This window comes from Aplidium turbinatum, chromosome 2 (genome assembly GCF_918807975.1).
Source record: "Aplidium turbinatum chromosome 2, kaAplTurb1.1, whole genome shotgun sequence".
In the NCBI taxonomy this organism is placed as follows: domain Eukaryota; kingdom Metazoa; phylum Chordata; class Ascidiacea; order Aplousobranchia; family Polyclinidae; genus Aplidium; species Aplidium turbinatum.
This window is the reverse complement of record NC_137473.1, coordinates 17,567,809-17,639,897: the sequence shown is the minus strand read 5'-3', so window position 1 is coordinate 17,639,897 and position 72,089 is coordinate 17,567,809. Positions and strand designations below refer to the sequence as shown.

General features: G+C 36.4%; 2 protein-coding genes across 2 annotated transcripts; both read right to left on the bottom strand.

Moving 5' to 3' along the window:
• Positions 1-26,334: 26,334 nt before the first annotated feature.
• On the bottom strand, positions 26,335-28,752 carry LOC145788386 (zinc finger BED domain-containing protein 5-like). The gene is made up of 2 exons (XM_082600156.1): positions 27,560-28,752; positions 26,335-26,392 (listed from the first exon to the last, which is right to left on the bottom strand). Exons 1-2 carry the CDS (start codon positions 28,750-28,752, stop codon positions 26,335-26,337), a joined length of 1,251 nt encoding a protein of 416 aa, XP_082456282.1.
• An 8,063-nt stretch (positions 28,753-36,815) lies between these two features.
• LOC145788385 (fibrinogen C domain-containing protein 1-like) lies at positions 36,816-45,690 on the bottom strand. The gene is made up of 6 exons (XM_082600155.1): positions 45,441-45,690; positions 44,793-44,896; positions 43,149-43,245; positions 42,574-42,670; positions 37,865-38,008; positions 36,816-37,251 (listed from the first exon to the last, which is right to left on the bottom strand). The coding sequence occupies exons 1-6, from the start codon at positions 45,688-45,690 to the stop codon at positions 37,065-37,067; spliced, it is 879 nt and encodes a 292-aa protein (XP_082456281.1). The 3' UTR covers positions 36,816-37,064.
• Between the last annotated feature and the right edge of the window lie 26,399 nt (positions 45,691-72,089).

Sequence of the window (72,089 nt, the reverse complement as noted above, 5' to 3'; positions counted from 1 at the left end):
AAATTTAAAAATGTTTGTGGAAACTGCGGAAAAGCGGAAACTGCAATCAGCGACTTCGGCGGTAGGCACTTTAACATGCAGATATCCAATCCAGCACGAACCAATCAGAAGCTACGCTTTTCATGACGTCATCAAGATTGCGTTTGGGAAGAATAACGGAAACTGCCATCAGCGATGTTCTATTTTTTCTCTCGATCTTTTGAGTTTGTTTGTTTGCGGATACCGATAGGCGATACCTAACCAATACTCCGATACCTTAACCCTAACCTTTTTAAAATGTATGCCGACACTGCGATCAGCGACTTCGGCTTTTTTAATTTTTTTCTCTCGTTCTATTCAAGGTACGAACTGGCGGTACGAATTGTTCATGGTGCGAATTAGGTTGCACCCGTCTACTGCCATATGTCGCATACTTAGGTGCAGTTTATATGACCTGCCCACGTGTGTACAAAGTGTGTATCGCCAAAATAAATGTAGAAAATATGTGATATCGTGTTTATTTAATAGTATTCAAGTCATGATAATGCAGGGGTATACTTCATGCAACACCGGTAACGGTATGTAGCCTCATACTGCTGCAGTAAGGTTTTGCAAATTTTCTAGGACTCAAAATTTTCGCTAAATATAGCAATTCATTTGAGGAGAATGAATTTACCTAAAAGCAAAGAAAACGTTGTGCAGTTCTGCTAATTTTTGAACTTCTTAGTGACTCTCCAGCTGTCCATTTCGCAAGAAAAATCAATAAAGTGAGTTGTCCCGGTATTCCACTCTCCCTAGTTTTGTTGCATGCGACTTATTCTATTTACTTCGTGCCGCTGAATATGGAGAGCAGTCCTGAAATGTGTTGCTGAAGCGCACACCCCAAGAACCGAACCAGCACCGCGTGATTTTGAGTTCGGCGCTTAACCACTGAGCTAACATGGCGGATTTTTTTTTGCCAATCTTAATTATGCATTTAAGGAATGAAATCTTCTGTTGATGTAAAATGTTCTTATAAGTAGGGAAAGGTGGGTCAAAACGGGCCTTTTCAATTCTGAAAGAAGGATTCATCTTCTGAGACCCTTTTTTCTACTAGAACATCCGTTGTGGCCTGTGGGCATTAGGCTACTGTCGGCATTAGGCTAATTAAGCTGTTTTGAGCATCTCTCACAGAATGTTGGCCTGCTTAGGCTACTAAAGTGTGCATGGTAGCTTCATTCGGTGTTTAATTTAGCATTTGTTGTCACTCTGGTAATGTAGGAAACTTTGTGGCATTAGATTGTTCGATATTCAGTAGACGTATTACTGTAAACAACAAAGCAACAAGATTACACATTGGCATCTGGAAAAAAACAAGACCCACCGGAACAACAATTGAAAGTGGAGACAGTTTGCTTTCTTAGCATTTGTACATCTAATTAACATTTTTAAAAAAACACTTCTGCATCAACGTCAACTTCAAACTAAAGATAAAGTAATACCAAAGCAAGTCGACCGTTGCATCATGCAGTTGGAAGCAATTGGAGATTGTAAGCAGCGGAAATGTAACGCCATGCTCCATTGGCGGATATTTGCCGTTCCAGCCCACAAGCGTTTAAAAAAAATTATGATTAAGCTATGCGTTTGTATACTTTTACCAATGTCTATATTTCATTTTGTGTCATCTTCTGATGACACAAGGACATTGTAATGTCTGCTTCTCCTGTACGCCATATAGCCTTTCCTTCAGCAACTAATTACACCCTGGGTAGAGGTGAGCGGTGTTCTTCAACAACCAGCTTGAGCCGGGAGTCGAAACAGGATTGAATGATTGGAAAGCGAGTGCCTTATCCGTTTCGCCATCTCAGTGTAGAGCTTTTTCATTAGCCACAAATTGAATATAATTTTAATTTACTAAAAACGGGAAAAAGTTTTGATGTAGGCTACAGTAATGCGAAATATATTCGCAGTTTTTTTCAAAAGATGCCTTGTTGCTTTGTTTTGGGTATTGATGGTTCAACACAGTAGGCTACGGTAGGCTACGTTGATATCATAAAAATTTGTATTATAGAAAATAACAACAGGAGAAATAATGACGAGATATTGTGATACAATTTCAAAAAGATACTCAACACTTAGACTACCGGCAGCATATTTCATTCACACCTTTTAACTTGTAGTTGTTTTAATCAAGTTTATATTACCACAGAATTCTTTAGGATAAGTTTGCTGATATTGGTAATGCCTTAAAGCAGTTTTACCTCAAGGCGCACCAGTAGATTTCTGAAAGTATGATGGCGCATCCACGAGCAAGTGTAATTTATTTTGCTGTATGGTGCTGATATTTCTCTAGAATTACTTGTCAGTTTTTATTTATATAGCTGGTAGGCTATAATCTTTGACATACTGTAGGTTCTGCTGAATTGAGATGCCTCAAAAGAGAAAGAAACTGTTTTATAAAAATAAAACCTTTAGTATTTTAATAGTTTCAAATTATGAATACACACAGCACAGCCTTTGGTTAAAAACAAATTTGAATCTGACCAAAAAATATCTTACTATGAATCTGCACTTCCGCCAACAGAAGCTAAAAGCATACCTTATACCAAATTTATACAATCTGAAACGCAGAAATTATACAAATACGTATAATTATTTCCGTATTATACAAATACGGAAATAATATAAATTTGTTTTAAAAAAATTCTTTTTTTCTGCGGCGTACCTGGCAACCTTTCATGGCGCACCAGTGCGCGCAGCGCACCGGTTAAGAAACGCTGCTTCAAAGACGTTTAACACGCCATCTGGCACATAAGCCAACGAAAGGTTATTAATTTTTTTTTTTATGCAGCAATATCAAATCATTAATTCTCTTTTCCTACAGGTAGGCTACAGAATTATTATTGCACAAATCATATTTTGGCAGTTTTGAAAACAGTTTATTTTGTTTCTAGGCTGCACTACATCAGCATCATCCCAAGTAGCTACCACAGCTACAACTTTCTTAGCATCCCAAGAAACCACCACAGTGATATCAAAATCGCAAACATATCTACCGATTGCCATAGGATCAGCGATTGGCCTGCTCATTGTGATAGCGGTCGGCATTGTTATCTACATGAAAAGAAAGAAATCGAAGAAGAGGTTTGGTTGTCAGTCCGTCCATCGTCAACAACACAATGATACTTTCACTGAAGCTGAAATTGTTGACAACGTCATTTACAATCTTGATGACGTGCCAACTTCTACTGCCAGACCAGTGGAATCGTCAAATCGAAAACATGATTTTGCCTCAACAAATACAGATGAATTAAAGGTTGATAACTTATACAGTAATGTTAAAGAGTCTACACCGCCTGGTGCTGCTGCTTCTTCAACAGAAGAAACTGCAAATGTACCACAAGACGCTGTTTATGCAAAGATTGACAAACGTGGTAAAAAAGGGACTCAAAAGACAATAATGGCTTCCAACAAACTAGATAAAACGGAAGAAAGTGCAGAAGTTGCTGACAACATTTTATATAAAAGTTTTGATTTAGACAATGACTAAACTACGTAAAATGTTTTATTTAATATGGCAACACAATTCAATTGTAAAAGATTTGGTGTTGCTATACCTGCTATTGAAAAAGCTTGTGCAAGAAGTAGGCTAATGCTTTCTCGACAGCAGAAAAAATGTTTTGTTGGTTAGATAGTCTTAATGGCTAGAACCAAGGCTACACTGCTGTCATGGTTAGCGAAGCGCAATATGCCGTATGATGACCATATGATGGAGCACTCATATCTGAGCCGGGATAATTCCGTATGTTCGATTGCATAAAATTCATGAGCAAAAATAAAGATTTTCTCAAATATGAACAATAGAAAAAAATTAACAAAGCTATTGCAAATATTTTCATGGTTTCAAACGTTTAACGGTTAGTTTCACTTATTTGTAACAATTATATTTTCGACATGAGTTTCAACAGCAATACTGTCTGACCTATCTATGTCCATTTCCATTTCATTTATATCACCACATTATCATGATGCTGATTTGTGTAGCGATTCATTATCTTGATGCTGCATATATATTTCTACAACACTAATCATAAACAGCCAAGAGACATGCAGTCACTGTTTGTATAAAAAGATACAAACGACTACTCTATAAAATAATTTGTTAACAATCAAGAGCACAACAGTCAGTGACTTGTCGTTGTATTAAAACAGTCTTAGTTGCGTCAGACTGCTACATGACAACTCGGTATGGTAGGCTACTAAATTAAAATAAGATGGGGTCTATTACAAATCTTTAAAAAAACATTTATTTTTTGCTTTATCATTTGTTCAAAAAATATTTTTGAAAAAGACAAATAGGTCACCGCAAATTTGTAATGGATCACTTTGCCAGCCGCCGTTCAGTGGCTCGCCATCTCTGCCGTATGCTATATAATCCAAAATGATAGCTTGTTTTTCCTAAATACAATAACCAAATACGTGGTCTATGCTATCTAAAGATCACCAAAGCTAACTATAAAAAATCAGTCAAGTCTGAGCCTTGTGTTCTATAGTATAGGCGCAGTTAAAATGTTGATAATGAGGTTCATAAAAATTTGTTTTATGTAAGGCATGGTCACCTGGAGATGTGGCTTGATTTGTCACATTTTGCAGATTTTGATTACAGCTTCTGCTAGAGTTGGACTGACATTATCTGAAATTTTTATACTTTTTGCTGGCTCCTAATGATATAAAAGCTTTTTGTTGTCTTAGGGAAGCAGTAGAAAATGAGAAAAAGTAAGTTGAAAACGCTAAATAAGACTGTTATTGAAAAATTAACAGTATGACTAAAATCTTCGAAATCAAATTTTCTTTGTGTTTTAACATCTGAGAATGTAAAAACCTATTGTTTCATCTAGGGAAAACAGCAAAGAAAGCGTAAAACTAACTTATAATTTTTAGAAAAATCTATTTAAACATTTGTCAAAAGTTAGAAAAATCTGGAAATTTCTGCAAAATGTGACAAATAAAGCCGTATCTTTAGGTAGCCATGCGTAAGGTAATGCTTTTCGTTATCTTCCGTATTATAAACAATCGGGTTCGATTAATCGTTTTTTCATTAATTGTCTTAGAGTTGTTCCAAAGAAATATCCTTCGTTATTTTTGTTTCAACACAACGTTATTTGTCGAAATAAGTTCTCTCTGCAATTCTTCTATAAATACCCGACTACAATAGCTCACACTGTACTCGAATTATGTATTTACTAACGATAGTATTTACTAACGATAGTATTTACTAACGATAGTATTTACTAACGATAGTATTTACTAACGATAGTATTTACTAACAATTATGTATTTGCTAACATATTATGTAAGTCTACTATTATATTATGTATTTATGAATTATTTTATTTACTAACAATTTAACAACAATACAGTAGAAAACATAGTCAAACTGAATCCAGTATACAATGATGAAAGTCCTTAGTACTGTAGTGGGTTTTTAGCTGCTTCAGTAACATATTTTGCAGCCTATCCACTAAAAATAGTGACGAGTCGCCATTGCATTGTGGGTATCATGGATGCGCTCAAATCCTCACGACAGATACGTCATATCCAATTCTCACAGAAACGAGTGGAAATATTTCGTCCAGGCATTTCGCATGTAGCGGACGTCGAATAGTCTGGAGCATCCGCCCATAGCCTACCTAGCTGAAGCTGTTGCAGCAACATCCCGAGTAGGCTACTAGCACGGTAGTGGTGATGATCTGAGAATGATAGCCCTATCCTGGTTTCCACAAGCATGAGTTTATTGCAAAGAAAAAAAAACAAACCTCCAGATCGAAAACGTTGCAGTTAAATAAAGGCTAATTTGATTACAAACAGAATGAATTGAACTGAATCAAAATCATGATCCAGAACATAAAACTAAACTAGAGCCACAACTGAACTGACACCGTAACTTTCAAGAAAAGAATCGGTGGTGAACTGATTGAAAATAAAGCTTTGGTAGAGAGTTTGTCTTGTTGAACCATAGGCATACGAAGCCGAGCAACGTTATCAAGTTTAACATATTAAAGATTATTATATTTACAAAAAACACAAAACTACGCAACAATTAAATATCGAACATTGATTGAAAATAACGCACCACCCAATGGAAGAGCAAAACCACAGGCTACTGATTTTTGTTTGGCGCTAGACGGGTTGATTTAAGAGAAACTCAGTGTGATTAGATTGCTCCAAGCAATCAGTGATATGGCATGCGGCAGATTCACAACGCTAATATTTAAGTAAGATGTTTTGGAGCTTAGGTACCGCAAATGGGAAAATGTCACATGGAGGTATATATCTCCATGGTCATACCAGTGTACCTACTGCACTAAGAAGGCCGGAAAGCCGAAACGGTGTGCACTGTCTACAGTTAAAACTACATATATGTGAATCAAACTGCCGGTTGCAAGATAACCCATAATTACTGTTAGCGTTTCAAATCCCTAATAAACGGCACACATTTTTAAAGCTTTCTGGCTTTGGGTTGAAAGCAAGGTGTTGGTAGTAGACAGCACATGTGCAGCTTCACTCTGAAACAATACATTCGAGATTAGGCCTAAGCACGATTAAAAAAACACAAGTGTACAAAAGTATTTTAATTTAAAGCCTGGAAAAAATTACGAAAGAAGTGATTGCATGTCCATTTTCAAACAAATACTTTCGGAAAGTTGTAGCATTTTGTTTTAATTTAAATGTTCAAGTGTTTCAGTTTTTAGTAATTCAAAACGTAGATTGCTTTGTTACAAAACATCTGCAGGAGACAAAATTAGAAGGTAAAATATTTGATACCAGCTGCGTGACCGAGTATAGGAAAATTTCATCATTAAAATTATAGGAACTGCAGCTTCGAGCTATGTCCAAGCTTTTACTTGCTATTTAGAATCTCGGCTCTCTCGATTCAATTCGAGGCTGTGTCTTAGAAATACATGTAATGACATCGGTATGATTGTTAAAAGTGCCTTTTGTTTTTTCAATAATGAAAGCTTCAACCACCTCGAAGACGCTTTGGAACGATAAAAAGTATTTTTGAAATTGCTGACTGACCTAAATTGGACTTAGTCTCATATAAGAAAATCAAGTAGGCCCACGTAAACAAGTGAAAGTTTAACTCAAGCAAAATCAACAAGAACACTGCGAATAAATAAAGTGGTGATACGAATTTAGTATAATGATCAGTTTAACCTCAATCAAACTGTAAAAATTAACCGAAAATTTTTTGACAATCAATTTTTCTGAAATTGTATAGAACCAGGGGTATTTGAATAAAGCGTTTCTGTATAACTGAGGGTCCACAACCTGATTCTTTGAGCACCAAGCTTCAGACGACAACTGTGATCGTATTTTTGGTAAAGCAAGATATTTCTTTATTCCAACTCATGAAATCATGAAGAGACTTTTAGACAATTCAAAACAATTCAAAAAATGCGTTATAACAGATACCATAATTGAACCCTACCGCTACTTCTTTGCATATAAATGCTCCCAATACCATAGTTTTATATTCCAAATTAATGCATTCTTTGCACATTAGTGTTGAGCATATACCACAAACACCTGAGCATATAGCCTACCAGCGAGAGCAAATTCCACACTTAGTGCGAGTTTTATTACAATTGCAAATCCTGCACTTGTTTTTTTTATTCGGTGGTAAATCTTTATCACCTGCATCACGAACTCGTTTCAATAGAAGTAAATGGGGTATTTCATGTCGGCGACTCCGTTCTGATGCGCAGAGCTCTTCTCCAGCTAGATTTAAAATTGAGGTCGGTTTTGGCCAGACAAGGAAATATCCGTACATATAACGTACGTATTCAGTGACACAATATCTAGCAGACTAACATGCTGCCAAAGGTCATCTTCTAGATGAAGCTTTAGTAGAATAAGCAAGAACACTACCTTATTTTTTTTTCTTTGCTTTGTAGCTGAGCATCATGATGCTCTCTATGGTGGCTATGTAAAGATAAACTTAAATGAACAAAGAACAGGATCTTTTTCAAAACGGATTTCGTTCGGAATTTCTCTTCGATGACCTCTGATGGTACCCACCAATGTTGTATTTTGTTGTAAACTTTTTTTTTGGAAGAGACAACGATGTAAAAAATTGGCGCAAGTCACATTCAGACCTGCATTTCCGTAAGGCTCTAATAACAACAACGTTACAAATTCACCAAGCCCAGTCGAGACTCGATCTTCTTCTTTGCCGACGTGAGGGAAAGCTCGTAAAACGTTGTAGGTCTACTTTGATGGTGGCATCACAAAACATCCAAAATTTTATGCCAAATTTTGCTGGTTTTTGGGCCATATATTGAATAAACGGAGATCTAAAAATCAAAAGCAGCATTAGAAAAATTGTTTTCATATTAAAAAAAAGTCATTTATGTAAAGATTGTCTATGAATATTTAAAATTATTTTTGTAAAAAAATGAAAATGATCAGACTAACGCGCCAGACGATAATAAATCGTTTATTGAAAATACATACTAACCTTGATCGACATGGAAAAAGTTGCTCATCCACTGTTACATCAGTATGAGAAATATACGACTTCTGCAAATTATCCATTACTGTGTTCTATAATTTTCGAATTGCAACAAACTTGTCTGTTCTTCGGCGAATCGGTCTGGAGTTTTTATCGTCAAATCGAATACATCTTAGAATAGATAGAAACTTCTTTCTTGACATTTTTTTTCTAAATATTGGTCGTCCATATTCTAATTCCCAAAAGCTTGGTAGTGGCTCATTTTCTCCTTTGAATACTCCACAAAGAAGACAAAGTCCAAAAAATGCATCTAATTCTTGCTTAGTGATGGAAAAGTTATTATTTTGTTACCTAAGAGCTTCAGCCTTTGTGTACCGTAAGATGCATTCGAAGTTTTGGTGACCTCACAGCTCTTTGAAAACATCCAATGCCGTATCAACTCGAGTAAGAATAAATTGTTTGGTTCCTTGTTTGGTTCGAATGATGTTACGCTTGATTGTTCTTCTATCGGAATTCAATTGACAACTGTCCCAAACAGTTTCGTCCCTGCTCAATATGTTTTCGCAGTTACTGTTAAGTGGGTGAAGATTTTTTGTTTTCTTGAAATTTATCTTCAGCGCATTCATCCTCGTTATCTTGAGAGATGTTCTCCTGTTTTATTATAACAGGGTTCCAGTCATCAAAATCTTCTTTGTCAGAATCAACATTTGCTGCAAGCAAGCTAAATTAGGATTATTTTAACAGCAAAGTGTCCAGGAAATTGTTTTTAAGCAATATTAAGTGCTAGGGTCAATTGACCCCTTTGGTAGTTCTTGAGGAAAAAATATCCGGTATTTCTAAAGTTAAATATTTTTTTAAAGCAGACTATGATTCAAAGTAAACGTTCTCCTGAGTCCTGACAACAAATTAGCACTTACTACTATCGCTGTCAATTCTTGCTACAAATCGGCTGCCGAGAAACATATTGTTGATTGGATGGTCTGAATGGCTAGCGTGGAAGCTACACCGTTATGGTTGGCGAATCGCAGCTGCTCGCTGTACTAGTGAGTGCTCAGCCTTGTGCTGATAGCCGGGAAGAACGCCCCCTTCTTCACAATGTCCTCTGCCCTGGCGCCTGCTGGTTTTGTTGGCTCTTTCTTTGTTTCCACAATGATAAGAGTTAAACTGACTGGTAAAGCGGTGGTCGAATACCTTTGTGGCAGGTCGCGTGAGGGAGACGTGGGCGCCGCCCGGCGGTCAATTACTGCCGGTTCCAGCGTCCACACGCGACGGGTCGCCCGGCCCGTCGCAGGCCATTTTTCTGGGCAATGCAGAAAGAGCCTGTCTCCCTGGCCCGCTCCGCCATTCTAAATTTGCGGACGGGTCATGTAACGTTTTCGATCCACACTCTCCCTCCACAGATACCTCGACTCCCCAGCCTGGCCCCCGCGACCTAAGCTCGTGGACTTACCCCTCTGGGTGCATCGTCACCCCTAAATCACGCCGCTCCCCGCCGCCGCGGGGTGTGGCAGGCCGGTTTCTGAAAGTCTTCGACCTGGCTATGTTTGTTTGTGCTCTCTCGCCGTGTCAATTATTTGTACCCGTGCGCTGTTGATGCGAATAATACAGTTTAACACTAGTGGTGCGATACTGACGAGCCCAGCCTCATGGGCGAAACACGGTGTCTATCGCTGTCAATTCTTGCTACAAATCGGCTGCCGAGAAACATATTTTTGTACATTATTATCGTTTTTAAAAACGCATAATTTCATTTTTAGGCAGTACTATCACTACTCCCACAACTTCTCCAACATTCCAAGAAACGGTCGTCTATTATAATAAGTAAATGATTCTTCAAATGAAGCTGAAATGGTTGACAACATTATTTACAATCTTGATTACGTGCGAACTTTTACTACGAATCCAAATGAGTCGTCAGTCCAAGAAGTGATTTTGTTTCAACAAACTTGTACAATGATGTTGAATTACTGTATCTGGTGCTGGGTCGACGAATTCCGCTTCTTCTTCTTTAACACGTGAAGCTTCAAATGACCCACAGGATGCTATTTATGCTAAACCCAACAAAAAACGCAAAAAAGCTAATCAAGAAAAGAAAATAATTATTAACGAATTATATGAAATGGAACGCACTGGAGAAGTAGCGGACGACGTTTAATAAAAGTTTATAGTTCAAACAATGACTGAACAGCTTGGAAAGACCTCAGTTAGGCCTATACAGTAACATGCAAATTAAGTCTCTGTGATTCCAAGTTGAGCTACAACAACCAAAAGTTAGATAGATTACATGAAAGAAATTTAATTAAGCACATATTATTTTGCATTTTGTTTTGAATTTGCCAAACAAGCATCGATTACATGAATGGGTGGTAGTTTCCAGACATTACGAAATAATTCTTAAAAATAAAACTCCTGAAGTTTGTCGTTACACTTCAACAGTTTTTTATCACAATTTTCGATAATTTTTAACGGTTATGTATTTTAAATAAAATGTGCCGTTTGGCCGCTGTGCATTAAAATACAAAATAAAGTTGACATAAGAAAAATAATATATTTTACGATTGATACAACCCCAAATACTCAAAGTGAAGCAATGACAGCCTATTAAGTTAACCTGCTTTGCATTATAGTATAGGCCTACAATATTTTGTCTCAAGGATTTACAGTACAATCAGGAACAAGGTTATGAAAAAAATCAGCAATGTTTGAAAATGAGTAACAGAATGGTTCTGATGTCTATTTAATGTTTCTATCAGAATAAGAGTACTGATGAAGCCAGACGTCGTGGTTTCTTTCTTCATTTGACCACAAATGAACATGGATACTTTAATAAATTTATCAATGATGCTTGATTTGAATGAGATGCTCGGTAAAATCTATTAGAATCAAGTGCTTTTATTCTACTTGCATTTTTTCTAGTTTTAATTTAATTTTTATTCTGATTATCAAAATAGACTAGTTAGTATAACACAGCAAAGGTTTTGCAAAGAAACAAAAGTGAAAAGAACCAAATTTAAAACTCAAATGTTGTTTTAATTTACTTTACACTGTTCTGACAATTATGATCAAGATATTTTCTGTGATCAAAATAAAAAGGAAGAAATGATGTAATTGGTATCAAAATTTTGCATACTTTTAAGTTAAGCTATTATTTGTTTGCAATGTCTAGTGGGGCCATATAAAGCAAAACTAAGCCACTGTCGACCCACGCGAACAAAAATAACCGGTCTATATTTTATTGGCTGCTGGTATAATTCTTAGTAGCCTACAATTTTCATCGTGTATTGTGATTTGTGACCACTTGTATTTATTTTAACATGGTCAATTTGGCTTTTCAATGAAATCTGACTTTGGTGAGCTGGTCTGTAGTGTTATGTTGAAAACTTTTTAACACAAAATTTTGTTTTATTTTGACAGAAACTTCTTTTGTTTTCTTTCATGTCAAAAGTTTAGCAATTTGGTTTCGTTATGCTCTTGAAAAAAATATACAGTATGCGTTACGTAATGTTTTTGTTTTTTTCTTGTGTAATTAATTGTCATGTGATATGTCTCTCATCTGCCTTTCTGTTCATTCTTGTGCATTTCATTTTTTTATTCATTGCATGTAGATCAGTTATGTAGCTTCAATTTATGCATAGGATCAGTCATTTTGTCACTTGATAAAGGCTAACATGTGAATGACCGAAAACGTTTCTAATTTTAAGTGTATTTTCACTTTATTGCATTATGTTGAATGCCATGAGGTTGCTAGAATGCTAAGTGGTATTTGTTTATGGTTCAAAAAAATCAGTTTTTTTTACCGAAATTGCATAAAAAATATATGAAATAGGCCTACAGGTTTTATATGATTCTATTTGAATAAGGACCTTCTGATGATCCTCCTTTAGGTGAAACAGGCTGATAGTAATATTCAGATAGTAATAACTATATTTGATATGAAATACAGGAAGTATTATATCATGAAGTGCACAATGAGTAAGATAGTAAGGTCAGCACATGACCATAGATTTCACAAAGAAGAAAAAAAAGCATAAAATGTGTAGAAGAAAAAACGAGTTTGAGAAAACGAGAAAATAAAATGAGGAACTAAAGGTGCGTCTTTAAGATAATCACACTTTGTATTCTGATAACCCTCGCTTAAAACTCTTTCAGTGCCACGCTTTTTGATGAAATTTTCAGGATTGAGCTTGAGCAAAGGCTTTCACTTTGAACTGCTGTATTTTGAGAACCGTAACTGCTAGAAAAAAAATCAAAACATGAAAGTTGTTGCATTTTCAACAGTCTTTTACAGTATGTTTACAAATTTTGTGTATTTTCTTTTTAAAATGCCTTAAATTACTAAAATTTCTGACAAACTACAAAAATTCTGTGTTTTTTTGAGTTTTTTTCGCTTCCGTTTAGATATCTGAAAAAAATCTTCAAACTGCGATAAACTTCACCGGTAGATGTCAGGCAAGTACTACGCTCGTCGCACAAAGGTTGTCACGGAGATATCGACGCATTTTGCGAAGAAAGAAGTGGATATACCTCACTTTGCACAAAAAATGACAGTTTTTTGTAAATAATTGATAATTGCAGAAAAAATTTAAATACAAACCTAGTTATTTCTTTCCACTTTTAGACAAAACAAGTCTTCCTCTTTCTAAAACAGTCAGACTCATGCAGTTTGGCAAACAAAAAGACCAGATTTATCTACTTATCAAATGACATACACACTACTACGTGTATACACGTAGTGAACACTGGTAGTGCTAAGCGAGTTCTCTTGCTTAGATATATTTTGGAGTCAAAATCTCAGGTCTACACTCAGTAGTCTGGCTGCTAGTCAAGCAACTGGAAAGTTTGTAGTTGTTGTTTTGTATTTGATGCACTCAGTGTTCTCTGGCCACACCTGTTTCTAAGTTCTAACTTTTTCACTTCACTAAGGTGTCTGAACACTTCTTTCTGAAGTAAATTACGTGTTCGCAACCTTACCTTCTTGCAGCATTTTTTACACAAGTTCAGTTCAGTTGCTTTTATTCCTGACTATGACCAATGACCAGTGGCGTAGCCAAGGGGGGGGTTTTGGGGGTTACAACCCCCCCCCCCTTTGGCACGCGTGTGACGTCACGATATTGAGAATGATGCTTTCAGTCTAGAAAAAAAATGCCTAATTTTATACAAAACTGCATTAAAAGAGCGAGTTTTGCCAATACCAAACATCTCAGCCAGGAATTAGCAACAAGAAAACATAGAGACTTAGCTTTATTTCCGAAAAATGCAGAAGAAAACATGATCTTATCCTTTTGCTATGCCACCGGACAGCACCATTTTACAGGAATATTCATACCCACATTTTTGTTGAAAATGCTCTCAGAATGCACCAAATTCAAAGTAATTTTTCAAAATTTTCTGGGGGAGGCCCCCCAGGCCCCCCGCCGCTGGGTCGTCAAAACCCCCCCCTTTCGAAATTCCTGGCTACGCTACTGCCAATGACCATCACAACAAAAATAATACACGTTAACATTTGAAAGCCATTATTGAATCATTGAATGACTACAACAACTCAAAGTGCCAGTTCACTCCGACTAGTTAAGAACAGGTGGTTTACTTCTTGCTTTGTTGAAATACTCACGTGACCGCTGTTTAAGCAAGCAAAATCTTTTTTCGAGATTGTGAGACTGTGAGTGTAGACGAAACGAGGTTAAAAACTAGCTTAAGCAAGAATTTCTAAGCAAGAACACTTTCTCGTGTAGACGCACCTTTATGCTGCAGCTATGACTTATCTGCCGTTTTGTTTTCTGGTTCAAACATCTGACAACAAAATCTCCGTCACAACATATTTGACAAGTAGGTTCATTAACCTACTATTATTTATTAACCTATTATTAACCTAACTATTATTAACCTATTATTAACCTACTATTATTATTAACCTATTATTAACCTATTATTAATCTATTATTAACCTATTATTAACCTAACTATTATTAACCTATTATTAACCTATTATTAACCTAACTATTATTAACCTATTATTAACCTATTATTAACCTACTACTTATTATGGCGAGTAACACAATAAGCTACTGCTGTGTGGAAAAACAAATGAGAATAATAAAGTGAGTAATTGTGATAAGTCTGTCAGAGTTGATGGAGGAAAATTGTGATATTAATAACTTAGTCTGTTATCATGTTTGCTTCCTTAAACGGTGATATTTTTCAGACATATGCTAGGCCTGTTTTTTTTCATATACGGTAGGTTACAGTAAAACCTTGTCTTGCAGCCTATGACATTTTCTTAAATCTTATCAGAGTAGCAGATGCTCAAATTAATTTTTAAAAAGTTTACAAAAGAATATTACAGATAATATTATTGGATGTTTTCATTTGATGAGTTAGCTGAAATTTGGTTGTATTAGTCTCCAGTAGCGTTGGCAGGAAGGTCCATGGAATACTTTTGGATCCAGGCCCGAGATAATTTTAGGCACCCGAAACTTTTCCAGAGGACCAGGAAGGTAAAGAAAATGTTGCATTAACTGTTCCCATACTGCATTTTTAGCAATCTTTTGTTTTTAAGGTGCAAACATGTCATTGGTAGAGGGCCCAAATTCGCCTCTCAACTACCCAGGGTGTGCTGTTATCAAAAAAATACCTATAGACAGAAAAGGTACATATAAAAGTAAGTAAAGTGTAGGCCTTTAGCAAAAGAAAGAACTTACGTTATACGGTACATCCAGCAGAGAAGAGAAAGGCGATTTGCTTAGTCTTTAGAAAGGTTCATTTTTGAAAAGATAATAATAACCATACCGAAGTTCATAGAAACTGCGCACAATCATAAAATCATTGCGCTTTGAAAAGGCCTCCATTGACACAGATGAGACTTATCTTCAAAAGGAGCAACTTGTGAGGCAAGAAAACACACTGCAAGGAAATCGTTTTTTTTTTCTAACTTGAAATCCATCTGCAGTAAAATTTTATCACAAAATTTTAGTCGATCTCATTTATGATCTGCTAAATGTCTTTTCATGTCTGGATGCTTATGCATTATTACACAAACAAATGATTAGCATTTAGTTAAATAAACTTTTTCGGTTTTATTAACTTACTTTGCATTAAACATATTTTCCAGAAGGAAATTTTGAAAAACTACTATGCTTTCCTTTTATTGTTCTGCTTGAGCGTGAGGTAATGTGCAAAAATATGGAAGCAACGATAACATTCCATTAAAATTTTCTTAACTCTGTGCCAATCCAACTTTGTCAAACAGTCTTGCCTTGTACAAATTTGTTTAAGCTACTACACATTTCCGCAACGGAGTAGCCTATACTATTTAATTAGTCATGTGTTTCTGTGCATTGCAACGTCATTTTGTGAATTGTTTATATGAACTGGATAATAATTAGCCTTGGTAAGTCTTCTAAGGCTCTTTGGCAAAAGGTTGAAAGCAAGGTGTTGGTGGTGGACAGCATATGTGTAATTGTGTAACTTTACTTCAAAACAATACATTTAAGGTTAGGCCTAAGCACGATGAAAAAAACAGAAGCGAACAGAAGTAGGTTATTCGAATTTACGACGTTGAAAAATGACAAACAAATGTGATTTGAGGTGAAAAGTTATGGCAGATTAGATTTTGTTCCGACGTTTGTGCATTAATTGTGCTATAAAGTGTTTCAGTTTTAGTAACCGACTTTAAAACATTCCTTTTTTTTAAATCTACAGGAAACAATTTTAGAAGTTAGTATTTTCAATATTAACTGTGTGACCGAGTGATGGGAAAGTTTCATAGACGTTGAAAATATAGGATCTACTGTAAGCTCTCTCCACTGTTCTTAGAAATAAATTTTTAACAATACGCTTGAAAGTGGATGTGTGCTACTGTAAAGATTAGTTTTTTGTCTTCAAACAAAAGCTTCAACCACATCGAAGACGCTTTAAAACTATAAAAAAAATATTTTTGAACATCGCGAAGTCTACATCGAACTCGGTCTCATAATTAAAAACAAAATCAAGTATGCCTATGTCAATAAGTGAACGTACAAGCTAAGTGTCTATAACAAGAGCACTGATCGATTGATTCAATCAATCAATCAGTGCAACTGAATAAAGTAGTGATAAAAATGTAGTAAAATAGTAAGTTTAACCTCAATAAAACTGAAAAACTAACCAAAAAAAATTATGGCGAATGTTTGTTCAGAAATTGTAGGCAACAAGGGTATTTAAAATAAACTGATTCTGTAAAACTGAAGGTCCCTTATGCACCACGTTTCAAACGACAACAGTGACCGTCTTTTTGGCTGTGCATAGGCGTTTTTAAGTCCAACGCATGGAATCATGAAAAGACTTCTTGAAAATCTTAAACAACTTAAAGAAAGGGTCATGTTAGGTATTGGTACCTTCTTAGGGGCAAACGTTCCACATGCGGTAAAATTAGCATTGTTGGTCTTGTTCCTGCCCATTAGCATCCATGCTTTTGCTGAAGGTCAGTAAGGTGACTTTTTTTCTTACAATTTTAACATTCATTGTTGGTACCAATAAAACTTTTTGAATAAACTAGAAAACTAAAGTCAACTCTCTAGGTGCAATTTAGGTGTTGTTAATAATTTGATGAAGGCTGCAAACTTTGATAGTGTTTGCCGTCTGCTAACTTCAAAATCTGATTATTTAAAAAGTTGAGCAACGTGCTATCCATACCGTTAAAACAAGTAGAACAAAAAACAATAGTTTAGATACTTTAAGTTCTTATGTTTTATTGCAAAAAGTTGTAGCTTTTTCAAAGATTACAGAAATGGAACTGATCTAGTAGGTCTAGAATAACATTGAAACCTTGATTTTCAAGTTTGTAATGTTCTTTTGACTAGACGATCAACAAACCGTGGTTGGAATATATTGTGAAGATACTTCTGCAATAGCCATAGCAAGAGTGTCGTGCAATGATTCTGACAAACTGATCCACGTGATTGAAGCAAACTATGGAAGATCCGATTCAACAACGTAAGATTTGTTACAAAATGCGTGGACGTATTTCGGTTTCAGTTATTGGCAATTTTGCTTTTATAAAAACGGGATTAAATGTGAATAAATAATTTCGATGGCAACATTAAACCTGATAATCACGTTCAGATTAAGTTAAACAAATACAACACAAAAGAATATATTTACAAGTAATGTAACTATATGTTTAGAAGTGATTTACAAAGTCCTAGCATAGAAAATCAAATTACAACATTACTTACGCGAAAACGTATGAATATGCCAACAACCTACTACTGTGAAGAAAGGCGTTCTTCCCGGCTATCAGCACAAGGCTGATTACTCACTAGCACAGCGAGCTGCAGTGACGCTTCGCTAACCAGAACGGTGTAGCTTCCACGCCAGCCATTGAGACCTCCAATTAAACGTTTAAGTTATTTTGGCAGCCGATTGTAGCATCGAATAGACAGCGATAGACACGTGTTTCGCCCATGAGGCTGGGCTCATCAGTATCGCACCGTGGCAAGAATAGTGGCAAGAATACGGTGCGATACTGATGAGCCCAGCCTCATGGGCGAAACACGTGTCTATCGCTGTCTATTCGATGCTACAATCGGCTGCCAAAATAACTTAAACCTACTACTGTATGTAACGTTTAATAAGCTATTTCAACACTAATTACAGATGAAATACTTGATTTTTTACGTTTTTCAATGATACCGGTTTTTCTTTCGTATAAATTACCTATAATGTAACCTACTTGTACATTTAGCTTTCAACTTTTAGTTGGACAAAGTAAGAGTGTAGGCTTTGCAGTCTAGGATTCATTTATCAAAAGTTGACTATTTAATCCTAAGATTTCATTTCCCAACCATGTCTTGAGTGCCCACTGCCTATCCCTTTGAAGTATCAAATATAAAGCAAACAAATGCAGAGTGTTTTACTGCTTGATTGACGTTTGAAATGAAGATTGTCTGAGCTACACTGTAGTCTGCAATACACCATTGCAAAAACATGCATGTACTGCAATTGCAGCATAAGGTTGTTCAACCAAGGCAATTATAGAGTATAATTAAACAATGGCTTCTGCTACAGCAGTAAATGCAAAGAATCTGTTATAGAAAAGCGTTAAAAAGTGTTTTGTTTGAGGCTACGCTAAATAAGACCATGAAAACTTGTTTGTACTCCATGGAAGTAACAAATAATCAAAAAATTAAACATCCAGGTATTAAGCTCAATTGGGAGGCTAACTCTTAAAATTAGCTCGGGTATTAGCCCAGTTATAAATATTAACCGTTTAACCGGCTCGGTGCTTAGTGTTTAAAGCGTCTGCCTTTGAATAGATAGACATGCATTTGCTGCTCCATTGAGTCCTACCAAAGACTTTATAAGCGTAGGGGAAGGTGAGGTAAGTTGAGCCAGTGGGTAAGTTGAGCCACCCCCCGTAACTCGAAAAATAAAAATCGCATCAACTTTCTACTGCCACCTACCTGACCGTTTATCTTATATGGAGCTGTTCTGTAAAGATTATAGGTCTTTGTCTTGTAGAAAGACAGAAAAACTGTTTTTAGTGATTTTGGGAAGTTTTTTGAACTTTTTAAAAAAAAATATTTTTTTAGTTTTACAAAATGTCTATGGCATTCACCAGTATTGATATGTCTAACAGTAATCACTAATGTTAGCTTATTCAAAAACTATTAAAGTGAGGTTGCTAGCTCATATATGACTGGCGAAATTCCCGTTTAACTTTTAATGGCGGCCTTGAGGTAAGTTGAGCCAGTGATGTACAGGTAAGTTGAGCCGGTGGCTCAACTTACCTCACTTCAGCTCCAGTGTTAAGTGATGATATATGTAGTCATTAAATAGATAACAAAGTGTATTTTACTCTTTAATAGTCTAAATCTCTGGAAAAAATAATTTGTCCATTGGTCTATTGAAGTTTAAATTTATTTGTAGTGTAACTTGCAGCCTACTAGCAACATGCAAGGGAAAACCCGACTTGTGCATTACATTGGTAAAATCGAATGCTTCAATGAAGATGGAGTAATTGAGGCCAACTTTTTAAGAAAAGTGCCTGGAAAGTCCGAGGAAAAGTTGTCCTTTGTCTTTAAAGCAGACGATGAGTGTGCTTTTCTTAAAGAGGATGTCGTTAAAGCTTCCTCACACGACCAGTTGGAGAAACTTTCTGCCGTCAGCAGAAATTCCGGTTTCCATGCTCTCTTGATCAGTGGCATATGGAATAAGTTTAGATCTGACAGACAACGGAAATTGATTTAGAAAATTCACATTTGGAGGTTTATTTAATCAGGATTGTGTAATAATTCATCGTTTTATTTTCTGTTCTGCAGGTCAGTTGACACGATCTGCTAGTACTACATTGATTCAACGTCTGTTGACGTTTGATCAACAAAAAAGTGGCAGATTTGTCGGCCGGGAAGTGCGCAATTTCACAATCGAACAGTCACAACCAGGCCCGGATTTAGGGGGGAAGAGGGGGCAGGTTCCCCGGGCCCCCCGACTTTTGAAGGGCCCCCCTACGTGGAAAAAAATGTGATTTTGTGTTATTTTTTCTTCCTTTCAGCCTTTGAAGTTTCTGCAAAATGCTGTGCAGTGCTGGATTGATGCTACTGTAGACGCAGAGGTGGTTTTTCGCGCCGTAGGCTTAAAAAAAAATTTTGCAGGGGGCCCCCCGATCTAAAAGTGCCCCGGGCCCCCATCAGCTAAATCCGCCCCTGGTCACAACAAAATAAATTTATCCTTTTACATGTTGTTCTTTCTTCCTGGTAGCAGCTATGTATTAACTGCTACCCAACCTGTCTTCTTTCTAACTTTCGACTCAGGTTCCACATGTGTTGAGTTAAGATTGTATATTGTCAAAAAGAGACGTTCAATTGTGATGTGGAATAGTCACTGCACACTCTCATACGTCCGTCCAATAGATTTATCACATCGTAAAAGGCCGAACCACGTTTTTGCCAAGCAGCAAAACACGAGTTAGTGAATAGAGAAAAAATAATGAGAGATTGTCGCTCAAGCATGACAGTGCATCGCAATGATGACGTCACCATTGCGTCACAGTCCATGTTACAATTCGGGACAAATATCTGGGCAATAATTTCGTGAACATATGTATTGCATAGCATTTTATAATGTAGGCTACCATCGCTACAGCTTTTGTTATTGAACAAAAACGAGTGGCTCAACTTTCCTCACACCCCGGCTCAACTTACCACGTGGGGTAGGTAAGTTGAGCCAAAATGACGTAATATTTAAAACATGTTTTTTTTTAATATTCTTATGAGTTTTCAAAAATTTTTTTTTGTTAAATTAAGGCCAAAGCATCAACCATTATGCTGCCACTTTCATTTTTATTGTAAACCAAGCGGTTTTCTTAGTAGAAGCGTTTAAGTAAAAAGTGGCTCAACTTACCTCATCTTCCCCTACAGTTCAGCAAACGAATGTATTCACAGTAATATTGTACTACCACTAGGTTGAACTTCTATACATTATGTTGGCACTTTGCCTATACTGTCTACTTTGTACAGCACAGCGCTGATCGCAACGTAGGCTACTACCTATCTGTGATGGATAAAGCGCCATACAAGAACACACATAATGGTTATAATCGAACGACCCAAATATAATAAAAAACAAAATAACTTAAACGTTTAATTGGAGGTCTCTATGGCTAGCGTGGAAGCTACACCGTTCTGGTTAGCGAAGCGTTACTGCTGCTCGCTGTGCTAGTGAGTAATCAGCCTTGTGCTGATAGCCGGGAAGAACGCCCTTCTTCACATAACCCACCCCAGGCACCTGCTGGTTTTGTTGGCTCTTTCTTTCCACAAAGATAAGAGTTAAACTGACTGGTAAAGCGGCGGTCGATTACTCAAGTGGCAAGAATACGGTGCGATACTGATGAGCCCAGCCTCATGGGCGAAACACGTGTCTATCGCTGTCTATTCGATGCTACAATCGGCTGCCAAAATAACATAAAAAACAAATGTAAGTTTCAGTTTACGACTTTTTATATCAAGCACAATGTATGGCTACGTTTATGCCAAAAAAGAAATGTGTTACAAAAGTTTCGAAAATTAATTACCTGTATAGATTCTGGCTTGAATCAAACTTAAAATATTTGACAAATATGTGAGCCCAAAATTGACCTGAGTCCAACTTACAACTCTGCATAGACTACCTCAAAGTTATTAAGCAGCAACTACGTATTTTTAGAAGTAGTCTTCATTAGATTATTTTGGCAGATGCCCAAACGCCGAAGGAGCACCCAACACAGCCAACTGCCACAATCATAACTCTTTCATTCTGATAAATGAAAGTTGTCATCTCAAACTAAACTGCAATGTTTCATTGGACTACATGACATTAGAAGATGCTTGTCCCATGCATCGCAAATATCTCAACATTACGTACAGATGCATGTCACAAAGTGGTGAGTTAATGATTATTTACAATTATGATAATGTCACGTTTTATTAACACTATTTGTCCCTTTGGTGAGATATATGCACAGCTAGCAACCAAATATTCTTGATATAAATTGCAGTATTCGCATTGCAATACAGCTACAAATTGCATTCGCACAGATGTTTTCCAACTGACGTATTTTGCACAAAACCCATGAAATTATTTACTACAACGTCGTGAATTACATAAATAAAATGTTTTTTAAATTACATTATTTTTTAAACTAAGAAAATTGCTGTCATAGTTGTTTTTTTGTTTGTCTGTTTTTGAATCTCTATTCTCGGACTGACAAAGCCTTGATTGGTGATGCGCACACTCAGAGAGTCGACCAGCGCCGTGTGATCTTGAGCCGGGCGCGTAACCATTGAGCTAGGGCGGACAACGGTAGTTAACGAGCTATCGGAAAAATCTAGGAAACCGAATGCGATTTATATTCGTAATAATATTATTATCATGTTTTATATTTCGCCCTATGCAATAACATACTGCAAGGTGGACTGCTATCACAAACGCAAACTATAACAAACAACTGCAAGCAGCAAAGCGACATACAGAGTCATCTGCTCCCATTGTTTTGGCGTGCCATCAAATCTTACCGAGACTCAGCACGTGCTTTGGAGGGATGTCAAACTGACATCGCACAGACTCACAGACGTTCTTACCAATCAGGCAGTTATCAACTATTACCAGTCATAAAAGTATTCTCTCAACTGCCCTGTACGTATGGAATGACCAAGAACGTTTATTCATTTTTTTAAAGTTTTTAATTAAATTCTAGAGACCATTTGTGAAGCAAGGATTGTAGCTGATAGGAAGAGATATAGGCTAACTTTGTTGAAAAATGTTAAATGGAAGATAAGACCACATTCAGTTGTGGATTTAGATAGAGACAAATGGGGCAGTCGCCTCGGATCCTCTGTTGGCGAGGCACTCCCTAGTCAAATTACGTACTTACATAGATTTAGGTTATTAAGTTAGTTTGTTTAACTTTTGTGTAACAAAAAATTTTTTTTTTTTAATTAGTTTTAACAGGTAACTCAAGCAAGTCAAAAGGTAATTTAAATTTAACTTTGCATACCGAATCTTCTAAAAAATTGTTACATTTCTCTAATATATCTAACAAACTGCAATTTTAGACTCTAATACAATCTAAAAATAGTCACTAGTCAGTGGCACATTTCAGTAGATTTAGCCTAGCCAGCATGATCTTACATTTGATAGGGCTTGCTATTTTGCAATCATTGCTGGAGAGAATGGCGCGGTGCGATTGCGCTTCAAAGAAGCCATTTTCATAAGTAGACAGAGTCCTAAGATCAAAAACCATGACAAAAGGGAAAAATTAAATCACCTAATCTCTTAATCAACTGATTCGACAAAATTTTACAATGGCATCGCCTGACAATGTCACATAAACTCAACATACAGCAATCCAGACGGCAGCCTTAAGCCAAAAAAAAAAGAACCGCAAAAAACAGCAACACACTGACTCTTAACACCATTTGTCATAGGACATAGCCAGGAAACTGTGTTCCGAAAGCTAATAAACCTCTATTACCACAGCGAACTCGCAGCATCAGGCCAAAACAGGTGGTTAGTATCCACATTGTAAATTTTCCATGATGGATACGTAAAATTAGCTTATTTATTTCCTCCAATGTGCTTATGTCAAAGTTCACCCTTGTTTACTCATTCCATAATCTCAAGCATCAGTAAACAAACGAATTTTGCTTCTCCCATCAGGAAAGGATGTGCATTTTCGCGAAATTGCAAGTATGAAAGTTTTTGCAAATCTGGCACGCTTTCTTTCCACTTTTTTTTTGTTGGATTATGCTATTTTCTTCATCCTTCCAAACGGGAACTACAGATCGAAAGGATCGAAGTGAGAGTTGACATCGCTGATTGTTTTGCGACGAGCTCAGATGTTAACATAGTGGAGTAATGGGAAATATGGGAAATTTTTTACATACAGAATTAGTTGGTCCATTTTGGCATCTACGCTGAGTGTCGGACAAAACGTTTGCATAGTTCTTTAAGGCAGTGTACTTTAATACAGATACCTCCGATAACAAACAAGGCCAATTACAAAATGGCAAATATCCACTCATAAGGATTATTTCTCTCCGTTTCTCTACTGAAAGAGGAAAACCTTAGCATGTCTCAATCTTCATTATGTATTTTGATTTGAAGAATGATGTTCTTTATGTCCCATTGTGCCTGCATAGACATGTTGTCTGGACAGAAGTAGAACCCTTACGAAAGGTACCAAGAATGTTGGACCAACATATTACTAGCTATTTCAGTATTTGGCTTGGGCTACTTCGCGTTTGCGTGAATTTCGAAGTATTCGATCATCAGTTTTACTAAAATGGCAGGGATTCCTACGTAAACTTTTAAACAAAAGCTTCAAAATGTACGAACTACAGTATCATTTAAATAAAATTCTGAATTAGTGCTAACTAAACCTTTTTTTGCCATCATTAACAATACAAAATTAGTAAAACTAACTCCAGTAGCTTAAAATTATTTTAAACCAAGAACATGTTTACATTTACGTTTATTTAGGTTATACTTACCGTATATGGATCTAATTTTGCCCTTTTGATGTGATGCTCTTTGCTAAATTTCTTTTTAACAATTTTTTTTAATGTTTTTTTTTGTGCGTTCCCAAAGTACTGAAGAAGCCGCCTTGACGAGGGCGATAGCTCTACATAAATTTTATTTAGCTGTTGAACCTGGTTGTTTTCATGTACCAAAAGCATAGTCCAGGGGTGGCCAACTTCTTATCGATTGTGATCGACTACAATATTTCGTAATTACCAGCGATCGACACTGCAGCGACCAAGCAGTTTTTTTTTTCCTTTGACTTAACGCCTTTATTGTAAATGCGTTTACATCAATCGCACATTTACTATCGTCAGCACCAAGCAGTATATTCTTGTTTCAGTTAATTTAGTAGTTGGATCAATTTTATAGTTTTCAGTTCATTTACATTACAATTACATGATCAAAATTTTTAATTACATTGCATTTAGGCTACATTGTTTTGAAAATTTTAAATTAGCCTACAGTTATAATTACAAGTAGCCTAGGCTACTTCCAGATGGAATTCATTACACGCTTCAATGGCAAACATGAAATGTTTCAATATTTATATTCATCGAGGTTTAAAAACAAAATGTTTAAAAACGTCTGACATTGAAACCAAATAAAGTGAACCTCATGAATACAGTACGCTACTACGCTTTCAAATACTGGTGCATAAATTCAACTGTATAGTGTAACTTTTTTCTACATAAGTGCAGTTGTTTCAACTTCTTCAATAAAAGTTTCCCCACTTATGACTATTTTTGGTAAGATTACATTTAACTGTCCTTGCCACACATTATTTTATTTGCAGGCGGTACTAACAATGCTCCGACGACATCCCAAGAAATCACCACAGCCACATTATCCCAAGCATTCCGAGTATCTACCTTATCCACATCACCCGTAGCATCCCAAGAAACTAGCATAGTAATGTCAACAACACAACGTGGAGTTCGTGGGGACCCTTTGCAAACAAACCTATCGATTGGCATAGGATCAGCCATTGGCCTGGTTATTGTGATAACAGTCAGCATTGTTATCTACACGAGAAGAAAGAAATCGATGGAATGTTTTTGTTGTGAATCCGACCATCGTCAACAACACAATGATACTTTCACTGAAGCTGAAATTGTTGACAACGTTATTTACAATAATGATGACGTGCCAACTTCTACTGCTAGACCACATGGATTGTCAAATCGAGAACATAATCCCGCTACAACGAACATAAAAGAACTGAGTGTTCAGAACTTGTACAGCGATATTGAATTATCTGGTTCTAGGCCAACAAGTGCTGCTTTTTCACCACGTGAAGCTTCAAATGATCCTCAAGATGCTATTTATGCAAAACCTGACAAAAGACGCCAACACGACAACCAAGATAAGGAAATGGTTTACAACGAATTATATGAGATGGAACGCACTGGAGAAGTTGTGGACAACGTTTTGTATAAAAGTTTAGGTTCAAACAACGACTGAACAACTTGAAAAGACTTCCGTAACACTGAATCTTGCAATCTATCTTTTTTTGGCTCCTCCATATCACAACCTACTGTAAAGTAGAGTAGCCTACGAGAAACCGAAGCAATTGCATTAAACTTGACAAACAAACATAGCCTACTGTAGACTTACATGAATGAGTAAGTGGATTCCAAACCAAATGAAATAATTGATCGATTCTTTATCCTTGGACTGAGCTTATTCGAGAGCTTAATCTTGGCATTTTTGCATACTTGTGTAGAGGCTTTCAACCACAGACGCAAGCCCGGTCGCAAATTTTTTCCCCACAAACTTTCTGTCTCATTTGCATATTTCTGTAAGTGTAGGAAACTGTTTTTATCGATTCATTTTTTCGCGCGGTTTTCAAAGTCGGCGGCCAATTTTCGCCCTCCAGGTCCAAATCTAAACATTGAACTTGAAAAAAAAAACGAAGCCTGGAGACACACCTAGTCACGTCAAGTTTAAAAAAGTTGAGAAAGGAAATTGATTCTGGTCACTCTAAAAGTAAGATTTTCCAAATTGATTAAGAACCCTAACCCATTAACCCTACTTTTTTTGAAAAGCTACTTTTTTTGAAAAGCATCGTAAAAACTAATTTGAAGAAAAATAAATTGACTTCGATTGGCGTTGAACGTTTTTAACACGAACATTAGGCACAAGATTAAACCACTGAACTAAACATGCCAACGAAAAAATGCAGTCACACGGAAATTTACCGCACGCGGTAACCAATAATGACTACACTTACCGAAATATATAAATGAGACAGAAAGTTCGTGGAAAAAAAAAATTCGCAGCCCGGTCATCGAGTTTGACACAGTAAAGTTTCCAATTGTTGTTGAAGCGTTGTCTGTGAATGATTCTATGTAATTGTAGCAGCTGAACGGAGGGCTGTCCTTGAAATGCGTTGTTTTAAGCACTACCCCGAGAGTCGAATCCGCACGCTTGATCTTGCAGTTTCTTTGTTTGTAACGTTAAACTGTGTTCTTTTGTTCGTAACGTCTAGCGCTTAAACCAGGGGTTCCCAACCTTTTTATGTTCTCGTACCACTTAGCCACCACGGATTGTCAACAAGTACCACTATTTTTCAAAACAACTACTTTGATCCAATATTAAATTATTTGCAAGATGATGAATCTGGATGTAAAGTCAGCAAAAGTAGAAAAACTACCAACAAAACATCACAGAGTCCATTACACCACACAGCACAGAACGCATCAGAATAACAAAGAAAAAGACACAACTAAATTTAATGAGATTTGTCTTTTTGTTTATCTTTCACCAGTTGATCGATGCATGGCATAACTTTGCTAATAGCACATCTGAAGTCACGTCCAGGGGCACTTAGTCGGTTTCGATTTTTTGATTTGATGTTCATAAGAATAGAAAATCCCTGCTCGCATTCCCAAGTAGAAGGAAAAATCAGTAGTGGTGGAACAGCGTGGGAAGCTAGCGTTGGGAATGAAGAAGCCATATTAAGCCAGAAGTTTATTGCAGAACATTCTTTGCGTTGTTTTTTTGCTGTCTGATCCTCCTGCATGTCTATCAGTTCCTCTTGTTCCCCTGTACCGACAGGTAGGTCGGTTGGGTCCACTGAGAAAGGGTCTGTGATGTATGGGCACTGGGCAGCTTGGGGTATCTGGAAAGTAATCCTGCAATTCAGCAGTTAGCAGCGAGAGGTGCTGGGTAATTTCTCTGGAAAAGTCATCGCTGATTTCCATTTCAAGGGCTGACAAAAATTTAAACATACCATAGCGCTTGTTTTCCACATTTTTCCTCCATAATTCCAGCGTTCGGATAAAAGCTCCCAGTTTTGAAACAAAGTCTACGACAGTGCAGTTTTGCCCTTGAAATGACAGATTCAAATGATTGAAAGCTTCAAATATATCTGACAAATAAGCCAATCTTGCAATGAATTCCTCGTTCTCCAGATCGTTTTGAAATTCATGGTCTTTCTGTTGGAAAAATAAAAGTAATTCATTCCTCATTTCAGAAAGACGCTTAGTTGTATTTCCTCGAGAGAGCCAGCGCACTTCTGTGTGATAGAGGAGGCAAGTGTGGTCTGAGCCGAGATCTTCAAAAAGAACCTTAAACAATCGAGTATTTAAAGCTGATGTTTTAACAAAATTTACGATTTTGACAACCCTGTTCAAGCACATTAACAACTTTGCAGGAAGAACCTTTGTGCAAAGAGCAAACCTGTGTATGAAACAGTGAACACTTATGACGCGAGGTGACCCAGCTTTGACATGGGCTTGAAATCCAGACTTTCTACCGAGCATAGAGGGAGCCCCATCTGTCATACATCCGACAAGATTTCCCCAATTCAGTTCATTTGCCTTGAAAAAATTATTCAAAGAGTTGAAAATATCTTCCCCTTTTGATGTAGTGGACACCTCATGATTCAACAATAATTCCGTTTTTACAGCATTGTTCTGTGTAAAGCGGACGTAGACAAGCAGTTGGCAGCAGTTTGTGACATCTGTGGATTCATCAAGTTGTAAGGCAAATCCAAAATTTGAATCTCTTACTCCTGCAACCACTTGGTCAGTGATATCATCTGACATTTCCTCGATGCGTCGTTTCACAGTATTGTTAGAAAGCGATACACTATCCAACTTTGCCACTGAATCTTCTTCAATCAAATTTCTGACTAATATCTTTGCTGCTGGCAAAACAAGTGACTCCGCAATGACATGAGCTTTTTTTGTTTTGGGCCACCAGAAGAGATACTTCATAGGATGCCTGCACAATTTCGGCATTATTTCTGTAAAACTGGCCTGTGTGATCCATGCGCTGTCGCTTCACGTTCTCCCCAAGTCGCTCAAAATAACTCTTATCTCGATTCATCTTGCATCTGCATGATTGGACTCAAGATGCCGCTTAAGCAAACTTGTTTTCAAAGCTGCATTTGAAAGGGTTTTCATACAGATCACGCACTGAGGTAAGCTATCTCCACGATGTTGAATAGCACTGAAGCCATACTTAATATAATCTGCGCTATACTTTCGCTTCGACATTTTCAAATATTTAGACAAAAATGTAATGCTGTTCAGGATTCAGCCACTACACGTCGGAAAACCAACATCAGAATAAACGCAATTCTGCAATTACACAGACCACATTGCACACGTAATAGTTTCATCACAGACACCATTAAGTTCGCACAGCAGCATTGTATTAATAACAACGACAGCAGGGAGCAAGATCGACAAAAGTAGCTCACTGAGTGCAGAGAATTTAGTACTGAAAGAAATAAAAGTGTTCGCATGTTTTAGAAACTCAAAATTAAATAATTGTTGCAATAGGTCTACTTTATTTGACAATACTACTACATATCGCATGCAACGGAGAGCTGCTCGCGTACCACCTGAAAAGCTCCCGCGTACCACTAATGGTACGCGTACCACCGGTTGGGAACCCCTGGCTTAAACCAACTGAGATATTGGGGCGGATTCGCTAAAACAATGGAATCCATAATATTTGCCTCAAGGGTTTAATTTTTCTTTTGTACATTTTTTTAATCTTGAAAGACTAAACATTCTGCAGTACAGTACTAAGCAGAGGCGTAGCTAGCACAAAGTTTCGGGAGGGAGACAAATAAAAAATATTGCAAATGTCAGTGAGCTCGGCAACGAGTAAGCGAATCACCCAGACAGTGGTCTGGGAGCCTCTCTCAGAAACTTTTGAAAAAAAAAACCCTCAAAATTGCACATTCTGAGACTACTATCAACCCAAATTAACAGCATACTCTGTTAAATGGTGCTGTAACAGAGGGTGAAATGTTCATTTAAAATATTTCGGAGACAATTGCCCCCTTTGCCCCGCTTGACTACGCCCTTGGTACCAAAACTATATATTACATCGCTGTACGCCTATGCGTTAAAATACAAATAATCATATTAAAATTAGAAAAATCATATTTTGCAAGTGGCACAAATCTCAGCAGGCAAAAGCCAATAGTAATGGACTGTTTAAATTAACCTATCAGTTGGAACTATTTTCTCTTGGTGCTTTGGAAGCAGAGAGAAGGCTTTAAGATTAGGCAACGTAATAGGTTACTTACAATTACATAGCAAAGGTTAAGAAGCTGACGCGACAAAACGAGAACGTTATTCATGGTTATTCTTATTCTCATACGTAGTGCTGTTACAAATTGTGTATGCCGCTATTAACAATGACAAACAGTCAAATAAAATGTCACTGCATAATAGTGCTCATAAGTTGTCAATGAAATTAAATTGCTTCAATAATACCCGATATTACTGTTATGTGACAATTTAATTGTTGGAAAGTTCGAGTTGAATAAATTTTTAAAAACAAAACAACGAAAAAAAGTACAGAACAAAGATAAGCAGGGCTAAACAAAACTTGTTGATGACAATTAAAGCAATCTCTTGAATAATAACATGCGGAACTGTGTTGTTGCGTTTGAGGGATCACGTCACTGTTAGCCTTATACGTAGACCAGTGGGTTAAGCAGTAAATATCCGGCCTTTGATTGTAGTGGTTTGTCATCACAATAGCATATTTATATTTAACCTGCAACAAGTGAATCAGAAAAGCACAAAGTGACAAGAGTGTCTCTTATAGGAGGACCCAGACAGCAAATCCGTCACTTTTGTATTAATTCAACAATGTAAAAATGACGAACTTTGCTGTCTGGGAAGTGACGTGGCCATTTGTCATGATAAGTTATATGTAATTAATTAAATGCAAGAAAGTAATCAACTATCACCATAATGATGAATATTATTATATTGTCAATGATCATTACGTCATCTGATATTCAACAATTTTGTAATGTATGATTTTCACCATCTCCTACAAGTAGGCCTACAGCACTAAGGACAGCCACAACCATTTGTATAAGATATATTGGCTATATAGGTTATATTTAAAGTGGAAAAAGAGGGTTGTTGGCAAACGTGTTCTAAGAATCTAGATGATCCTGCAACAGGCAAGAAGCAGAGGTGTACGGATCAAAGATTTTTTGAAACCTGATCCGATCCTGTTTTTGCTTTTTGAAATCCGGATCCGATCCAGATCCGGCAATTTCTAAATATCTCAGATCCGGATCCGAAGTAATTTCTTGTTGAACATTTTATTAACTTACATTAGTATTTCACCACACGACAGATTCGCACTTTTTGTAAAAGTTGTTTGCAAAATGGATTCATTAAATTCAGTACGTGGCTTATTACTTAGTAGATGTGTGATGCTTACCCTACTATCGTAACGGTAGCGTAGGCTACACCGCTACACCATGCATTACTGGCTGATCACCTCTTACAGCAGTAGGTCTATTGGTCTCTACGTAACAAACATCCTGACTTGAAATGTGTTATCTTTCTTCCTTCAAATGCATAATTGCATACAACATGACACAACCACTATTGTTGCTGAAATAACCATTTAGTGCATAGCAAAGCAATAACAAAAAGATGTTGGCTGTAAGCTTAAAAATGAAATAAAGCCTATCATGATTTATTAACTTAATGTAGGCCTAGTAGCCTACCTTGTAACCCATGCATGTTTGTTTCTGTAACATTAAACATTTTCACCACATATTGCAGAAAACGTGCAACAAGCAAAACCAATGACTAGAATTTTGAAAAACTATGTGATCTCACAACGTCAACTTTGGCCTGACTAAAATTTCAGCGTTGCCACAAAACGCAATGGTTCAAAACTCCGGGTTTGGAAATGTTGCCAGGAGCTCATGAAAAATTTGTATCTCTGTGTAAAAATTTTAAAAATAATTTATGAAAATTTAAGATCCGGGTCCGGTACAAAACAAGAAGATTTGGGTCCGGATCCGGTTCCTGTACACCTCTGGCAAGAAGTGCTCTTTTAAATGCAGACAACTTAAACCAAAATGTAATTCACCGAATGATATTCCAAATGATATCCAGACTATTATCGCAGGCATCAGGACGCTCAGATGATCAAGTCATTGTCACTAAAGTTTGAACGTGGAAATGAAGTTACGTTGCAACAACGTTGGTTGTGGTTAGAACGTTAATTTCACATGTATGCGGTTGGACCTACTACATAAAAGTAACAGTTACGGTATGCAGTTGTGTCAGCTGCAAAGCTGCATTCACGAAACAAAACCACGTTGTAATCGCGTGAGATAAAATATTGTAGGTTTAGAAATGGTATTTCTCTGTTACCAAATTACCACCTTAGCAAAAACGTCTTACTAATGTTACAAACTCGTGTTCTCACAACATTGATTTTAAAGGGATTCAAATTACATTACAAAAGCTTATTTGAGTAGCCTACTAGCTTGTTGCTCTCAAGATTATAAGAGCTAAAAATGCAACGTGCTATGTTTAGGCAATACAACAGGCCAGCTATACCGTAGTCGTAGGCCTACAGTACTTCCATTTTTTTCCGCCGAAACCTCTTATTGTTAAAAGCTCGACTTTGCAAGCAAACACGAGCGAAGAAACGAGAAAACCAAGCAACACTGATTTACCTCTCAAAATGTGCACTTGAGCAGTGCATTTCAAAAACTATTTTCTGTTTAGTGGCTATATGATCATCTAGTGCAGGGGTTCCCAATCTTTTTCACACCGTGGCCTTCTTTGAAAATTTTGAAAAATCAATAGCCCCTCTATTTTTTTCAACCTTTTGAAAATATTAAGAAACGTCATTTTAATTAAAAAACTTGTTTTTACAGTAACCGGTAGTTAGAATGATAAAATGATATAAATACAACACACAATAATCATGATAGTACATTAATTATTTATTACACATGCAGTTAATGTGATGGTTGAGCTTGTTTTTGCTGCCAATGTTTTAATTGCTGGTTTGGTGGTGGAAAGAGCAAGCCGCATGTCATATTGAATATCCAAGACACTGCACTGCTTTGTCTTCAGAAGTTCAGTGATATTTATTAGTCTCACAGCAGCCGCAACTTTTTACAACTTTATATAGAAATGTTATATTATTATTTTTGAAACAACCGGGAATTAAAGACCATTTCATGAAGATTTGGGCAAAATGTACTAGTTTTTTATTAAATTTTAAATTATTTCTTTTGTTATATAGTGTTGGAGTGGACGTAGAGATGATAAATTAAAAAAATTATTATTTTTAAATTTTTCCATGGCCCCCAGGTTGGGAATCCCTGATCTAGTGGGTGGAATAATTGATTGGTTTTGGTTTTGAATCTTTATCCTCGGACTGAAAAAGCCTTGAGAGGTTATTCCTGGTAGTTTTGCATACTTGTGGAGGCTCTTGACGCAGGGTCGGTTACCGTGATTGACAGAGTGAAGTTTTCCGATTGTTGAAATCTTGTTGCCGGAAAAGCAGTCCTGAATGCGTTTCTAAAGCGCACACCCAAGAGTCGAACCAGCGCTGCGTGATCTCGAGGCGGGCGCGCAACCACTGAGCTATCGGGGCGGACAATTCTCAGTCGACAACTCTTCAACATCAAGCGGAAACTTCAATCTGTCAATCTACAATAGATAAGGAATCTTTGAAGTAAAGATTGCATTGTTTTGATTTAATCTTGATCTTCAATGAACCAGTTTTGCTGATATTTCTCATCTCTGGCTACAACGAACCCTTTTTGAACGATTGTGTTGGTCTACGGGTTTAGTGAGACTACATTGATATGTCTAGAAAATACATTTTTACAGAGGAAGTTGCCCCATAAATTGCAATAAAGTAATAATTTTTGTAAGACAAAACCGACAAACATATCACAATGATATTTTAGCAGACAAATTTTCATAAACATATTACAAAATATCCGAGATTCACACAGATTAGTTTCAAGTGATATGTTCAAAGAGGTTGGCGGTGCGTCAGTGGGAAAAGGTGGACTTGTTAAAATTGTTTTAATATGGTCTAAATTTTCAGTCTACTAGTAAAGCACCAACTTTTAACAACGCGTTTTTTTAGCTCTTGGTCTTGCTTTAATTGAAGGTATGAATTTTTGAAAGAGCGGTAACGTCGGACTGGATCTTGTGACTTCCTTCTATAGCGTCCATCCTGCGATGGACTGAGGGGCTTTGTCGAAACAAACCTCAGCCAGAAAAGAAGTAGTTTGTCCCAAAACGCAAAAGGTGTGTTTACAATCCATAGGATTTAGTACAGTTACACTATAGAAAACAAGATATGATATGTGGTATCATTTTCAATTTTTTAAGCTCTTTGGGAAAGTTTTGGACCCCTAAAATTATTCTAGACTCTGGTCTAAAAGCATTCCTTGGACCTCTGTCTAGGCTACTGATGAAGGCGAAGCCAGCACAAAGTTATTTGTACATGTTACTGAGCTCAGCAACAAATTGACGAAATCGAAGCACCCGGAAGGGCGCTGCCCCTCCCCAGAAAGGTTGGCAAAGAAATACCTCAAAATTGCGCATTTTGAGAGTATTTTTAGCCAAAACCAATAGTAAAACTCTGTCAAAAGAAGTAATACAGGTTGACATGCCCATTTAAAATATTTTGGGAGAGGGAGGCAGTTGCCTCTTTTTCTCCCCTGATTACGCTCCTGGATACTGAATATCCATAACCAGGTCATGGAGGTTTCACAAGTGCGTATTAGGATGATGCAAAACAGGGGGTTAAGTTTTTTGTCTCCGATTTTTCGAGTTAGCTTACCAACTTATTTTATTCAGAGGAATGTCTTTTTTACAAAATAATGCGTGTTATTAAAAGAGTAACTTTACCCATTTGCATATGTAATTAGTATTGTATTGTCAGATAATAGTTTTCGCAATTGAAGGATGAAGTTTTTTGAAGAAAAATATTTTTTTTTACCTATTTATAAATCGCACAATAAAACTCCACAATATATGATATGGGTACTGCTAATTTGCATTCATCAAATGCTGGCATTTGCACAACAATCTAACCTCTTAGTGTAATTTATTAAGTTAAGAATCGATTTCGCTATAGTAATAGCATCTTCAGCTAGCACATGTAAAAAAAGAAGAAAATTTGAAAATACGTAAAAACGAACAAATAAAGCAAACTCCGATGTTATCAACACGCATAAAAATTATATTTTAAATAGGTGGTTACATAATATTAAAATCAAAACCTGCAAGCCTAAATCTTAACTGGTGTTCTCCCACGATTTCCAACAATATACTGGTACAAAATTCAAGAAATACATTAACCTGATCATCCGTCTAGTAAATTACAACTTGGTGGTAATTTGATCTGGTTCGGGTTTGTTATTGGTTAGCCAATCAATTAAAATTTAGTTAAACATTTGATAGATAAATAAGTCTAGTACCGCAAAAGATAAAGTAATGATGGACAACAGGTGCAATGTAATACATTTTTTTCTAAATGTAAGCAGTGTACTAAGTCGTGTCACCACTCACAAGTCCCAATTCAGTACAAGCAAATGTACCAAACACAGTAATATCAGAAACGCTTCTTCAAGAATTCCACATTAGGCTATGCGCAACTTTTCTTGGTTGCTAAAAAAAACTATTCACATTGAAGGTATTTTTTAGGGCTGTGGAGTCGGAAGGTTTTTGGCGTAAAAAGACTACTAAGGCTACTCTGACTCCGGCTTAATACAAAATGATGAACAATAGCTTTGTTTTTTGAAATCTTTGTTCAAAATATTGTTTCTTGTTCTCCGCTTTAAAACTTTACTAAAAAGGAGAAGTGTTCGTGCTTGTCAGTTTTTGTGATAGTTGCTGCTCCAATTTCGATCACAACTTGAGTGAACTTAAATTTAAAATTTGTCCGCCCCGTTAGCTCAGTGGTTACGCGCGCGGCTCAAGATCATGCGGCGGTAGATCACTTGGGGTATGAGCTTGAGCAACGCACTTTCAGGACTGCTCTCCATTCAGCGGCACCTAGTGAACGGAGTAATTCCCCGCCAACAACACTTCAACAATCAGAAAACTTCACTCTGCCAATTTCAATAACTGGCCCTGCGTCAAGAGCCTCTACAAGTATGCGAAACTATCAGGAATAACCTATCAAGGCTTTGTCAGTCCGAAGATAAAAGTTCAAAACCATACCAAACCAAAAACATAAAAAAGGACAAAAATTTAAAAAATCTGGCAACCCTCAAAAATCTGGTACCACTGAAGTCAGAGTCGACCAGTTATAAACCAAAAATCTGATATTTTTCACGTTATCCACAACCTTGGTATTTTTGATAAATATGTCTGTAATAGAGAGAAAACATATTTGATAGTGAGTCTAATAGGAATAGATCAAGAGTAAGCATCAATGATATATCCAGTAAGATTGTCCAAAAATGCAAAATATTGATGTGCGGCTCATCTTTAAATAACTATACTTTCAACACAAAATTTTGTGTACGATGTTTTTATGTCGAAAATAATAATTTGAGATGGTGTTACGATAGATTTTTGAATGATGGTTGTTTACATCACCACAGTGCGTAGGTCAAAACATGCAACTGATAAAAATATAGAAATAAAAGAATCTCAAAATTTAATTGTTGAATGTAAAACTGCCTGCAAGATGCTCGAAATGACGTTGGATTTACACGACCTTATAAGGCAAGTGGTTGTGTCTTGGCAAAATGTTAACACTTCATGGATGAGAACAACTAACTCGATAAATGAAAAGTCTTTGCTTGCTTCCAGCTGTCTGTTATATTATATTGAATTCTCAATCAAACCGACTTTACTGCACAAAGTGTGTATTGCTACAATGGACGCAAAATGAAATGATGATATTATTGCTATTTTGACTGTTATTTCGGTTGAGACATGAGTGAACAAGAAGACTGTTGAACCGTAATATCCCGAGATACAGCTACTTCTGAAAATCGTAGTTCAACAAAAGCTTAACATCCAGTTATCAAGCTTTGCTACTGTTGCTAAATCTGACGTCACTAGACATTGAAATAACGTATAATGGTAACTTGTTGGCCGTGTCGCAACCAGAAGACCAAGAAATCATATTTGTTTAGTTTTCCTACTTTATCCACGAATACAAACAGTTGGTAGGCTACTATCGGGTGCTTAGTTAGTAGCTTTGAAGTTTTTAGATCATTTGTTGCATACGATTTGTACAAGTCAAACCTACTGCAGATATACAGTAAGTTTTTGATTTAATCACAACGAAGCTTCATAACAGTTTCTTTTAAAGCAGTGTTGCTTCCTTTCCATGCAAACCAAATTATGTTGTCCCAATTTCCGCTTGACTCTCCCCATTCAGCATTCAGATCAGAGTGGAAGCAACTATTGAACCACCACCCACCTCGGTACACTCCTGTTGTTCCAATAGCACAATTATATCTGCAACACAATTTGATGCATTGATGCTGCTATGGTTCTATAAAGTATCAGACAGTATCTTCTATTTAAATATTTGCAAACGGCTCATGCTTTTAATTTTTAACGTCATCTATGCAAATGAGCAGTGGCGTAAGCAGACCGATATAAATTAGACGTGGTGCCATTTTAAAAATAGCACTCACAATCAAATTACCAGAATCATCATCATCATTATGTTCCTTCCTCGTATTGAGAGTTGGATTTTTACCGGAATACGAGGAAAGAATTAAAGTGCACCTGACAGGTTGGATCCAAGTATAGTAACTTTTTTAAGCATTTCCTAACGCAGAATTATGCTTAACGAAATTTTTAATCTTAACCGCGTAGCTTGACTGGTTAGGGCGTAATTTATATCAAACGACTGCTCCGCAGCGCCACCACGGGCGATATGTGTATTATGCCATTGAATTGGTGCCACTGAATGGAGAGCTGTCCTTGGAATGCATTGCTCAAGCGCACACCCCGAGAGTCAAAGCGGCGTCGCTCGATCAAAGTTTCTTCGTTCATGAGGTCAGACGCCCAACTGAGCTGTCGGGCAGACTCAGATTATATTTTTTAAATTAAAGTGGCCTACCCGCTTTGATCATTTTCGCTGTCCTTGGTCGTGAACCGCTGTTTGTCATGGCTGTGGTCACCAGTCAAACTGTCACCAGCTGTGCCACTGTAGCCTTGAACATGGAGTTTGTACAAATCATCTTCGCCTTCAATCGAAAATGCACTGAAAAGTAAATGTAAGTTATTATTCATCATCTTTTTTTACGTGTCATTGAGCAACTTTCATCTTGATCATCATCACCAACCAGTCATGCCACTGATGGCCAATGAGCAATTTTATTTTACATTAAATTCAACTTTAAATTTAACTGGGAGTCGGCTGCATAGCCAAGTGATGAGAGCCCCGGTTCTACCTTTAAAAGGGTGCTGTTTCAACACTCCCCAAGACTATGTGGCGGTGTCTTTGACAAGATCCTTACCTGTAAAGGTACATCTGAAAGCAGACACAAAGATTGACTTCCTTGCCTCCTGTGCACTTAATCTAAATATTTAACTACCGGTTGTAATCCTGGATACAACAAAACAGTGGGAAGTTCTTACTTGGAAATCGGTTTTCAAGTTTTAATGCTTTATTTTCGATGAGAATTGGTTGTATTGTTTCTAAAAGAAGCAAAAATGTTGGTGTTTCACGACGGCGTCGTAGCTAGTTTTTAAAGTCATTAATCACTTATTGATCTGACAGTTAAAATCTTTGAAATAGCTAACCCCCAACGATTACTCATTTTGTCAATCTGTACTTTGACTTTAAGATTTATTTTATCTATTGCTATCCATATGTGAACCTAGCCTTATGTCTAACCCCATCACTATAGCTTCTACCCTGTCACACTTTTCTGATCTGGCTTGTAAAATCAAGAAAAAAAAATCTGTGAATGGTGAAATATACAACGACGAGCAGTTGATGAAATAGGCTACCGGTATGCGAATAAAAGCTTTCTTACCATGGAAATGTAACCTAAGCCTTGCTTTGACATTGAGTCTTCAGGAGTGTTGTGCGTTGACGGCGTCAACTTTTGTTGACGCTGAGGCTATAGCGCCGTCAGTTTATTTTTTAATTGACGGAAGTGATATCGCCGTCAACTATTTTGCCGATTTTAAGCGTCAAGCGCTATGCGTCATTTAATTTTTCGTTTTCATGGGAAATCTCGTTTCACAATGAGAGTTTCACAATCCGAATTACCCGCTTTCGCGTTGGTTGGAATGGCTACCTGGAATACAAGCGGAAGAAGTTCGCCAAATGGTGATCACTCATACCGTGAGCAATATACAAGAACGAGGGATCAGAGAGAGAAAGCGAAAAATCAATGAATGTCATCGCGGAGGTTGAAGAAACAATGGCTACCTAAAGATATGGCCTGATTTATCACATTTTGCAAAAATTTTCAGATTTTGCTAACTTTGGGCGAATGTTAAAACAAATTTTTTCAAAAATTATATTTTTACGCTTTCTTTTGCTGTTTTCCCCAGATGACACAATAGGTTTTAACATCCTCAGATGTTGAAAAACAAAGAAAATTCGATTTCGAAGATGTTACTCCTGTGGTGTGAAGATGAGTGTTTTTCAACTTACTTTTTCTCATTTGCTACGGCTTCCCCAAAGCAACAAAAAGCTTTTATATCATTAGGAGACAACAAAAAGTAAAAAAATCTCAGAAAATGTCTGTCAAACACCAGCAGTAACTGTAATCAAAATCAGCAAAATGCGACAAATCAGGCCGCATCTCCAGGTGGCCATGAAAAAACTTTATTTTAAGAGCTCTATGCCCTTGAAAACAGCGATGTCGGTGCAGTGGACCTCGTTAAAATATATATGCTAAACCATCACAACACGCTTGGAACAGTGATAGGCTACCTTTCCGAGTAAACGTTTTCAAGACTTGTTTTTGAAATGCAACACACCAATACCATTCAGTGCTGCTGTGGAACGCATGTTTTCACTTGGAAAGGACATTATACGTCCCAAACGCAGCAAATAGTCAGACAAACGTTTTGAAATGCTTGTGTTTCTACAAAGAAATAAGTAATAAACTAAAGTAGCTAATTACGAGTCTTTTATGACATCATAACTAAATTTTGGAATTGAGACTCTCAAGATAAAAACTTCAGGAAACTTAACGCTTTTGAATTTCTTTTGTAAGCTATATTGTAAAATTTAAATTGCGCTTGTTACACTTACAAGTTTTGATTGTAGGCCTATTTTTACAAATTACAACCGATGAAACAAAAGTATTATTTTTTCCCTTTCTTTTCTTGGTTTGGTGGCTGTGCATTTTTAAAATAGTGTTTTCCAAACAATGTTTTATCGATGGATATTTTAAACCTTTCGGTTTTGTCATCGTTTACTTTTGTTGGTGCGAAATTCATATATTTACCTTATCGTTTTCTACATGTTCGCAGCAGCAATAAAAAATAAATTGAACTGAATTGAAATGGAATAATCACTGCTGTTGTCAGTAGCTCAGTTGTACAACATTATTGTCATCCATCAACCGGTCATGTCACTGCTGGCAGAAGGTGCTAACAAAAATTCCAACATATAGGCTACTCTTTTTTGTTGTTCTTAACTTTTCATCCCGGTAATCGTCATCAAAATCATCCTTCCTCCATCTCATCGGTCTTCCCTGGTTGTTTTTGAATAGGTTGCAACCCACTCAATGGCTGTGTTGATCTACATTCTACATATTTCTCTCAGCTCAGTGCCACATTAAGTTGTTTTGATGCTTTTCAGCTAACATCTTTAACCTTTGTTTGTTTTTTTTGAATGGCCTAGTTTATGATATAACTGCTGAAAGTGAACCAACGCAATAAATCACCTATACCAACGTCTTTCCGCTGCAGCTACCACAAAAGGAATATTAGGTACACACAACTCAAGAATATTTTACATTAAACGAAGAAGACGTGTCAAAGGTGTTATTGTCAGGCCAAATGACTTCACCAAAAATAAACTATAACCTAGTAAGCCAATACACATTCTTAGTTTTTAACGTATTATTTTAATACGCTCCTTGGTGTCCGTTAAAAAAAATGTAGCCTCTAAACTTTGCTTTGCGGCGCTACTTCGGCTCTTGGGGTATGAGCTTGAGCAACACATTTCAGGACTGCTCTCCATTCAGCGGAACCTAGTAGATGGAATAATTACACGGTACCAACATTTCAACAATCGGAAACTTCACTATGCCGATGTTGTTAACCGACCCTGCGTCCAAAGCCTCTACTAGTATGCGAAACTACCAGGAATAACCTATCAAGGATTTGTCAGTCCAAGGATAAAGATTCAAAACCAACCAATTACCCCTCCTTTAAATTATTGGTACGGTACATGATCAGTGAAAGAAAAGCTAACGCTTGCGCTTGCTTGCAGTGTTGATAAAAGTTAACTGTTTAGAATTAGAGAGCTGCGTGCCACAGTAGATAAGGGAGACCGGGGAGGGTTGTTACAATTTTCAGTAAATCTAAGATTTATCTTTCAATATTTGCACAAAGTTGCTGAAAATTTTATATAATCTTGCCACATGACCAGTTGTTATAAAGACAACCTCAAAATTTAACAAAGTTATGTTTACAGGAAAATATTTGCATTAATATATCAATGAGTCAGTTGTAACAAGTCACCCCAGTATCGGGGTGACTTATTACATAGATGGGGTGAAATGTTACAATTTCAAATAGGCTGTTTTATTAACTAATTTTTCTAACTAAAATACCTGAAACTGATGGAATACGTTGACACAGCATTCTTGAATTTATTGAACATCCAAATTTAATAGAAAAAATCATGAATAAACAAATAACATCATTATTGACAATGCATTGTCACCAGAATTGCAAACACATTATCTCCATTCAACCATTCATGGTATTTGGCCTCAATAAGGAACTCTTTATTGGTTTTTGGCATGTTTAGGCACAGATACAGCAACAACAGATATTAGTAGAACTTAAAAATGTAATCAACTATTCTAAATAATACAAAATTTGTTATTTGAGTACCAAATTAAGTACTTTTTCCAGTTGAGATGAGCAAGCATTACACTGTGTAACAACTCACCCCAATAGTAGTTGGCTGAATAAGATCAACATATGTCAAACATGTGACACTCAGCTTTAAAATATTTATAATGAATCAAAGGTATTGCACTTCAAGTCTGATTTAACTTTGAAGCCAGTTAAATATCACTCATAGTTTTGTAGCAATAACATTTTCTTAAACAAAGCCAAAATTTACTTTTTATACCCTAAAACAGTTTTTCATCAATAATTTTCTACTGCAGCCTTCAATATGGCTGAAGCTTCGTTTGCACATGGAAACTAAAAACCTGACAAAAACAACTTAATTCCAGCGGTTGGTGAGAACTAAGTTAAAAGGACTGTAACAACCCTCCCTTGTAACAAATCTCCCCGGTCTCCCCTAAATTGAAATAAATACAAGACATAATACAAAGATAAATCGTTAAAGTGTATTATTCAACGGCACAGCCGATTTAAATCACAATCGATTCATTTTTCAATCTTACAACAACCTCTTCACATTTGCTTTTTATATCTACAAGACCAGGTGCTTGTCGAACTAATACCCTATGCGAATGAAACATGGCACATAAATAAAGGAGTAACTTAAAACCTATTTCATGTCAGTATCAGTAAAATTCTTCAGTTTCCAAAAGAAGAAAAAATAATACTCAGCTAATCAGATATTAATCTGGAATAACAGCTCACATAGCCTACCTGTATTGAGCAAAAGCATGATCTCCATCAAAACTCCACAAATCGATCCTCAGCTTGCATCCGCGGTGTGACGTCATGTTATGAATTTTATTAAGACCTTCAAAAAGCATGGTGAATGTACAAATGGTGTTATATCAGAAGCAAGAATAAGTGTAAAGCTATAATAGGAAAAGAAATGTTTGGGAATTTTTTAGCACAAACAAACCCTGTTTTCAATTTCATATTCAATTTTCCAAGATAGTATAAATGAAATGAAAAGTTGTAAACCAAAATGGCTTTTTAGTCGGCTGCTATGAAAAGTTGTGTGTAAGCTAGTGCTAGACATATTTCAGCATTATGTATTAGACCTGTCATTTGGAAATACATTTTTATTTCTACAGTAGGCTATATGTTCTTTTATCATTCAGTTAAATTTCTTCTTATTTTGCGTTGTGATTTACCTGTAAAAGCGTGATACCAAATAAACTCTACCAGTCATGCATCAAAACAACACAAAAGCCTATTTGATCAGTGCGGGTATGAAAAGCAAAATGTTGGCAACGTTTGAAATGATAGACTTGTCAACTTCTACAAACCAAACCAAAATTCTCCATCCAGGTTTCCAAAGCCATTTTTGTAAGCTCTCAAGTTTAGATCAAAGTTTACACTTCCATCTAGTCTTCTCTGAATCACCTGTTACATGACAGTAATAAAAAAATTTCAACAGAGAATCTCACTAATATACCATTATCTTATCAGCCAACATGCAGTAGCCAAATTAATCGATTTATAGCGTTTAGTCACTTTTGAGCAAATCTTTTGATTGACTTTTTGCTGAAATTTGTTCCATTTAGATGCTATTTTTTAAATCATAAACAACAGACATATCTAAGCAACAACACTACATTTAACATTATAAAACAAAAAGCGAAAGTTTGCGGCTGGTCATAACCGTTTTCAAACCTATAAAAGAAATATTGTAAAAAAAATACTGAAGAATCATACGGTATCACAGCAAAAATATGGTCTAACTAAACTATATATTTGAGAAACTGCTTAATTTTCTCACACAAATTATAACTGAAAGATTACGATTTACGCAGCACAAAACGGGTCAAGTATTTGAAAGAGGTAAAATTGATTGTTCAGAGAAGACGTAGGCTATCCAAACAGATTACGCAAGATCAGGGGTCACCAAACTACGGCCAGCGGGCCGGAACCGGCCCGCAAACTGATTTCATCCGGCCCGCCACGTACTACAGCTGCACTACAATTCTGTACATATGTGCTTCCCTTGGCCTTGGCATTAGCAACCGTTTTTGGCTTTGCCTTTTGTGTAATAGAGACTTCTTTGTTAAAAGTGTTCGTTCTTATAGTTCGTTGTTGTATGTTGAATTTGTAAACCTACATTTTTCCACCAGGCAGCCTACATGTTGGTGTTCTGTTTTTATCATTAGGCCACCACAAATAGTGACAGCCTAGGCCAAGTTTGGAAAGATGTAATGTTTTTTCAAGAGCACGATGCCCTCCTAGTGTATCACAGCAGGGGATAACTTTTCCAGCAACCTTTCTATTTTCATCACAACTTTGCTATTCCACCACTGACTTTGTTATATATTGTGCTCAATTCAAGTCAATGGAGATTCTAAATAGTTGTATATCTTTTTGCAATTTGCATCCAGCCCGCAGCATTTAATCTCGCAGCAATCCGGCCCTCATAGAAAAAAGTTTGGTGACCCCTGCGCAAAATGAACAGAAGCACAAAACGAAATAGTGGCACAAACAAAGCAAAAATACGACAAGCACAACACGTGACAATTTAATCAAAAACAATTTATTCAAATTAATTGTTGCTGTTTATAACCAGCTTGCTTTTTGCTTCATTCTAAGCGAAATAAACATTAATCTTCATGCTCTCAAGTAGAGCACATGACAACAAAGCCTGTTAGTGTTTGTTGCATCAAAATTGTGCCAAATCGGTTAAATTGCTTCAATTTCCAACAAACAGTAGGCTAACAACTGATAGTAGGCTATTGCAATTTGCAATAACTGATATTAGCCTACCTTTGTTGCAATTGCAAAGTTTTGAAATGGTATCGCCTACATTTGAAATTGTATGTAGCCTTAAGGTTACCATAACCTCATTGACATTAAAAATTGTTCCATTTTGTTAGAATTTGTTAAATATAATTTGCATAGAAAAAAACTAACGTAAGTTACGTAAACGTGAGTACGCTTACTTGCCATCCTCCATCACAATAAACTTCCTCTCCTGATCGAAGTGTCTGTCTTCCATCCTCCAGGGAGGTCAAGCATGATGAAGGAACGAAATGTCGTTTTAGTGCTAGAAAAATTGTGATCAAGTTTAATTGTAGCCTATCATTTTATCAGGTAGGCTACATACTGCAAACTATTTAAAAACGTTTATTTCACAAAAAAATTGATATTACACAGTTTAAAATACATGTCTTTAGGCCTAGCTAAGCATATTGTCAAATAGGTTTTTTCTTGCCTTACATTGCCACAAATGAGGTATCACAACGATGACATTACAATAACAAGATCTGGTGTTCAACACCAGCAATGTTAGAGACAAAGCCATCTCTAATAAATTTACTTTCATTCAAGTTCTTGTTCTCACTAAACAGCAAGCGTGAGTAGGCTATGCGTCTCATAGGATTTTGTCAATCTAAAGTGTAGACAACATTTATAGCCGACTAATAGCACTTTCCTATATCATTGATTTCAAATAAAAAAGTAAAATGCAAAAAATAATAGAAAATTATGACAATTTTTACGAAAGCATTGTACAGCACTTAGTTATTACTTTTTTTAAAATAACTTCACAAAATTATATAGAATAAGGTTGCTCTTGCTCAATAAATTACTTGCAAATTCTCTTCTAACTTCATCTTCAAAGCTACCAAGTGCACATGAACTTCCTTGCTCGCCTTTTGCACCTTGCCATCCTTTGATTCCAGGAGGACCCGCCTTACCCGGAGCTCCAACATCACCTTTCTCAGCTTTTTTACCCCCTGAAGAGTTTTCTCCACAAACAGTGATTTGCTGACATTCTTGCAGAACGACAAACTCCAACACAATCACCAACAAAAACAAGCTTAAAAGTTTTGTGGCCATGCTCTGAGCTGCGTGTCAAGACTTTATGAGTGAACTCTTAAAAACACATCGCCTACTTTGATGATATTTCATTTATAGAAAAATAAAGAGTACTAGACATCACGTTTTCAATTGCATCGTTAATAATTATAAATAATGTGTTAATAGTTCTTGGAAAGAAAGGATCCATATTCTGTGATATCTTTTTTACTTCTTTTTTGAAAATACCTTCCAGCTTTTGATTTAACTAGGCTATACTTTAAATTTAAAACTCCGGAAACCAACTCGCATTATCTTGAAAGTTTAATCTAGTAAAAAATACATCATGTCATAGATTTGAAGAATTTCTTTATTATTTACTGCTTGTAGGCTTACTAGTGTGTTGTATATAGTGATCACACCACAACCTTAATTCATGCCACAAGGCTCTCGACTCAGCCTTGTGCTGGCGCCAAGTAGATCGCTTCCTCTACACTCAACAGGCTATAATATTATATCATTACCTTGATGTATTTTTTTCAATGCTAAATTCTAACCCTACTCAACAAACACTCTAAAGCAGTCTTTCGACCACTGGTCTACCGTAACAACAAACGTCTCAATAGCCTAGTAGTTTGGGTACCCACCTCTGCGTCGGTTGATATGGGTTTGATTATATCGATCTGGTCATACCAAAATTCTTTTTAAACTGGTACTAAGCATTCCTGCTTGGCACGCAGCAGAGGAGAGAGTTTAAGATTTTTAACTACTTACGTAGCCTACTTCCCCGACTTTATTCGGACCCACTGTTCTCAGGGGATAATCCCGCTCCTCTGCAGACTGAACAAATTGAGTTCGATTTACAAGAATATTCCAAAACCCGGTAGCCTACTTGATTGCGATTGAAGACGTCATCAACGCTAGTCCTGGGAAGGAGCCCAAAATTTTCATCAAACCTTGACAGCAAATAACAAGGGAAATGCTGCTAGAAAAAATCGTTTGGGTTCGTTCTTTTTTTGAACCACGATTCTTCATAAAAATCTTAATTGTATCAAAAAGAGTAAATCTACATTTTTTTAAATTCATTTACAAATGCACGTCTAGTAGCAGGTTTTATCATCGTTAGCCCATACAAGGTTCTGTAAAAAGTTATATTCAATAAAAAAAAAACAATTGAATATATTATCATTAAAAGCACTATAATTCGGATGTAAATGCTGGACAATAAGTAAAGATATGAAGAAAAGACTAGAGGCTGCTGAGATGTGGTTTCTCAGAAGGATGTTGAGGATATCTTGGACTGAAAAGAAGAGTAATGACGAAGTTATGAAATTGGCAAATGCAGAAAGGAGATTACTAACAACAGTTAGAAGGCGTCAGATGCAATTTGTAGGTCATATTCACAGACATGGAGATTTGGAAAAATTAGCTCTATTGGGGATGATACAGGGAAAAAGAAGCAGAGGTCGACAAAGATTAACTTATTTAAACAGCTTGAATCAATGGGCCACAAACACAACAGTTAAAACGAACGATTTTATACGAATGGCTAATGACAGAGAAGTTTGGAAGACCATGATCGCCAACGTCTGTATCAGATCAGGCACATAATCATCATCATAATTCGGGTAGTCTGTGGAATTTTCAGTAGCCTGAAACTTGTGTTTGTATAAGGATGAGATGACGAACTGGCTTTTTTTGTTTCAAACATGTCCAATCAACGTTGAAGTCGACAAAGCTTGAAACAGATTAATTCAACCTAATACTGTAGCTCCATTATGTACAAAGTACAAACTAATTCAATAACATTCGCCTAACTAAAACATAACCATGATACTTTCACATTAATCCGTTGGTTTTCAAACTTCTTTCGGTGCTATGCGCTTGGGAGATGCTGAACTCGAGACGCAGTTATGACAAGTCATGGCAAACCTGTGAGTACGAGGCCTACTAAGCTGCTGACTAATGATTGCATTTTTGAATTATCATTAACAACCTGCTGCCTTAAAAGAATGGGGTTGAACATAAATAGCTTATAGAAAAAATAATAGTTCTTTCATCTTTTTTTTTAGCTAGGTAACCGAATCTTTGTGCGACTCCCTTTGAAATTTCAAACGATGCCGCCACCACGGCATCGCGACGCACAGTTTGAGAACTCATGCATTAATCATCATAAAATGAAAACAATTGAAATAGAAACAAACACATGCTATTGTGCAACCAAATGTTGTTATTTCTTGGTCGAAATGCGTTGATTAATTACATAAGAGAATCAAAAATGATTTTAACAAAATACTTTCGAATGAATTTTGTAACGAAAAAAGGAAAAGTTTCCAATGACGATAAAATACACACGTAAATCGAAAGTATCTGTTTCGGGCATGGAAAAGTGCAATTAGCTTTTATTTTGCTTCTTTAAACCCTTTCATATGTTGCAAGAACAACATGAAATTTTTCCCAAAAAGTTATTTCCCAGTGAATAAAAAAGACACTTTTATAGCACAAAATTACGAAATTACGTTAATATTACGTTTGACAACGTTTCTTCAATAAGCGATGATTTTTAACACTGGTCATGGCAAAGATGAGAATTTAAGAGACGACTGATCACATCATAACAGCCAAGCACGCACCACAACATGCATAACATAAGTTCTCTAATTATTACAGTAGGCTACTTGTTTCTTGAATTATAATCTGTACAAAATGTTGTATTAAAGTTGGTTTTACATTTGAGAAAAATACTACACACAATCAAAGATGCCTTTTGTTCAAAAATCGATATTTGTTCAAAAGCCGATACTTTGCTACAAAGCAACACATTAAATGGTTGTCCTACAAAAAAGAAAAAGAAAATAATGTTACTTTTTCAAACGAATTATATATACACTACTGTATAGATAACTTTCCAGTGGTATAGCCAAAAATAAACTTCTTACAAAGCTGAAACTGTACCAAGCAGCTGCATTTATTTTTCTACTGATTCCATGCAACTTTATGCTTGACATAGACTTTTTTTAACAAACTTTAATTCAATGAATGCATTGTATGTACAAAAACGTGAGAAATATTTACAATATGTACAGTAACCACCAATCACTTGTGTACGATATGTACACATCCAACATAGCTGATATTAAGCTTTCTCTTCCAGAAGTTTGGCATTTTTCAAACAGTTTTTATACTAAAAGCAGCGCAGATTTTGGCAGCCTTTTGATATTGCGTTTTCAAACCAGTAATTTGATACATTAACAATTTTTTTAACTACATATTTACAAACACAAGCGCAACATTAGAACAAAGAACAAGACAAATTTTCCAGTAAGACTAGATTGGAAACTCTGCACAGGATAAACGATATACATTGTGAAACGAAAATTCTGCGATATACACACTATGCAACAAAAACATAAAGCAACGTTATGAGGTATGTACATATTCACTCACAAGCTATCTATAATGGAAGTTGCTATAACATAATTTGTCCAATGTTAGCTTTTGTTAATTTAGCATTAAATTCTTTCTTTTAGTGGTAACTCATGAAATTCAACTGTAGAGGAAAGATTTCTAGTTAATTAGATAGGACGAGAAAACAATCCATTTTTTCATTCAAAAAGAGGCAATAGTTAGTACAAAATGCACGACGTGGCATCATCATCTGACTATGTAACTACCAATCACGCCACAGCAGTTGAATAACGTTTGCTTTATACGTTACCCACAATGCATCAGTCTTCTATTGAACGCAAATACGCATTTTGCACAAAACAACCAAAGATATTCCTTATTGTGAGATTGTCAGTTTAAGTGACCACACCCAAACAACAATAGGCAAAATCTTGAACGTTAAACTGTGATTTCCTGCAAATGTATTCCATTTGCAGATTTGAAAGTACTCGTGAGGTTTATCGCAATAAGAAGGAAATTACTTAAAAGCTTTACTGCGTTGTGCGTCCAAGATGTTCATTAAGAAAGATTTAGCAATTTAAATAACTGGACAACATTTTGGAATGTGATTGATTCAAACGTTCTTCGTTGTTGTAGTTTTAAAAATATCACGCACAACAAATATATTCAACCGCATAAAAGTTTCAGTGTTTCAAACGCAACTATACTACGATATAACTTAGTTTTAAACTGCAACATACAACTTTAAATTTTCGAGAAGTCGTGATTTTTTTACCCTACGCTCCAGTTTCACAAAATACAATTCCCCACAATAGTTGTTTGAAAATAGAGCGTTGTTTATGGGTTGGATCTCGATTGTCGCAATACACTCAAGATATAAAGAACACCACATGTAGCTATATACAATGATCTCGTCTTTTGAAGATATGTTGGTGATAGAAGTGTTTTCAAGCCATAAACTAACGTACATTGCAGGCTATGCAGGTCTTGTTAATTTTCTTCTAAACTGATAGAAGAAAATATAGCCTACGCTAAACAGTTTTGCATACGACTAAGCACTAGCAACACAACTTCACACTTAAGAGCACGCTATGTACAAATTTATGGAGGTTTCAATTTACATGAATCACGTTTACACTTTAATTAACTAGGTGCTGGTGATTCAGCTACTTCAAGGTGTTCAACAAAACAATGCAAAAAATAACCAAAACCACATTTATTGAATGCAGTAGGCTACTTTTATCCCAAGTCGAAAAATTTGTAAAGGCCATTGCATTTTCAAAGGCAAAAAGCACATGATCCACCATTAGATTTCGTATGAAAACAAACACAATTTTCCAACTTCTGGTACGATTCTGACAATAAAAACAACCGTCACCAATGTAGATGAAGTGCTTTGAATGGGAGATAAGCGTTTGTTCGATGCTGGAAATATCCCATGGTTGATCCTGATTGTTGCAATTTGCTTGAGCCAAACGAATCTTTAATGGATGAAGGATCTTATCCTTGAATAAGTAGAGAGACAATATGTAGAAAGTTCTACATTTTTTCACAGTGACGCATACTTGGAACGCAGATCTGTAAATAAACGGCACTGTTTTAAATTGCAATAAAAAAATAATTTTAACGCTCTACAGGACGATGATTTTGGAGCAACTTTTCGTTAAAGGCCAATGCAAGTATCTTGAGCTAAAATGAATCAACAGAGTGGCACCAGAACCACCTGGAGGAAAAATTAACATGGCTTCTTCATCGGGTGCTGTTGGTTGTGACTATCACGTGTGCTATGCTATTTATTAAAAGTTAATCGTACGATGGAGCCCATATAGTAGTGCTCTCAAATTAAAGTTTCCACCAATGATAACTAAAAATATTTAGTTGCTTAAGAAACTAGTTGAGATATTCTTGTGCTATTTTTACTTTGAATTCTAATAATCTGAGATTCATTGCAATTGGAAACCATTGACAAAGAAATTATGGATTTGTTTGCTCTGCACTTAGAAATAAATACTGTAGGAACACACGTGCATAAAGGTCCAGCTATCAGACTTAGCACATGATGAAGAGGAAACATACTTTTTCATGCTACTGTATATATTTTAAAGAAGATGTGGTGAAAGTAACAAAACTAAGTCTGCATTCACCGCGTGCCTTATTAGTCACAAAACAAGGTTCACAGTAAAAGCGGGCCAAGTTCGCTATCAAGCATCGTTTTTTATGTTGATTTTACGACTATTCAAAAATAGTTTAAGACTACGTCAAAACTAACCATAAAAGTTTTTTAGGTTATTATACACTAATCAGTACGGTCATTCTTGTAATAAATAAAAAAAAACAAAAACATGCTGAAGCCTATACAAATTGAACTTTAAAGTAATCATTTAAAATTTTGGTTTGATTCTTTATAGTTGAAATTGGCAGCACGCTGACAGTATTCACCGCGTGCCTTACCAAAGTACTTTGACAAGGTCACCCAATAAACACTACCAATGTAAGCCTTGTCCAAAATTTGATCCTAATTATGCTTAGCTAAAATTTAACATTTTATTGGAGAAAAACTGGTACTTTCTGGGCTTTTGCAAAACTTTTTTACTAGGTTTTTTTTTTAATCATAGCAAATTAAAAGAAATGTTACCGTGGAAGTACGACAAGAAGATGAATAAAGAATGAACTCCTCCAAAGCTAAGAAATAAATCTAATATTCGAAGAAATTAAAACACATCGCTTAGTCAACTAAACTAAAAAACACTGTTCAATCAACTGCATTAAACAATTTAATGAACCTATGCCACAGTTAATGAAGGTATAAGATAATGTGAATAGGTAACCCACATTGTTAATCACACAGCATCAGTCTACTAGTGTCAGTTTTTGATAAAAAAAAATGCATTTCGCTGTTATAGTAAACAACTCAGTAAATAGTTAACTATACGAAAACGACAAACTCTTTAACAACAAAGAGCAAATTATACCAGCTTTAAATTTACGAATTCTTACAACAAAAATCCGAACTTTTGTATGTTGTTCGTTAGTACATTTTTTTTATTAAATTTGCTTTGATAGTTGCATGCATAGACTGCAACGTAAAATAGTAATATCGATACAAAGTTAAGATTTTCTATCAATTTTTTTTTTATCCAGCTCAGAACGAGAGGAATTCTGTTTCATTGCTGTTCAAGTGATGGGGTTGACCTATAGCAGGAATTTGCAAGTACCAGATGATACCCTTGAAGCTACATGACGCCAGTCAAGGGGTAAAGATAAAAATAAAAGATATACGCTTGGTTGCATGGGTTTCCATTTAAAACTATAAGACCACGGTAAGTGTTTTTGAGAGGTTGTTGGCATGTCACATAACGTCATTTTCAAGCTTGTTATTTTCTCTACATATCGGGCCTCTATCGCCAACGTATGCAACGTAATATGAAGATTCTGGGACTTGCTTCCCCTACTCTTGAACTGCAAGTAAAACTAAAAAAATAACCTCTCGTCCGTACGGCGAATATAGACTATTGTGTTTCTTGATTAAAATAATTTTTGATGTTGCGATTAATCTTTTCAAACTAAAGGGCGAAAAAATACCCAAAATGCAAAGCTAGTTAGGTTTGGAGTATAAAACGCATAAATGGAAGGCAAGACCAGAAGAGATATGGCAAAAAATGTCAAGATTATTAAAATCATTTGAAGCCTTTTCGATCACGCCACACGATGAACAGAATTTTGCACATTAGTCCATTTCCAAGAAGATTCATAAATTCTCACGACCAACCAATTGTTCTAAATTTTTTCACAACTGACAAATCAGACGCCAGTCATCGCTTTTTAAACGATTCTGGTAAAAAAATAACATATGAAAACGTTGAAACAATGCAAAATTTTGAACTTGTGTTCTTGTCATTTGTATTGCTTTGTGTGACTTTTATGTCCCCAGGGCAATCCGGATTTAACACAGTTTTGTTTAGTACTTCGAATTTCACGCCCTAGTATACATGATCAATTCCTGGTTAATTATAGAGCAAATTTGTTTCATATTTACGTCTGATCTACATTAACATTCTAACAAAACTGTGAAAATGATTTTTTTACTGGGTCATTAGCGAGAGAGCCAAGAACGAAAAGACAATTCGTTGGCATTGTGAGATGAAGCCAATCAAAACTATTTATTGAGGCGGAAACAAAAGCGATTATGCTAGGAGCTGTATCGGCAACACTCATGAAAACTTCCATCATTTTTCCTTTTTGTTGTACTTATTGATTACGTCAATGCAAGCAAAACAGTAAGTTTTTATCAGTCGCGGTTGTTTGTTGTTATTAAGTTGAAACAAAGGTTATGCTTGCATTGTAATCAAAATCGAGCATGCTGTTTCAGAGAAGCACCACATTGGCAACCACACATCTTATTCGGTGGGAAAACTGAAATAATCAAAATGTACTTTAACTTAAAACACAGTAGGCTAAGCAAAACCTTCACTTCCTGAAGGTGAAGTGATGCAATTGGGCTATGCACCGTCTTTATGTGGTCACTGGTCAATCACATGCATGCCATCAGTTTTTCGTTACTATCAAACAGCATCTCAAAGCATTTAATAGGCATTTATTAAAGCGACTTATTTATGCTTTTTAAAGATTCCTAAAATGGACGGCAGCTTGCACTTAGCAATGATGCGTCCCGCCTTTCGCCCAGACGCCAGACAGAACCGTTTGATTTTGACTCCGTTGGTCAGATGCTGACGACATGACTCAATGGTGCTAGACACCTGCTAGCCTAGACGCATGACATTAAACTTCTGGTCCATCTATGGTTCGTTTTGGCGGCATGTGTAGCCACAACCCACAGACAGCCATCATAAAAATGAACAGTGTTAGCAGGCCTTTCAAAAACTTCTAATCAGTCATTTTGCGTTGATTCAACGTTTGCATACAATAGAAGAACATATTTGCCGGCTGGGGAATGGGCATGGCTTTCAGATGTGAAAAAAATCAAATTTTGTGCATATCCTTTCAAAATTGTGCGATAAGCAGTTACAAATGCCATTGAGTTTAAAATCATTATTAATTTATAAAAATATTAGTTGAACGCTTTTTATTTACACTATAAATTAAAACTCCCATAAAGACAGAATTCTACAAAGTGCATTATAAAATAAACTTTTAACTCTCATTACTTTTGCGAGTCTGTATTATTACACAAATAAAAGTTTGATTGTTTATTGACAAATCAACGCCATTTATACTAACAGCCAATCATTCATATCAAACATAAAGATATTTCAACAAAGTAATTTTAACAAATTATTCTTTCCGTTAATAATAAAATCAAATACTGAAAGTAGGCTAATAAAGCACGAAATAATTCTTAATCCGGCGTCGAGTTATTACAAATTGCAAAATATTTTCTATTTCTATAAACTAGGCGTATAACTTTGGTTTATGTTGCTACAACGATAAAAGCTAGCAAACATGCTTCTGTACTAAATCCAGAGTACTGGTCTAAAATGAAATTTCGGATTAGACAACATCGATTCTTGAGCTTACGGATTCTGTTCTAGAATAAAACATTTAAATTTAACTTAACTTCGTAAGTTAATTAACAAATTCAAACAAATGATATTAAATAACTAAGCACCACCCAACGCAAGATCTAGATTTTTTAACTTGAGTTTTTTCAACAGTCAATTTGAATTATTTTAATCGGTGTTACTGTTTTCGACAATCAACTGAACGATTTCGTCAATAAATAGCTAAAAATATTCGAAAGAGTAACAATTCAGAATATAGCTTTCCACCGGAAGCACCAGTTATTACTAATATCTCATAAGGTTTATTTTTACTTTCTTTATTAAATGCAAAGTCTATCTTCTTGTAACATATTAACATTGCTTTTTCCATTTAGTAAAAAAAAAAATTTCATTGGGGTAGATTTTGCACATAAGTTACGTTACTTTGCATAACATATGTGCCGGTTTTACTTTAAAAAACTCACATAATTGGACAATATCTATTGTAAATTATGTTAAAAATATCTTTTTATATGCGGCAATCTTAATTTTTTTAATAAAATATATATTAATTCATTTAAAAGTAATGAACTGTAAAACAGATTTGGCAAAAATGCGCAAATGTAAGCACGCATTTTATTAACGGTAAAACTACTCACAGTATTTATAACGATTTAATGTAAGTGAGTTATTTTTGCATTATTGTCACGATTAGGCTTAGAAAATAATTTGTTCAATGAAGTGCTTAACGGCTAAAGCAATTAAAAATTAAACTAGCATTAAGACCAAGCTAAAATCACTTTCATACATTCCTGATTTCTCAAAGTCTACGCAAAGTTTGCTTTATTTTGTTGTTAAAATATCTCCTTGTCTTCTTTTCCGATGCCAAGTTTAGCTCAATACTGAAAGAAAATTCGATTGCCTTTGCGTGCATGACGTCAATGCAGTAAATGAATAATTTATCGTTGCCTAGAGAAACAGAGGTCCCAGACGACATATTGTACGTGCCCGCTGTTGTGCGCTAAGGGCCGCAGAGTAAAATTTGTATGACATTTAGGTAGTCTTATCAATTATGCAAAAATCCTCAAAAAGCCGTCGTTGTTTTCACTTGCCTCCCTATTCATCGATCGAAATGCACTTTGATCTGATCAAAACACGCGTTGCTAGTGAAGATAGGGAAGAAATTAGTTTTCTTGCACAACAACATTCAACTATATTTTGACTTAAGATGTTTTTTGTTAACAGGTGAGCAAGTTATCTAAAATCTTAAACGTAATGTTTAGAAGATAACCAAATAACCATTTACAATAAAGGTTACTTACAAATATGTTTTTATGCTTCTTCCATATCTTCAAGGATCATTTTCTTGCATCTTTCTACCAACGACTGTGCTGCCGTTGTTTGTCAGATAGTTGTATCTGCCATCTGTCTGGACATGTGAGCAAAGTGAGTTCCTTTTATAGATAATAGGGCCAACTGGGAGCCCCTTGTCCAGCGAAAGTATAGCCTTTTTTCTTGATTGGGAGACGAGATTTTAATTCTCTTGGGAAAAGAGAGGCACTGTTTTCTTTTTCTTGATAAGAAATGCATATTTTTTACGTTGCAATTGCAATCGCCAGAAAAAAGAATTGGTTTTTGCTTTTACCACAATCAAGTAATTCTAATAATACAATATGTCAGGGTTCTGTCGACTCAGCGGAACAGTGCAGTCACTTTTACGATATAATGTTTTCATTGATAAAAATATAAATTGTTTTGGGGCAAAAAATAATAATAATTAGTTAGTTATTTCCATCACATTCCTCTTTAGACCTAGAATCTTCGAATCTTTTCATACAAGAGACGGTCAATGCTTGGAATCAAATACGGCAATGAAAAAAGAAAATAATAATAATGTTATGGTTTTATTTATTATCACTCTACAACTGTTTAGACTTTAGAGACAGGACACACTATTAATTTTATATCAGATTTGCTATGTCGTCACATTATTACCCGACTTATACTCTCTGCGTTATGCAAGAAAGAGCACAATCGGCACCGTTTTAAGGTCTGTGGTATGACACGACTTGGAATCAATCTCAGATCTACCAGCATCAGAGTCAAAGGCGAAACCCCTAGACCACTGATCTGGCATCACAGTCATAAAGTACAGTAACTACTGCGAGGCGCGCAGTTTTAAAGTCATCTTCTGCAGTACTTTGTCCACACTTCATCCAATGGGTATTATAATAATTACGAAAAAACAGTCAGCAATTCACTGCGCACTGTTTGAAGTTTCAACGTTTGAAATACCTGAATCATAAATGCAGAAAGAGATTGTTTACCAGGTAATACCTGATTAACGTTGAAGTAGATTAGTAACCCAGACAGCAAAATTCGTCATTTTTACATTGATTCAGCGGCTGCAGACGTTGAAAATCTTAATGTTACTTTTTTGTAATCCACTGAGAAGATTCTCTTGCAAACTGTTTGTGCTTGCGAGGTTTACATCTATGTTTCTTTCTCTGTGACGTCACAAAGTCTTGCGTTGCCGTTGCGGAATGCGTAAAATTAATGGAAACGAAAATGAGAAGAAAAATCGATATTATATCTTTAAGTCAGATTGCAATTTCGAAATCCTACCTGCTCACGTTCAGCGCCTTGGGGACCTGTAAGGATCCATATGAGTTCCTGCGTGAATTAAGCTCTTCGATTGGATAGAGTACAACCTTGGGAAAAAGCAATTAACAGTTGTGAGGTCGAATGGGTTCGTTGCAAATGGATTTGTTTTTATTCTTTTGTCACGTGGTTTTGGACTTTGGCATTCTTTTCTAAGAACGATTTTTGAACTTGTGACGTTCGACGATTCCAGATGAAAAGTGATGGCGTTTGCTATGAAAGTACAAATGGAAACAGAAAACTTAAAGTCGAATCTTTTCCAATGTTTTACCGATATTAGACTTCATGAGTGCTTTGACATTCGAACCTTCAATCTCATAAAATTATATCGGGCACAAACTTTTCGCGTAGCTACCTTAATCAAAAATAAAACTATTATACAATACTTCCCAAACAAAACATGATTTTTTAATCGCAAAACTACTCAACAACAAACTTTTGAAAAAGTGGAAAGTTAGCATATTTTCTAAAAGTGGCACGTTTGCTAAAAATGCAGTATTGCTTCTATTTCATGGTAGCAGAGTAGCCAATACCACCACTACTACACTTTGGAATGATTTTTTTTTAAGAAGTGAAGACTAAACGTGGTTGTCAATTCTCGATAGGATATTAGTTCGATTCCCATCAATAACCAGTAGCTATGTTAGAGAAATACTCCAAATGACGAGCAGGAAGCCGGGCACAAGACTTTCCATCCAACCAGGCGCGGATCTAGGAGTTTTTTTTGGGGGGGCCAGAAAATTTGAAAATGAATTAAAAAGTAATAAAGATAAAACAGATATGAACAATCAGTGGCGTAGCCAGGAATTTGGGGAGTTTTGACGGCGTGTTCGTAAAAGGCGACACCCAGCGGCGGGGGGTCTGGAGGGCCTCCCCCAGAAAATTTTGAAAAATTATTTTGAATTTGGTGCATTCTGAGAGCATTTTCAACAAAAATATGGGTAGGCCTATAAATATTCCTGTAAAATGGTGCTGTCCGGTGTCATAGCAAAAGGATAAGATCATGTTTTCTTGGGCATTTTTTCGGTAATAAAGCTAAGTCTCTATGTTTTCTTGTTGCTAATTCCTGGCTGAGATGTTTGGTATTGGCAAAACTTGCTCTTTCAATGCAGTTTCGCTTAAAATTAGGCAAACTTTGTTTTAGAGACATAGAGACTGAAAGCATCATTCTCAATATCGTGACGTCACACGCGTGCCAAAGGGGGGGTTGTAAGTCTGCTGTGGGACTAATATCAGCTGTTTAGAAGCATATCAAACCATTCAACAATTTCTCACAAAATTTCGGGGGGGGCCCGGGCCCCTTGTCCCCCCCCATAAATCCGCGCCTGCATCCAACTATACTATTTCGACCACCACTCCACCAGTCATGTAAGCTGCGATGAAATGGAATGAACCTCTTCAAAGGGCATTTCTGTGATGCCAACCGAACCGAAGAACATCTCCAACCTGGATAGGTAAAAGAATGCAGAAGCTTGAAGAAGACGACTTTTCACAAATCCACAATAAGCTACCATTCCAAACTTACAGTATAGTGAAATGGTGTTTTTTTGGTTAATGTTTTTGCAGAAGGTAAGTTAAGCTTAGTTTATATCATGCCTTCTCGGTCACAACACCCAACAAACTTAAATAAGACAACATGCGCATCTTTTGTTTTGTGTTGGTTTGAATGTAACTAGCCTAAAGACAAATTTCAAGTTTCAAAGTTGTAGTTTAATTTTAAAATAAAATTAGTTCTTGACAATAGAAAGTCATCCTGCTCTGGGTTGATTATTTCCATATGTCCCGTCACCAGATGTTGGTTAGTTTGCACTTGCCATAGTCCAGCTGACGCTGACAGAAGATAAAATTACAAGCCCTCCGACAGTTACTTTCATGAATTTTTTATCAAGACAATGAAACCAGATTAGGAGAGTGTTCTTATTAGCAAGATAAGAGGTTTAAAATAGCCTGTTTCCGAACCATTTTCTTCAAAGTGTTTGAGAAAACAAATTATATCAATAAAATTGATCAAATTTGCTCTTTGTTGAATCATTCCCTGAATAAAATCAGAGCAGGCTACCTTGAAGAAAAGTAAATTAAATGTTTAGGCTATATCAAAATGATATTTTTTGCAGGTTTTCCAAACTGGATTGTTATTTTTGAACAAGCGATTGGAAACACTTTCGATAGAAGCATTATTGTAGGGCGTTCGAGATCGAATAATGGTTTCAAATAGAAGCGTTACAGTCAATATGTCTTTCTTCTCCAATGAATTATTTAAGACATGTAAGTGCTGGATAGTGAGCACTGCAGTACTTTACTGCTTGCTGTCTCAAAGCAGCTCACTAAGCATGTCAATGAAATATTGTAGCCTGCAAAACTTGTAGGCTAGTAGGCTTGCAAATCCCGAATCGAAAAGCTGTTAAACTTTGTTGTAGGCTATAAATGGCTTGCAGAGTATGAAATTTCTTTTGTTTCAATGTATTCAAACTGATCTTTTCTATTTTAAACTAATCAATGCTGAAGAAGCATGCTGCTGCTGAAGCATGAAGACAACTTGCAACTGACGAGAAATAAGTCTCATTGTGTTGGATCTCTTACGTATCTTTTACGTTGAATCACTTAGGCTAATTTCAGCGTAAAATTGATCACATTCCATATTAGCAATGATATGGGACTTCTAGAAGATTCCTGCATTTTCAAGCAGGTAGGCTACAGATTTTCTTAGCCCTTTTTGTTTTGGTGCTAACTTTACTAACTTTATTGTTAGTTAAATTGTAAAAAAAAAAGATTTTATTAAGATGATTGTCTTTGTGGCGGGTCTACGCCATTTATCATCCACCCCAGCAAATCGGGATAATCAAATTATATTATAATTGAGATTGAAGAACAATCTTTTGACTCCCCCAAATACTTTATAGGCCTACTTGAATCAAACACATTTAATAAGACAAGCATGTTTTCTCATGTTTATCAAACTTTAATCTCGGTGAATGAAATACAGCCTATTTCAATTCAAACAAGATAGCTTATAGTCGTACGTAGACTAAAAACTATAACTTAGATATATAAAAACTATAGCCGAAAGTAAAAACTATGATATACGGTAGGCTACTAAGTTAAAAAGAACATTGAAAAGCATTACAGCTACGAAACACAACACGTCAGATGTAGATTTTGCATAAGTTATTTATTTATTTATTTATTCCTACAGGAATCTACCTGAGAAAACTGACAATTTTACGAATATAGCGATGTTTCAAACTCATGTGACCTTGTTCCTAATCAACGGCATGTCCTCATAGTCATTTCTCAGATGGACCATTTGATTATTGCACAGAATTCTTCATTAGTTTCTATTGATTTTTATGAATAGAATAAAGGTTGAAGCGAGGCCACAGCAATCTCTGTAATGAGCAAGAGATTAACAATTCACCGTCTCCTTGAAACGTCCTTGAATATATTTTCACGGGAACCTGTGATAGAGTTTCGATTCAAGCTTTCAAAAGTGTTTCCAAGCGATTTAAAGGCAAGACAATATGAGCACTGATGTTGGGTTTGTCCTACGAAAATAAAAACAGCCTGCTCATGATCAATTGGCTACTGCTCGTTTTTCGGCATTAGTCGTTTATTTACGACCGGATAAAGCAAAAACATTATCAAAAAAGATTTGTTCCAAGCTGTTGTTTGTCGGTGGTAGTATAAGCTAAAAACAAATATATACGGAACAGCTTTTTTAAGAATGGGGTAACAGCTTTTGTTAAGTCTAATTCCGGTTTGAAGGTAGCCTAGTACTCTTTGTCATAAATAAGCTATCTGTTGCAAGTGTTCATCTAATATTCCCTCTTAAAAATTTTTAAATTAATGAGTAGGCTACATTAGTTCAAAAATTTAAGGATTTTTCAGAAAAAATCCTTAGGCGGCCATAGCCCATATAGCATTTGACAAATAGTTGTAGAAATATATCTTACTTAGGCTTTCTTCGTTGTATTTCTCTTTGATTATATCGTTACATTGTGAATCAACCATTCGCTTTCAATGTAGAAGTTTAATGGAGCTATGTGCAAATGGCACAAATATGTTAGTCGTGTAATGACAATTTTTCATAAACTCAAAATCGGTGCCCATGATTGTTGGGAAAGTAGACTTCCAAAAATGATTACGTTATTAATTTTCTCACAGCTTTGGGTCATGGTTTGGGAACCCATTGTTGATAATTTTAAACAAGCCTTGTTTAAGATCATCTACGTAATGATGGGTAATGATTCAAAATAATAATAATGTTAGTATTTATATAGCGCTGTATCCATCGCAGAATGCGTTGCTCTTCAGCGCTTTACAAAACAAACAGTTTCAATGCAGCCGTATAGAGGCGCAACTGAGTACATTATTACCCGAATCCACTCCATTGCCCAGTGCCAAGCAGGAATTAGATTCATTACCATTTTAAAAAAATCTTTGATATGACTCGACAAGGTATTGACCCCATGCCTACCGATTCAGAGGCGGGCGCTGCGTTATCTAGTTACGTATAGCTTATATTACAGTAAGAGATGATTTACAGTAAAGAAACAATGATGCAAATATACGATCTAAGACTATACTACATTCTTGTGTAATCTATTTATTTAAACAAAGATTGGACGTTACGTAAATCCATCAGCAACATTCTTATTTCAATGTTATTGATTGCAGTCAGATAATATGCACCAATATAAACAGAATATATGTCTATATGTGTAACGCTACGAAATGAGAAACTGAAGCTAAAAGTCGTTTATTTTCAGCATTATGAATGATGATATGTGGGCTTGATTACTATGTTTTTCTATTCGAAGTGAAATGGAAGAAGCTTGGGCAACGCTTTCATAAGACTAATGTGTATTAACTTTAGTTCCAAAGATGTATCACAATATTCTTTTTTGCAAACGTGAAGCTTTTAGTTCAACAAAGCTATAGAAGTGAAAACATAAAAAATTGCATTGCCTTATGACGAATCTCTTTAACAAATAAAGACGTTTCTTAGAGTAATCAATATTCTTTTAACTTGCAAAACTTTTTTTTAACTTTTATAGCGTGTGACGTAGTGTCTCGTCATGGAATTTTTTTTGTAGTGCCCACGATATATCGTATCATGGCATGGTCTCATTACAAAGCGCTGTGCATGCACGTCACCTTGTCGTCACACTGAACGTTTATTCTCTATCTCTGCGTCTCTGAAATTAGTATTTTCGTAATTAAAAAAACATTATTCAAAATTTAACGCCGCCTCTACTCCTCAAATGTTTTATATTCTTGTGAAGTAGACGGTTATTATAAAAAAATATCCTGATTGCCTAATTATTTCTTTACAACTAACCCTAACCATTTAACATTTCCGCACCTCCTAAGAACAACTCTCGCACTCCTAGGGGGTGCGAGCATCCCCGGTTAAGAACCCTTGTTGTAGAATGTAGAGGGTTTGAATCACTTACGCAGGCCCACCACCGAAATTGACAGAGTGAAGTTTCCGATTGTTGAAGTGTTGTTGGCGGTAAATTTTTCAACGATGAAGTGCTACTGAATAGAGAGCAGTCCTTAGAATGCGTTTCACAAACGCACACCCCGAGAGTCAAACCAGCGCTGCTTGATCGTGAAGCTTCGTCGTTCACGAAGTCACGCGTTAACCAACTGAGCTATCGGTGTAGGCCTAAAATTAATTATGAAAACAAAACTCGGATTTGTATGTTTCAGACAGAGCTGTAGAGTTGGGTTAAAAATGTGGAACTCCGACTGCTCGGTTTATAACTGCCCAACTCCGATTTCAGTGCTGCCAGATTGTTTATGATTGCCAGATTTTTTCTCAATTTTTGTTGATTTTTATTGTTTTCAAATTTAATTTCACTTAAGTTGTAATCAAGGTTGATTGAAAAGGCGACTTTCACAAATACTGACAAGAAGAAACACTTCTAGTTTCTGGCAACTTTTTAGAACACAATAGCCTACGGAGAGCAAAAACAACACTTTGAAAAAGATTACAAAAAAACTTTAGTGTTCATCGTTTTCTATCAGGCTGGAGTCCGGAGCAGTAGGCCTACTTCAGAGATCCCTGGTCCAGAGTCGGCCCTTTTTTCAACTACTCCGAGGCCTGACACGTATAATTACTTTCGCCTTTGACTCCACACCCTAGTTTCAGATTTTTTACGGTTGCCTAACCACAGTTTGTTATTATTGGCTGGTTGTCTACAAATCCGGGTTCATTTTGCCTGTCACTATGACGTTTCTTATGATGTCGTAAATAAGAAGTCATCATATTGTAGCCATTAAACTGAATTTCAAACTGAACAATTTATTAATAGCTGCAGCTTCAATAAAAAAGGAGTCTAAGCTGGTGAAAGTTGACCAATGACCATGCAAAATTGCGAAAAATAGTTCCGCACTGTAAAGCAGTGATTTAGGCCAGAAATAAAATTTCAAGGATTTTAAAGAAGCAATATTTTATTTGGTAAAATAAAATTAATTTGAATAGGCCTTGAACAGGTCCTGTTGTGTGTCGCCTCAAAACATAGCATAAACAATCTTTCTTCCCCCTCCCATTTAAGTTTTATTTGTGTTCCGATGAGTGGATTGTGTCCGTTGCCTCAAGCAAAAATCCCGAAAGCTGATGAATTCGTGTCCAGTGCTGCTTGATCTTGTGGTAGGCCTATCTTCATGCACAAAGTTAGGCTCTTGACCAACTGAGCCATCGGAGTTGACAATAGGAAGTTCAAGTTCATAAGTCATGTCGTAGGCTACAAATAGGCCAGTGTCCTTGCAAGTCAACTTTAAAAACCAACAATTTATTTCGGAATTATTTTTCTCTTCCAAATCGAACATTTTGCATCTCTTTGAAAATTGTATTTTGTTCTTGTGCGCACTGAACTTATTTCTCAGTGTTAAACTCATGTTAAATATTTTTAATTTTTTCTTGGTTGATTGCTTGAGGGAATCTTTATCCTCGAACATAGAAAGCTTCTTGGAGAGTTTAATCCTGGTGGTTTCCCATAGATGCTTAGTGTAGCCTAGAGGTTTTGAACCACTGACGCAGGCACGGTCACCGAGTTTGACCGTTGCAACCGAATATTATTTCCGTGGTAACGGTTTGACAGAGTAAAGATTCCGATTGATGAAGTGTTGCTGTCTGTGAATTATTCTATCCACTACGTGCGGCTGAATGGAGAGCTGTCCTTGATATGCGTTGCTCAAGCGCACACCCGAGAGTCGAACCAGCGCCGCTCGATCTTGAAGTTTCTTTGAGAAGTCTGACACTTAACCAGTTAATTTGACGCAGTTGGCATCATCTCGAATAGGCTACATCCTTACCAAAGCAAGTTGGTCAACATTTATAGGTTAATTGGCCTACGGGTGTGCTTGATAATTATATTCTAGAAGATAAAACAAAAGAAAGTGCAAAAAGCTAACAAATAGGACAAAAGCTGTCAAAAAAATTATGAAGGCAAGCTCTCTACGACTAGGTTTTTTGTTGAAATTGTTGCTTTTTGACACCTCAAACTGTTATGGCTTGTTGTCCACAAGGGTATCTCTTAAAAAAAATTATCAAAACATTTTGTTGCCACCTTTTATTTTTCTTGGTGCACCATAACAGTGATAGCCTAGATTGATTAATAGATATTTTACTTTGAGGTTGCGCTTTATTATGTGACATAGACCTACTGCACTGAGCCTCAAAAATGTGCGATGGAAATGTAGCCTAAGCCTATTGTAGTTTTATTAATGTTTAAAATTAACCTAATTTTTTTTTATTATTCAGCTGACCACATTAGTCGCGCGTGATCAACTGGTTGGTTGGATTTAAATCTTTATCCCCGGACTGACAAAGCCTGATAGGTTATACCTGGTAGTTCACATAGGCTAGGCCTACTTGTAGAGGCCGCTTACCGATTGGCAGAGTGAAGTTTTCCGATTATTGAAGTGTTGTTGCCCGGGAATTATTCCATTCACTAGGTGCCGCTGAATGGAGAGCAATCTTGAAAGTGCGTTGCTCAAGCGCACACCCCGAGAGTCTAACCAGCGCTGCGTGATCTTGAGCCGAGCGGGTAAGGGACTGAGCTAAGGCTATCAACTAGCCTAGTTGGATTGACTTTACGAGCTTTCCTTATTTCAATCAATCAATCAACCATTGTATTTTTCGTCATTAACGCGTCCGGGACGAAAAAGATACGGTAGGCCTACTAACTACAAAAATCGATATAAATTAAACCTACCAGCACGTTAACGAACGGGAAAAGGTGGCAAAAAACATCTGCACTGTTATCATGTCAGAAGTAGGCTAGAGATTGAAGTAACTTTTCATTGAAGTGGAAATTGCCTCGTGGTAGCCTAATTTTATTCGCTATAGCCTAATTATTCTGCTGAAAGTGTAGCCTAGGCCATAGCCTAGGCCAGGGGCGGCACCAGCCAAAAATGAGTGGGGTGGACAAAAATATTTCGAGGTAAAATGCTACCGTAAAATATGGTCACTTAGATTACCGATTGCGAAGTGATTCACTGCAGCTCGGTTGTGAAATTTATTGAAAAATAAACAAAGGAAATTGAAAGGGGGTAAAAGCTTGTCTTCCATAGAGCGCACTCTAAATTGTGAACAAAAGAATAGAATGGGGCCAAACGCTACCGGTACTATACATTTCCTATGCCGCTATGCGGTTCATGGAATTGCCGACTACGATCTTGATGTTAGCAAGCTTGTCGTTATTTTATGTCATGGAGCTACTACAATGATAGGCGGCCTCATAAAAATTTATTGGGTGGCCCCTTAAACAGAATTTTAAAAAACTTAGCTATTACCTAATTCCTACCCAATAATACCAATAGCCATAGGTTAAGAATCACTGCACTAAAGTTTTATTTTGCGCTCCCAGGTCCAGGTCAGTTTAAAAGGTTCCACCAAATTTGGAAGATTAGTGTTATCGGCAATGTCTCGCTCACTGCTGATCTGCACCAGATGTTCAAGTCTTTGTGATGACATGGCAGGTCGCAGATAATTGTTTATTGTCTTAACTTTGCTGTGGTTACGTTCGCAAGATGCCACAGTCATGCGCAAAGTAGCAACAGTAACAATAATTTGAAACAAATCGCTGTACAAATGATTTAGGCTAAGATCGTTTTGTCCACACAATTTCAAAAGTGAAGACAAACACAACCACGCGGTCTTGGTCGATCCACTTTGGTGCTTTTTAAATTCTAGTTTCCGCTTGTGACAATTATAACTTAGCTGACCTCAAAAAAAGAAGATCCTATTGCTGCCCAACCTGATTTTCATCCAAATTATAAAATTTGACTAAATATTCAACTTTAGGCAAATTTGATGGAGACATGTGCGTGAAATAAAATGCAGCTGCATTTGATATTGATTCACATGCTTGATCCGAGTAACGCTTTATAAGTTCATTTAGCATTCTATCAAAGGGTAAAGAAAAATCTCTTCTTAACTTTTCTGTGATGGATTCAGATTCACTCCACGGAAGACTGTTGCAACCTATCAATAATATCTGACCATCTCGGAAATGGTTTGGTGGGTAGCGGCATCGCTTAGCCGGCGTGGTGGTTTTTTCACTGGTAATTTGATTTCGATCCACAAACAGCGATGAGTTGAAAACCAATTTGTTAAAATCTTCCTCTGATCGCAGTGAGTCAAATGCTCTTGTCAAGTCGTTGATAGCAGCAACCCCAGTGGTGAGATCCATTTTTTCACGTTTTAAATAACCTGAAGCATGTTTATTTAACGAAAAGCATTTATGAGCAGTGTTGGGCGCGATAACTCATTTTTCAGTTAAGCGATAACGATAATCGATAAACGAAAAATGCCTAAAGCGATAACGATAAATCAAAAAAAAGTTAAGCGATAACGATAAACGATAAATTATCGCCGATAATGTCCGATAACGATAATTTTTTTTTTCTTGATTAGCGCTGCCTCATCCCATGCAGCACGAACTGTTTTCATCAACATGACGAAAAATCGAACATAATATACTGTAAAGGGACAAAACTTTTTGTAAGTTATGCATGAATAGAATCGCAACAGCGGCAGTAGGTATCGAATCTTCAACCTCTTGATCCAGAATCAAACCACTGAGGTAACCGCCGTGCTTATAATTATACCTTCAGATACCAGTTGGATGCTTTTATCAATTGAGTTACACTGCCGCTTACGTGCAGTAGGCAAAATAATTAAATCAAATGAAAATACCATAAAAAATTCCAAACTTTGTATTTTGCTTTCTACGGGCTGTTTACAGCAAAGTCAGCAATAGTTGAAAAAATTCCAAACAACGCAAAATGCTTGAAAATTTATCAGTAATAGTGTTATTGGTAGTAAAAATGTGCATACTGTGAAATCCATCAAGCTTGTCAAATTGGTCGTGTTTGTTCAAGAACAATAACATAATTATCGTAATTTACTGATAATTTCAGATAAATTTTTCTGTTTTTTTCAATTAAATTCAATTCAATTTATTTTTCTTTGTCAGAACGCAAAAAGAAATGATATTGTAAAAAAGAAATACAGTAACAAAACCAACAAAAGGAAAAGGTGGCAAAACCTTAATGGTTTAAGACGTGCATAAAAAGATCTAATATTGCGGTATTTGCATCGATAAGTATAGTTAAGCACGGCCACCAAACCTGATACTGTAAAACAAGTAGCCTAGATGAATTAGTTAAGAATCAGTCGCCTCCTCGTTGCTGAAACAATTGAAGCGCCAATTCTTAAAGCAATGAGAACACGACTGAACCTAACAACATCACAAAAACAAACTAACACACACATATTGTAATTAGGTAATGGACTATCAAAACATGGATTATTTTCTTTGTTAACACCATCATAAAAGCAATGGCAGAACGATGAGTTGTTGAGATAAGAATTACAATATAGGCACTGTATTATTAGTGGAAATAAAAATATTTGATTGAGCGTTGGCAATGTCGCATAGGTAAATCGTCGTCGTATCCAGGCTTACGCCCGGTGGTTGAAGATTTAGATTAAGTGGACGGGATGGCAAGGAAGCCAATCTTCATGTCCACCTTCAGACATGCCTTTAAGTGTCCTGCGAAAGACAGTGTCTTGCCCTTTCGATTGTCGTTCCAGCGCTCTACTGTATTTAGCATAATTTTACCACGCAACTCGATGCGCCTATTGTCATGCAAAAACTACTACAAGATGCAAAAAGTGTGATGTCGGTCTGCATATCAAATGCTTCAAGCAATATCATATTCTGCAATGACTTGTTTCAGTGATAGTGGCGCGAAAGACCATGTTTCCGATGTAAAAGCGGCCTCGTATTGCGACACTTTCATAAACCACTTGCCAATTTCTTTCGCTTCGCTTCAAAGGAATCTGTACCGCCTGTGTGCTTACATTTTAATTGTAAAATTCACTCGCGCTTGCCGATTGCAGCAAAACAACAAGAGACTTGTTGCATGCATGTCATTGCATTGCAATTTGCAACTCTAAAAACTATTGTGTTGTCAGGGCCGCCGCAGCAGGGGGCGTGCCCCTCCCATGACAACGACCTGTGCACACACACTTCAGGTACTGAAGAAGAACTGGTTTTAATTTTAGTTTCATGAACTAGGTGGCTAGTAAAAATATTACTTTTCATGTTCTTTCCACTTGTGTGTTGATCCGAAATAAAATTTATCGGCGATTAATTATCGGCGATAATCAAATATTGCCTTTGGCGATAACGATAAACGATAACTGAAAAAATAATTAAGCGATAAGCGATAAAAATTTATCGCCGATAATTATCGCCGATAAATTATCGCCGATAATGCCCATCACTGTTTATGAGGAATAAGACTAGCAGTAACAAATTCAATTTGTTGATGCGGAACAACAAACCAGTAGCTACACAATTACCTTCGTTTGACATTTGTTAGAAGATTGACAGCAGTGCTGGATATCATCATCTTCATTATCAGCCATTGTTGCTCCACTGCAGGATGAAGGCCTTTCACATATGTTTATAATTTTGTCTGTCTTTGCAAGTTTGTGTCCAGTGTTTGTCGAATTGATAGAGTTCGTCTCGCCATCTTGTTTTCTGTTTCCCTCTTTTGCGTTAATAACAACATCCAGATCATCTAAACCTGCAGACCATCTAGTAGCCTATCAGATAACGAGTGCAATGCAATTTTTCCAGACATGATTCCCTCCTTTTTCAATTGCTCTTTATACAAAAAATGTCTCTTGGGAGAACAGTCCATAAAGTGGTAGATGTTAACAATTGTTTTAAAAATTGTTTTGACTGTCGCTACGTTTTCAACACTGTGCTCAAGCACAAGATTTAATCGGTGTGCAAAACAATGAAAATATACCGAAAGTTTGGCACCCGCTGCAACTAGGTGTTGCTGTGCGCCTTCAATTTTTGCCTGACATGTTGGTGGCCCCATCAAAACCTTTGCCTATTAGGTCTTACAAAGCTTGTGTCTCAGCTGTGATAAAAGCCATCACCTCAAAATGGTAAAATTATACTACAATCAATCAATACAACAGAGCGATAACAATGAAGATTCTTCATTTTTTCTTATGTCAATGCTGCAAAAGTAATTCATACGTAAGAAGTTGAAATTAATTTATCACGCAGTCACTAGGCCCCCCTAACCCCCTGCATACACCCCCCGAGTTTTCTCATCGGATCTCGACGAATTACAAAATTGACCTTAAATAGGAGTGGGGTGGACATGTCCACCCAGTCCACCCCGTGGCGCCGCTACTGGCCTAGGCTACCTTGGGCCCACGTTTGTTCTGTAGCCTAGTCTACTCTCAAGATTATTCAGTTCAGTTGGAAGCAAGCTACTAAGTAGACGTGTGTCTCATATTGATATGTTGTGTTTGAAAAACATCTTTTGTATCGTTGTTGATTTCCAAGTGATCTGTTGAGCAGACGCCTCTTATTGTCTGTGTCGTATTTCATCATCATTTCAACAAGTTCTTTTCAAGTACGGTAGCCTACAAAAATCTTTTGTGTTTATTATCAACTGAGCAAGGTAGTTTACCCTGGTGGTCTTCCGCAAAGAAGGAAACCCTTTCCCGAAGAAATCGCCGTGTCTCTCGGTCTAAGAGTAGGCTAGTGGTTGGGGCTGTCGCTGGAGTCTCACAAGAGTCAGATAATTCCACAAGCAGCCACACAAACTTCTAGAGGGAGCACATTGCTTTGGTAAGGATGCATCTTTTTTAGTTTTTCGACAAGATAATTTAACAAGAATTAAAGCCATGCGTATTCAGCTTTGTAGCCTACATGTAACCTTTATAAAATCATATAAACTAGATTGATTGAACCCTATTTCTGCTTCAGTGGGTGGGCTTCCAGCTGTTTGACTTTGCAGTTAACGAAGCGTAAAGCGTAAAAACAAGTCACATGATCATGTGATAATTTGGTCATTCTCGATTTCTCAGTTTCTTGCTTGATTTATTACTTCAGTTTTGTGTTGGCTACAAAAACTTGCTGGTTGTTTGTTCTTATTGATTGGTCAACTTTTCACCGTTTTAAGCGGTAAAAGTTTTTACACTAGGAATAACCAAATATTGACCATCCAGGTGCTAGTAGATTATGAGTTTGCTTTATTTATTACTATTTATTATTATTTGTATCAGACAAGGTTATCGGCATTTTAAGGTTTAAGGCAAGGTTTATGGCATTTTAATTTTGTTTCTAGATCATGACAGCGAAAACTCATACCAACGTGGCAAAGGTTTAGAAAAATGCAGAATTATTGAATTCTAGGCTACCCTGAGGCCATCAGTTATAATTGCCAATTAACAAACTTACTGGTACATTCAATTGATTTGAAAGATTCATTTGAACTGAACTGAAAATTCTAGGCAGTGGCTATTTGACCGGCGCCGGTCTTTGAATCTGAAACACTATTTGACCGGTCATGACGTCACTATACAGTCACTTTTTTCTTTTTCTCTTTCAAAGCAAAAGACGAGAAGCGCATATAAGTTCTAAATCCAACCATCTCCCTCAACTCGTAACGTGGCGCCTGCGATACGTCGCCGCCTCCGACTCTAGAGGGACTGAGTTCGATACTACCCGGAAGCGTTATTTTTTTTTATTTATTTTTTTAACCAAATTTTGACACGAAGTGCATTTTTTAGTCAGTTTTTAATTATTTTTTATGTCTTTTCAAATGTGAGTAATAAAGTTCGAGTTTTTTTAATTTGCTGGAATTTGAGAATTTCTCTGGGTAATTTTCCGATTGTGGCCGTGCTAACTACTGATACGGTAGCCTACATAATTTTTCAATTCAGCCACGTTTTAAACTTTTCAAGGTTTTGCCACGTCTTCCCGTTCATTAACGTGCTGGGAGGTCTATATGTATCGATTTTTGTAGTTAGTATCTTTTTCGTCCCGGACGCGTTAATGACGAAAAATAAAATGATTGATTGATGTGACCGTGTTTGCCGAACGAAGCAATACATTTTTGCTCTCAACAAAATGCACTTTGGGTCCAAATTTAGTTAAAAAAAAAGAACGCTTCTGGGTAGTATCGAACTCAGTCCCTCTAGAATAGGAAGCGGCGACGTACCACACGCGCCACATAACGAGTTGAATAAAATGGTTGGATTCAGAACTTATATGCGCGCTTCTCATCTTTTGCTTTGAAAGAGAAAAAGAAAAAAAGTGACTGGACAATGACGTAATGACGGTCAAATAGTGTTTCAGATTCAAAGACCGGCGCCGGTCAAATAGCCACTGCCAAAATTCTACTTTTCGTCAATAGTTCAGTCTGTCCCAATACCTCATTCACTCAACTTAAGGGACTGAGTTTGTGACTCAGGTACTTTGTAATTCAAATACCAACAGAATACAGAAATACTGGCTTGTGGAAGCTGGTGGCTTATCTGCT

Bases quoted from the DNA above. Each gene is read 5' to 3' on its own strand.
- LOC145788386 (XM_082600156.1), bottom strand. From the start codon at position 28,752: ATGCCGAAATTGTGCAGGCATCCTATGAAGTATCTCTTCTGGTGGCCC. The intron at 26,393-27,559 runs GTACAGGGGAAC...TTCAATGTTTAG, and splicing joins CCCAACCGACCTACCTGTCG to ATTTGGACCTGGAGGGCGAA.
- LOC145788385 (XM_082600155.1), bottom strand. From the start codon at position 45,690: ATGGCCACAAAACTTTTAAGCTTGTTTTTGTTGGTGATTGTGTTGGAG. The intron at 44,897-45,440 runs GTAATTTATTGA...CAATTTTTCTAG, and splicing joins AGTTAGAAGAGAATTTGCAA to CACTAAAACGACATTTCGTT. The intron at 43,246-44,792 runs GTAAGCGTACTC...GTCATGTAACAG, and splicing joins ATTGTGATGGAGGATGGCAA to GTGATTCAGAGAAGACTAGA.